Genomic DNA, 72,089 nt, shown 5'->3' with positions numbered 1-72,089 from the left:
ATGCCGGTATCCTGTGCAAACATTCCTTCTTCATCTTGGACACTGATTAGCGCCCGAAGTCCCACACTTTAGAACAGTTTACCTTCCGGTCTCTAACACTGTTTTTCTGACTGCATAGAAAATAATACAGGCCGTGCATTTACATTATTACCCAGCATTACCCAGCATGAAATAGCTTTCCCAGCGTTTTCTTAGAGTCAGATATTTTCTCATACATACAACCTCTCAGTCACTACTTACATTCAGAGAGCTTTTATGTGTGGAAGAGAAATAAGAGCTGTAATGGTCACAACACCATTCTACTGTGTCGGCAGTAACTTGACAAGAAGTCCGAGGTCACTCGCTACTTGCCACAGCATTTTGTGAGATCCAAGTAAATTCTAGAATCACCATGCTTTTCACAGGGTACCAACTTGGACATGTGAAGGTGGATGGATGGGGAGGTGTGTGGCACCCTGGGCTCTGTGTGTGTGTGTGTGTGTGTGTGTGAGAGAGAGAGAGAGAGAGAGAGAGAGAGAGAGAGAGAGAGAGAGAGAGAGACAGAGAGAGAGACAGAGAGAGAGAGACAGAGAGAGAGACAGAGAGAGAGAGACAGAGAGAGAGAGAGAGAGAGAGAGAGACAGAGAGAGAGAGAAAGAGAGAGAGAGAGAAAGTGAGACATATACACGGAGAGACAAAAACAGAGAGACACATACACAGAGTCAGAGAGACAGAAACAGACACATACACAGAGACAGAGACAGACAGACAGACACACAGAGACAGAGACAAACATACACGGAGAGACAAAAACAGAGAGACACATACACAGAGACACAGACAGACACACAGAGACAGAGACAGAGTGACGGAGCATGAGAGAGAGAGAGAGAGAGCACATGGGAGAGAGAGAACTCTCATAGAGTGTGGAGCAGAATTCCTCTTTTCCCTCAAAGTATCTCAGGGTCCCCAAACCATGACAGTCACAGTCTGAAAGTCACATTGGGTCTCAGCTACTCCTCACCCAGCACTGCTGAACCTTCCATCAGGGCATCCGGGCTCCCCAGTGACGCCCTCACCTGGTCAGGTCGCGCAGCCGCGCCTCCTCGCCACGCAGGTAGCGCCTCAGTGTCCCCAGCAGCTGACGCTCGGGCGCCAGGGCGCGCGCCACGCTGGTCAGAGCGGAGAAAGTGTCCTCCCGCCCCGCAGCCGCCGCGGGGTCTCCGGCCCCGAGCGCCAGCAGCACCAGCAGCGCCGCCAGCCGCGCCCCTGGGCCCATCGCGGGGTCGCGCGTCCCTCCGCTCCCCGCCCGGCACCGCCCCTGGCCCGCTCGCCCGCCCGCCTCCCGCCCCGCAGCCTCGCGTCTCCCGCCCTTGGCAGGCAGCCCCTCAACACCAGACACCTCAGTGCCTGGCCCGCTGCTAACTCCTCCCTGATTCTACCGTGCCCGTCACACTTGGGGAAACTGAGGCAGAGCGGATGAGCAGTGACTTCTTTAGTTAACGCTGTGCTGTACCATCAGCCAGATTCCTCCTGTGGGACTGGAGAGAAGAACACAAAAACCTTTGGATTATGAGGGGGAATTCCAAAGTGTGACAGATACAGCATGGTGACAGAAGTGCAAGTGGCAGGGCAGAGCGGGGAAAACTCTTCCCAGAGGACAGGACCTCAGGCGATCTTGAAAGATGGCTAGGACTTACAGAAGCTGAAACTCTGGGATCCAGTCACTACATAGTCACACAAAAGTATCATTATATTCTACTGGGCTCCTTGTTTTCACCCGTTACCCCTTTGCCCAGCAATGTTCATTCATTTAAGTGTTCGGTAACATCTGTGCTCTAGTAGGTGCAGATGCAGCCTGCTGCTCATAAAGGGACATGGAAAAGTGAACTGCCATGAAAACACGCCACAGGCAATCACAGGCGTAAATGGGTGAGGGCACGCAAGAGGGACCCCTCCTGGCAGGCTTTGATGGGGACAGAGCATCACAGAGCCAATGTGTGTAGTTCTAACAAGGATCTTGATTGTAGACCATCCTGGATTATCCTGGTGGGCTCAGTGCAATTGCCAAGGTCCCTTTAAAAAGGCAAAGAAAGGGCTGGGGATTTAGCTCAGTGGTAGAGCGCTTGCCTAGCAAGAGCAAGGCCCTGGGTTCGGTCCCCAGCTCCGAAAAATAGAAAAGTTTAAAAAAAAAAAAAACAAAAAAGGCAAAGAAAGATACGGGACAATAACAGCAAAGTCACATAGACTTGATGATGCTGTGTCGCGACTTTGTAAATGATCTGTGGGTAACAGACGATAGGCAGTCTAGAAGGTTGAGACGGCTGGAGGACAGATCTTTCCTAGTCTGCAGGAAGAACAAATACCTGCTGACACCTTAATTTTAACTGAGTGATACATATTAGTTATGGTTTGAATTTGAAATGTACACCATAGCTTCATCCTCTTGAATACTTAGCAAAGAGCAAGCTATGAAGCATTGAGGAAGTAGGGCTTATCTACTCCACTAGGGCTCACTTCTGGCCAGAGCCATGAGGTTTCTGCCTGCTGGGTAGTGTGAGCACTAGCCACCATGCCAGCACCATGGAGCAGGCCCTGCTACCATGCCTTCCTTTTCACGATGGACCCCATGAGCCAAAGAAAACTTTTCTCCCTTACATCGTGTCTGTCAGATATTTGATCACAGTGCCGAGAAAGTCTAACACATCGTTTCAGACTTCTGAATTCTGAGGCAGTAGGACAACAAATTTGGGTTATTGTAAGTCACAGCGTTTGTGATAATTTGTGTAAACAATAGGAAACAGGCTGGTGAGGTGGTCAGCAGTTAAGAGCGCACACACACTGCTCTTACTGAAGATCTGAGTTGAATTCCCCACACCCACGTCCAGGTCGGGCAGCTCACAATCACCTATAACTTCAGCTTCAAGACATCCAACTAAGATGACGGCGTGGTGTTTGCTTCTTACTTTCTTAATATAGTGTTACATAAATTGATTACTGTGTGTTAAACCAACCTTGAATGCCTAACATAAGTCCTCTTAGGTCACGATGCACATGTGTGTTAACGTGCTGCTGGATTTTGTTTGCTGATATTTTTTTTAAAGATTTATTTATCCATTTTATGTATATGAGTACACCACACCAGAAGAGAGCATCAGATTACATGGTTACAGGTGGTTGTGAGCCACCATGTGGTTGCTGGGATTTGAACTCAGGACTTCTGGAAGAGCAGTCAGTGCTCTTAACCCCTGAGCCATCTCTCCAGCCCCCTGTTTGCTGATATTTTGTTGTAAAATTTTTATATCTTTATTATAAGAGACATTAGCCTATAGTTATTTGTGTCTGGTCCTCATATCAATGTAAAACTAGTTTCAGAGATTGTAGTGGGAAGTGTTCCCTCCTTTCCTACATTTTAGAAGAATCTGGAAAGGACTGAAATTTGTTCTTCTTTGAGTGGCTTGAAGAGTTCACCATTGAAGTCAGTTAATTCTAAACTTTCTTTTGGGAAATTTTGGTTCTTGATTCGATCCGCATAGCAATTGTTCTAGAGCAGGTTACATGGCAACTAAGTCTCTTGATACTCTTTCTGTAGGATTGCTTTATTTCTGGTTTGTCTCATCGGCCATAACATTTCATGTTCGCATTGCTTTTCTTTCGGCACTTTAGCACTCTCTGTCCTCTGGGGGAAGCGTACATCTCTTTCCATCACTCCTGTATCATTTGCTCCAGCTAGTTTCAAAGTGTTTTCTTTGTCATATTGTCTTTGCTTTTATCTTTCAGCAGCTTAACGGCTTGGCATTGAATTATTTGTGTTTGTCCTGTTTAGCAATCACTTAAATGTCTTGCTTCTGTAAGTTGTACCTTTTATCAAATTTGGGAATTGGTCCTACGCTATTATTTTTTTTTCTGAATTTTCTTGCATTTCTTGAGTACGTGAATTTGGTATTTCCTATCAGTTTTCTGAGGCTCAGATTCTTTTTTAGAGCAATTTTTCTCTCATTCACATTACACACTTTCTGTGAATCTCTTTAAATACATCGACTCCTCTGTCATCTCCATTCTGCACTCGGTCCTAATGTTTCCCTTTGCTTCCTCCTCTTTTCTTCCGTCTCTCTCACCTTTCTCTTCATTTCAAGCATGCTCACCCGGGCTTCTTAGAGCATCTTCTAACATCGTTTTCAACAACCTTGACATTTGTGCTTTGTCTTCACCACCGGTTGTCTTTTCTGTTCTGTTTTCCTCTTTTATCTCCGTTTTATGCTCATTGAGATTTTCTTTATTCTCTGTGTGCTAAGAATTCTTGGGTTGAGCACTGGACAATTGGAACTGTATGTCCTCCATGTCTGGTTCTTTCTCTCTGGCACCGCCACTGTTCCAGGTGGACTCAGCTCCCGTGTGACATGCATCCACATTGTGCACACAATTGGGCAGTTTGGGATGTGGACAGTGGCGTACCCTGTGTCTCAGCACCCAAGTCTATGCCATGCTCTTAAGCATCAACCATACCGCTTAACACTGGGCCCAGGAAGTACAGAATTTCACTCTTGTGGTCTTCCCCACTGAGGCCTAACATCTGCCGGTTCCTTGTGCTCCCCGCCTGACCCCATTTTGATTCTCTGGCCAGAAACTGGGGGCTTCAGTTAAACCACCCTGCCACTTATTTCCTAGAACTGAATACAGGTGTTAGGAACTCAGAGTCCTCAAAGACTTGACTCCTGCTTCATGCATTTTCTTAGGTTTTTATAGCTGCACACTGTGGGCAAGGCAGGGTAAAATATACATTTGGTTTTTCCTACAAGAATTTCCTACAGCATAGAGATTCTTTTGAATTCCTTTATTGGGGACTGTTCTTAGGTCTCAAGTTCCTTTTGGGATTTAGCGAGCTGCTGTGGCTTCTTGTTTGGACTTTGATGTAAACCTGTATTATTATGCTATTCCTATTTTTGAAGGTTAAAAAATGAAAAGCATTTTTAGCTTTTGGGAAATGTTACTATATTTTTTTAGAAAAAGGAAATAGGAATAAAAGGGCTGAGGAAAATATAAAAATTATCAGATAAATATGAAGGCAGGAAAATGGAGCAGCATCTTTGAAAACAGCCATTCCCCTGAGCTCTTCCCGTGCCCCTCCCCTGATTCCTCCCTCCTCCCTCCCTCCCTCCCTCCCTCCCTCCCTCCCTCCTCCCTCCCTCCCTCCCTCCTCACCTCCCAGTGTGCTGCCTTTTGGTCTCCTCATTTCTGGCTCCTGCCATGCTCTCTCCTGACTCATGAGTAATTTCTGACTACCTCCTTTTCATCCTTTGAGTCATCATCTCCTTGGGGACATTTTGTCTGCCAGCTAAGTTAAAGCTCCCATATTTTCCATTAGAAACACACCCTATATTTTTCCATTAGAAGAATTTATCACGCTCATAGTTTCTTGTTTTTGCGTGAGATAGCTGTGTGCTGCCACCAGATCATAAGCTTCAAGTAGGCAGGACTGCCTAATGGAGTGTGCCTAACAACAATTAGCATGCACTCAGAAGGAAAGAATAAAGTGGAAAATGATTCAGGACAAACCATCTGCCTCTCTCTTCTTTAAAGGGTCACTTTCCCAGCCTCTGTCAAACCTTTTATAATACTTATCTCCATTTTCTTCTGACAATGAATCCATGGAGTATGTATTAGCTACTGTCTCATTGATGCAACAAAAACTCCCAACAAAGCAATTCAGGAAGGGAAGGTTTGGCTTACAGTTTCAGGGGATACATACAGTCCATCATGACCAGTCTCCCATGCTTCCTCTGAGGCCCCCATCATCCACTGCTTGGGCTCAGCTCCCTTTCTTTTTATTTAGTCCAGGACCATAGCCCATGGAAGGTACCACCCAGAGTTATGATGGGTCTTCCTGACTCACTTACCCTAATCTAGATAATCCTTTACAGATCCATGAGTTTTGTTTTCATGGCGACCCTAAATTAACCATTCCAGGGCCGGAGAGATGGCTCAGCCATTAAAAGCACCTGTAGTTCTTACAGAGGACCTGGGTTTGATTTCCACATGGCAGCTCACAACCAATGTGTTCCAGAGGATCTGATGCCTTTTTCTGGCCTCTGTGGGTACCAGGCGCTCTTGTGGTGCACACACATGTATACATGCAAACAAAGTATTAACACACACATAAAGTGGAAAAAATAAATCTAAAGTCAAAAATTAAGCAATATGAAATATGTATTCACTTCACAGTTGAGACAAAAGGGCTCAGCTGCAGCACAGCCTGAGCAAGAACAGAGCCTCCGAGGCTGACTTCCATGTTCTTTCCACCCATCACTTACATTTTATTATGTGTCTGGGTGTTCTGCCTGCATGTCTGTCTGTCTACCACATAGGTACCTGGTGTCCTTGGACACCAGAAGAGGGCACAGATCCCCTGGAAGTGGAGTTAGACTGTCATCTGCTATGTGTGTGGGAATTGATCCCAGGTCCTCGGAAAGAGTGACTGGTGCTATCTCTGGGACCAGATATTTTATTAATGTGTATGGGTGTTTTTGCCTGCAATGTATGTAAAGGCACCACACACATACTCAGTGCCCACAGAGGCCAGAAGAGGCCACAGAGGCCCCTGGAACTGAACTTACAGGTGATAGTGTGCTGCCATGTGGGTGCTGGGAATTAAATGTAGGTCAGCTGGAAGAGTGGCCAGCGCTCTTAACCGCTGAACCACCACTCCAGTCCGTTCCTCTAAGTTGCTCACGATCAGTTCTGGGGTAGCCTCTCTTTTATATCCAAGGAACCTTTCTGGGAACTGACTTCTACTCACTTCTTTCTATATTAAAAGAGGAAACACTAATCTCTACCCTGGCTCCGTCAGTTGAGAAAGCTCTTAGGAATGAAGAACTGCTACAGGAGGAAGTGGGCACTGTCAGGATTAACTCAGTCCTCTGGGCTTGTCATGGCTCAGATGCACCTGTCTCCAGAGCCCGAATAGCCAGTTTACTAAAACACACCTTTTCTTTCAAAGTAGATAGGGTCTTTCCAAAGAGACATTCTCACACTGCCCCCTAGTGGGATTTAGAAGCCAATACACATCCACCATCCTTGGTAAACATTTGCTATTGGCTTAGCAAAAAAGATTCATTTCTTTTTGTACAGTTAAGACTTCCAAGTCTATTAGTTCTACATCTGCAGCTTTAACATGGCATTGGAAAGGCTTAAGAACATGGCGAATGTACTGAACACTTAAAGATGTCTTTATTTTGTTTGTTTGTTTGTTTTTGTTTTGTTCTCTGCCCTGAACTCATGGCAACCCTCCTACTTCATCTTCCTAAATGATGGTTGACAGGGCTAGTTCTAGAGGATACACAGACAAACTCTGTCTCAAATAAACAAAACAAAAACAAAAAACAAAATCAATTGTCAGATGGATGCTCCTGGCTGTATACAATAAGTTCATAATACAAGGAGTCAGCCAGGCAGGCAGTGGTGGTGCACTCCTTTAATCCTAGCCCTCAGGAGGCAGAGGCAGGTGGATCTCTGTGAGTTCGAGGCCAGCCTGGTCTGCAGAGCTAGTTCTAGAGGCTACACAGAGAAACTGTCTCAAAAAAGGGAGGGTGAGAGGGACGGAGGGGGAGAGAGAGGGGGAGAGAGAGGGAGAGGGAGAGGGAGAGGGAGAGTGAGAGGGAGAGGGAAAGGGAAAGGGAGAGGGAGAGGGAGAAAGAGGTGGGTGGGGGAGGGAAAGAAAAGAAAGAAAAGTCAACAAACACCAGACTTCATAAAGGTTGCCTGTTTACAAAAGGAATTCAGAGTAAGAGGCCATGGAGATAGGATTTACTAGGTTAAAAAAGTAAAAGTTGGGCTGGAGAGATGGCTGAGGTTAAGGGGCTTGTGGTGTGAGCATAAGGACTTGAATCTGGATCCACAGCACACGCTAAAAACTGCCATGAATGCATGCACCATGGAGTGGGGGAGACAGTCGGATCATTGGGGTCTATTGGGCTCCAGTGTAGTGAGAAGAGGGTGTTGCAAACCACGAACGAGCTCTAGGCACAGTGAGACACTACCTCAAAAGGATAAGGAAGAGTGACAGAGGATGTTCAATGACTTCCTTTGACCTTGTGCATGGGCACAAGACAAACAGAAATGCCAAAATTCAGTGTAGGTGAAAGGGGGAGGGCTCTCCCAGCTTCAGCAGTTTCCGGTCTCTGTCTGGCACCATTTTATCCTTAGTCTATCTGCACATTTCTGTTATGTGTTCTTGTCTTAAACATGTTACAGATTTACAACTTACACACACACACACACACACACAGTTTAAAGGGATCTGAGCATCAGTCCCAGTCACCTCTGTGTGTTTTTCTATAGTGGGGCTTTTATATCTAAGTAGGGATGGATGCCCCATCTGGGTGGAGGACTGAGATTCATTGAGTACATTGTGAGAAGCCATTCTCAGGTACTCAGGTATTACTTTTCCTGTTGTAATAAAGGGAAAGCAAGTTAAGGAAGGCTTACAGTTCAAGGGGGATATATGGCATTATGGTGAGGAAGCCATGGCGGCAGGATGGTCATTGGCAGTCAGGGTACAGACTGAACTGAAGTGGCCTGCCCTCAGTGACCGCTTCATCAATGCTCTACCTTCTCAAACTGAGCCATTAGCTGAGGAAGGAAGCTGCAGGGTAAGGAGATGCCTTGGCTCTACCACTGTGTAATCAGTGGGTCCCTGAACTGCCCAAAGGTTGCCCTAACTACAGAGAGAAATGTTTGGATTGGATTTGGGACCCTAACCCCAAACACATTCTAAAGTTTTTGTCCACCAGTGGAAGTAGTGGACAACTAGAAAGTCTCCTCACCCAGTTGGATCTCATCTGCTCTCACCACCTCCCCACCAGGACCCAACCTTTCTGAACCCCAGTTTCCCTTGTAGCCTCAGGCTATCATTTTAATATGATAACCCCTGAGACTTCCAACCCCTGGGACTTCCAGATGAGCCAATCAAGAAATAATCCACATCACACTGAGGCAAAAAATGAATTTAAGTTACAAGCAAAGTCTAGGGTAAGTTATGCCACATTTTAAGGACCTCAGTTTAGACAGAAAACTTCATGAACTATAAAGTGTCTGAGACAATAAAAACTGCACAGACACTCATGCCTATGGAGAGACCTGTTTATTACTGAGAACATTTCATTTGGTTAAAACCACAGAAATCCACACACAAATACATAAAGTGCAAATTCTCACAGGCTAACAATAGACCCTGTTCTTTTACAGGGAAAGATGAGATATTGACAGAAACTGTTGAAAACAAGGGCACAATTCTGAGCTACTACTAGAAAAGTATTACATTCTTAATTCTGTGTTTTACCTGTCATATTCAATAATGTACACCAAGAGCTTATAGTAGTCTATAACATGGTCTCATCATACACAGGTACAGACACCCCTCCCCCCATTTTTTTTGTGCCTGAGTGACTCCAATAACACACATGATGAATCCTAATATTGGACAAAATGCATTAAGCATTATTAAATCAGATGTGACTCACTTGAAAGGTGGAGCTATTAGGTTCAAAATGGCATCCAGACCAGTGACATTAAACCCATATAAGATACATTCGTAGCCTTCCTGGCCAAAACCTTGTTTTGCGAGCAAAATTATATATACTTTCATGTTGAAAGACGCTTTGTACTCTTCAAAGAAACAGTGTGCTGCATAGGTTTATGTCAACTTGACACAAAAGCTAGTTCTTTTAGATGAGGAAACCTCAGTTGGGAAAATGCCCAGATCCGATTGGCTTATGGGGCATTTTCTTGATGATAGATGTGGGAGGGCCCGTTTCACTGTGTGTGGTGCCCCCCTTCCCCCGCCCCGGGATGGTGGACCTAGGTGTTCTCAAAAAGCAGGCAAGCCATGAAGCAGCACCCCTCCATGGCCTCTGCCTCAGTTCCAGCCTCCAGGTTCGTGCCCTGAGTTCCTGCCCTAGCTTCCCCCAGGGATGGACTATAAGCTCAAGGAGGAAATAAACCCCTCCTTTCCCCAGTTGCTTTTTTTGGTCATGGTGTTTATCACAGCAACAGAATCCCTAAGACAACAAGTATTTAACAGTATGCATGCTTAGTAAACGTTGCTTACTGGATATCTCAGTAATACTGTTTTAAAAACTGAATTGGAAAACTACTGTTTTATTATCTTTTAAGCTTGTTCCTTTACTACTATTATCACCAGTTAAATACTGCATGACAGGAGATACTGGATTAAGAAAAATAGATATTAGAAACAATGAACCATGTCAGGCAGCTGACAGGTGGGTTGAAGAGTGTCTGTCAGTGAATTAAACAAAACAAATTGGCTTATAGATCATACAATGTTATAAGGTTCAAGGGTAACATATTGCAGGCTAATTGGTCTGGCATTAACAGTTTGGAAGTACAGGTCAGAAAGGCAGAGAATAGCCTAGAATGCACATTTCTTATAAGGTCATTGTGTATTCTTTCAGGAAAAAGCAGCCACTGCAGGTGGGGGTCTGGGGCTGGGAGTTGAGGAATTACATGACAGGCTTGTGTTCTTTTCTGGTATTTTCCTTTTTAAATGTTTGTTTTCAATGGTGCTGGGGATGTTGGACCTAAGACCTTTGGCATGTCAGGCAAGCACTCTACCACTGAGCTCCGTCCCCGGCCCCATGCTTCTCTTAGAGTTTACTCTATTGAGAATCCATGTGACTGAGAGGCTCTTGTGGCCTCACGTCAGTGTGTGGCTTCTTTGGGCTTTGCTCTAGGCCCCATTCCATCCTTTTCACACTTTTCTACTTTAGGGTTCTGTGGATGGAAAATTTAGAAAGCAGACTCTGGTCACTTCGTCCTTGTCTTGGCCTCTTAATTAAATGCATAGGTTCTCTCTCTCTCTCTCTCTCTCTCTCTCTCTCTCTCTCTCTCTCTCTCTCTAGTTAAAAATATTAATAACACTGACTTGTGTTTGACTGGCACTAAACCAATGCTTTGTGAAGAGGCAGACAATGCACCGTTCTCTTCTATTTTAAGGTTTTTCTGTCTAGATCTCTCCATGTAGCCTAAGCTGACTGTGAACTCCCAGCAATTCTCCTGCCTCAGTTTCTCCAGGGCTGAAATTATACATATGAGTTACCACAACCAGCTCTCTTCAGCTTCTTTCGGCTTATGGTAAAATGCGTTGAGGGGCAATGTAAAAAAAAATTCCCTCAAATTTTTGTACTCTTACTGCCCAAAGCACAGAGGACCCCCAATAAAATCCTTGGTCAATCTACTGCTTTGGTTGGTATAGTTGTTTCCTCATCAGTTTCTAGAACAAATTCAGAAAACAAATTCATTGTAAAGCCCACAGTGACACCATCTAGGAGTGTCCAGCAACCAGAAATGGGCTTTGAAAGATAGTGAGGTTACTTCATACAGTACATCTCAGATATTCAGACAACAACAATGAAAACAACAGTCTATAAACAATTCACGACTAAGTTTAAAGCCATCTGAATGAACACAGTTAAGACTTATCAGTGAGGTAACAAGGGAAGTAGCATTTCACAGTAAGAGAAGGTAGGATGCCTAGGGAAGAGAGGTAGAGCAGGAAAGGTGGGAAATTAAATGTTTCCAAGTGGAATTTGTAGTTTTCAGGCTTTACAAATATCAGTGGGAAGTCCGAAAACAGCAGCAGGAACAGCACTACTCAACCCTTCCAGGGGACTCCCACTTATGTTTCTGTTGCATCAATTCCAGAAGCATCTTGATGAGGAAATGGCGGGGGGGGGGTCTACTTGCTACATGCAGACATCACAAAATATCCAATCTCTTAGAATCTCTCTTTAAGTTACTATATCCAAATACTGATACTTTATATTTGCAATAAATCTTAGATATCTTATAAAGCTGCTCATTCTCCCAGATGAACAAGAGTGCATTCAAGTCTCATACAGCTTGCAAATTAAAGAGAACACCCATCACTGCACCCATGCACCTCCCATTCAAAATATATACAAGTTACTGGTGAGCCAACCAGATACGGAGTGAAATGCAGAAGTTACTGATAGTGCTCTATACATAAGTCTTGTCCCAACCTGATTCTTAAAAATGTGCTTGAAGGATCTTTAAACTGCCATCTGGTATCTCCCTTAATATTTCAAATATTATTCCATCAAAAATAAGGTTTCAAATAGGTTTTATAATCACTTCTGCCCAAGAAATTCTAACCTCTTAAACATTTCACATTGTCTATTCATTTATTTCTGACCATTACGTACATGTACAGAATGCATTATGATCACAGTAAACCCCATTATCCTTCTCTTAAACTTCTCCTACCCGTTTGACTCACTTTTCAACTAGCTCCCTTCTATATCTTTTTTATATCTATATTTTTTCGTGTTTATAGAACAGGTCTTGTTTTTTTACAACTTTATTCCCCATGGTGTCTTCACCAGAGATAATCAGGGTGCCATTAGTCCCTCTTACTTTAATACCTTTAGTAAAAATCCCAATGAATAACTTATGGTTTGGTAAATGAACTCAATAGCTCTTTGTTTCAGAGTCCAAAAATTTTAATTCTTTGAACTTTTTCTTAGAAGCTATACTTTTCAATCTTGGTTTTATTTCTTTTAATTTTGTTCTTTATCTTCTCTTGTTCTCGAGTGACTCTAAAACAACACCCTACAGCTCAACTGAACCTTACCTCCAGAACTGGGCTTCTTTTCAGCGATCACTACTGAAGGAATGAAAACAATATAGGCTTGCTGTCTGTGCGTCCTCACAAACACAAGTGAACAGCCTCACATACAGTTTACCCTGTTACAGTGCATGGTTTGTACTTCTCAAGCTTTTCTTCTGTCACCATTACTGGCATGTATATATAGTTTGTTGGTCTCTTATTGGTTATTGCCACTTTATGATTTGACTTTGCTTCATCAATAATAACCTTCTTTCTCTTTTCTTTTTTTGTATCACCAGTGATCAAATGTAAGCTTTGCTTTATCTGCATGCTAGGTAAGTGCTTTACCACTGGGCTATGTTCCAGTCTAATTCTTTTCCTCAGAACCCTAGAAAATACCTGTTTTGATTTATTTGCTCAAAGAGCATATATTCCCATATTATTGCCAAAAAAGGGGAAGAGATAAACAACGTAGTTTAGCCCAAGGCTGAGACACACAGGCTGGCACTCCTCTCTTGAGCTGTTGTTTAATTTATCCTGTTAAGCACCTATGCACCCATTGTGTCAAGTTCATATTAAACATGCTCAGACGGATTCTGATTCTGATTTTTGTAGACAAAATCAAATAGTTTCCTCAACTTATGCACTCTGGGAACCTTTATATAGAGTTGGAATTTAGCTTTTCAAGATAAGAGCTCATGGGGCTGGGGATTTAGCTCAGTGGTAGAGCGCTTTTACCTAGGAAGCGCAAGGCCCTGGGTTGGTCCCCAGCTCAAAAAAAAGAACCAAAAAAAAAAAAAAAAAAAAAAAAAAAAAAAAAAAAAAGATAAGAGCTCGAATGTCAGTAACTTCACTTTAAGATGACTTATTTCTTATATATGCTTAAGCATGGAAACAAAAATGTTCTCGTAAGTGAAGGGCAATCATGATGTGGCTCTTTTGTTATAAGTAGGCTGTCACATCACTTAAGTTTCATTTTGTCCTTGGGCCACTGAGACACAGACACTAAAACTGAATATGCATGTTTTCCAATGTACAGCTTTGATTATGCCACTTTGTAGAATACATGCTATTTCCTAAATTACTGTTCATACTCCTAAAAGCTGACATTTTAAAAAATAAAACAAAAAAATTCTATGCACTACTTCTTTAGCACAAAGCCTTTAAAATAATCTCATAGAGAAAAGTGGCACTGAACAGTCACTAGCTGTCATCCATAGTCATACAGGACCCAGCTCTAAGACAGTAGGAAGGAACACAGAGCAATCGTGGCAACGCAGCGTAAAAGCTGTGTTGGGATTATCCCCACACAGTTATCCTCAAGCTGCAACAAACCAAACCATGGTCTAATGAACGTTCTAATTGGTTCAGGCTTTTTAGTATTTATTTTTAGGAAACAAATCATCTAACATCAGTGCTGTCTCCTATAGGCAAATTTTCTTAAATGATTACACCTGAAAGCCTTGCTACTGTCATCATGACTGTCATGTATGTATTCTGTAAACTATGTAGGGGGATATATAATGTGGAAAGCTTAGACACTATTTTTCTATTAGGGCGTCAGAAGGCTGGAGAGTCAACCACAAATGACTTTCCTGAAAACTGTTTTGCACTGAAAAAGATGAAAAGTATTTATATGATCAGAAATTCCAAAGCCAGCAACACCCTAAAATAAACTGACCTCAGTTTTGAACATCAGTTTCAGTGCTTCATACTAAGATTTCCCTTCCGAGCACCTTAGCCTTGCTTGGCTTCTGAGATGAAGTGAGACTGGGTATTGAATCAAGGTTGTATGGCTGTAGGAAATACTTCTAACCTGATGCTTCATTTCTTATTGAAATTTGCATCACCTTATCAGATACAACAAACCTGGCTATGAAAATGTAATTCAAAAAGACTGCCGAATAAATGCCATGCTCGTTCCACAGGACGGAGCTTGTCACTCACAGGCTATGATAACTAAGTCCTAGCATGAAGACCCAGCTGCAGTCACATTAGGCCACATTAAGACCTTTTTCTACACCCATCTCTAGATGTCAACGAATCTGTTTTCTGTAGAGGAAGCACCTTTACAGTCTGGAAGATTTTCCTTAACTACCTGAAAAATAGACTGATGGAATTACGTTCCACGTCGTTTCGGTTCACACCTGACCCTGAGAATGCACTGAGGAATTTGACAAGAGTAAATCCATCCGAAGTGCTGCCACTACTGTTTTGTGTTCAGTAAACGTTCGTCTTAAATACATACCGTAAATGATCACCATGCCAAGGACACCTCCATCACGGGTGCACAACCACAGACTGCAACATCTGTCCTAGTCAGAAAACCTAAATGACCTAGATACAGTTTTTTTTCTTTTCTTTCTTTTTTATTTTTTTGTGGAGACAGAACATTACTGTGCAACAGGCTGGCCATAAACTAATGATCCTCCTGCCTCAGCCCCCTAAGGCTGTAACAGGAATATGTCACCAAGCTAGGTTTCTAATTTGAAAAACAATATCTACAACAGAACTTTCCCACCCTGGGCAAGACAATACTTCCAGCCACACACACACCATTAAGAAAGAATGTCCTAACTAACCCTATAGTTATGTAATGTTTGACTTCTTTTCAACCATGCTGTACACAATTACAAGATATATAACTAAGCTTAACCACAGTTCAATAAGAAAACTCACTTTTGTATTGTTTGTGATACAGGAGGAACAGCGTGCCACTGAAACACTTTCATTGTAATGACTGTCACTTAAGATTTTGAAAATATTTGACTCATATCCAAACATTTTCATTTCAAATGTATATAATCTATTTAGCCGGCTGAACACAGGAAAGAAAAGGGGAAAGATAACTTGGCAGACAAGAGAATTCTAACACAAGGTTCACTGAGTGGAGTTCTTGGAGGTTTCGTTCCATATGTCAGTGCAAAGGCATAACGTACTGATGTGCCCTACACAGAACGCCAGATCAGTCCATTCTTACTGGGTTCAAGAAAATTCTCTATCAGAGCATCAATGAGTTTCTTTAATTCTTCTTCCAGTAAGGCAGTGTCACTGAGGGAAAAAGACAGAGAAATTTAAAGTTCTTATTTTCATAGCCTTAACATTTATTTAAATTATTTTCACTTTTAAAAGAAGGCACATATCAGATAGGACTACTCAATACTTGGCAAACAAAATAGAAATCCACCCAGTTGAAATAAAACAAAAGAAGACTGTTTAAAAAATTATATAGAAAACAACAATCACAAGCTAGAGTTGAACTGCATTACTAGGTGTCTTTTGGCCCAAGATAAAGTATGAGTTCATCATGACCAATGAATTCTCTTAGGTTAGTTAATTTAATAGCCAGAACGCCAATGGTAGTATTATTAAGCACTGGCTTTCTGAGACACTGGACATTCAGTACAGAAGATATGGAATAGTACTATACATCTCTCAGTATCAGAGAGCAGTCCTGGCACTCACTGGGGAGGCGGAGGCAGGTGATCTCTGTGAGTTTGAGGCTAGCCTGGTCTATATAGAGTTCCAGGCCAGTTAGGACTACAAAGTGAGAGAGCCCGTCTTTAAGAAAAGAAGAAAAACAATGAGGTGTTTATTAAAAAAACCAACTCTACCCTTACAAGTATTTGGGTAAATATAAACTCTGTTCCACACATAAAGAGATTCTTTTCTTCTCCAGTAGAAATACAATTTTAATTTTAGTACATGGAACAGGAAAATACAAAGTAACACATCCTAGTTTGTTTTGAAGACAATTAAAAAAGAAAACTCCTTCCCCAAATTCGTTGGTCAATGAATGACATAATCATAAGAAACACTTTTAAATAATTTTTGGTATGTTTACTAAGAAGATCTGTGACAAACTGAACCCATATTTTTAGAAAATGAATTTGCAGATTATACAAAAACCATGGCAGATAAAAACAAAAAACAAAAAAACAAGATTTATCATTTCTTTATCCTAAATCTCAGTCTTCCCAAGAACAGAAATTCACTAAAATTTGAAATTCAATTCCCAGGGATACAGCTTCTTTGGGAAAGAGTCTGGCAAGTAAAAAAAGAGTTAGCTTAGGGCCCAGTAATCCTACTTCTATATATATCCAAGAAAAATAAAAAATGCCACGCGAACTCAATCATAACTGCTCTTGATAGTTTAAAAATACTCTGAATGTCCACTGACAAGAGGATTTAAAAACATGGTATAGGTCTATACAGTGAAATATTTGGGGACCCAGGATGATTTTAGCAACTAAAGACTACATAATCTATTTTATTTAGTATAAAATGGTCCTTACAGACTCAGGCGTAGTACATGCATGCTGTGTTTTTAGATATTGATGCTATCTGGGGTAGAATGTACCTGAAGGAAATAGGTCCCTAGGGCTCTGTTTTTGAAAGTTTTACCTGATCCCTTCTTCCTCCACATGACATTATGTTCATCCTTGTCTTGGGTCCAGACAACTATGAACCAAAATCTCAAAAAGTGTGACCCCAAATAAATCCTCCCTCCCTTTTTTTTAAACACTAAAAACATGAAGAAAAACCAGCATAAGTAGATCTACGGGAAAGGACAGTGGATCAGTGACTGTTCAGGGTTGGAAAGGATTTCTAAAGGAACTCTTTTCGGAGTTAGAAAAATGTTCTAAAGTTGATTGCAGTGATGGTTACACAGCTCTAGATATATTAAGAACCACTGATATGTGTGAGCTGATGGTATATAAGTTGTATTTCAATAAAACTTATACACATATATGCAAAAAAAATCTCACCTCTGGCCAGGTGATGCGCACATCTCTGCATAATACTTTATCTTTGGTTCTGTCCCACTTGTTCGAAGAGTAGCAACACAGCCATTTTGAAAAGTAAATGTAATCATTTGGCTGTTTTTGCTCACAGGCAGTACCTACACAAAATGCAACAGTTTCATTTTCAAGAAAAATAAAATACATCGCCACTTACATGAAGTATCTAAGATGTCTAAGTCATAGAAGCGAAGTAAACTCGTGGTCACCAAGAGCTGGGAGTTGAGTGTGTAAAGTTGTTTAATGAGAGAATTTTAATTTATCAAGGTTAAAAGTTCTGAAAATCTGTTGTATAATAATGTAAACATACTGCATGCTTTGAAATTTAAGATTTAAAAAGAGGACATAAAGTCCTGAGGGAGATGGGTTGGTGGATCCCAGGGGGAGTTGGAAGGAGGTAGTGGGGGTGCATAAGATCAAATTATAATGTATACTTGTATAGAATTTTCAAAGAAGATAAAAATTATATAAAATGGGTAAGATGCAAACATGGATTAAATATATTCTTAGAATACATCTGAACAATTACAAGTGGAACTTAAGCTAACAGTTATCATCATAATTACGATACAATGAATGTAAGAACGTATCACGTAAGGATCTGTTGAGCATCTGTTGAGCACAGAGGTAGGAGCTTTGAGAGGCATGGAGGAAATGGACCTGCCACGTCTAACACAGCAGTGACCTAAGTAGATGTCAACAAAGCCACGATTATACAACCCAAAGAAGGCGTGTAACACTGATTACACAAAAACTGATTAAGGGACCTGGAATTCCTAAGGAGGAGGTAACGTCTGCCTTGAGTCTTAGGCCTCAAGCATTCTAGGGAAGTGCCTGCCACCATAGGCCTTAATTATACCTTAAGTGATGGTGGGGTCGGAGCCTACAGCAGAAAGGAGAAAAGATAAACTGAGGCAAACAAGTTGGCCCAAATGTGTTTAAGAAATCATCAGTTCCTCTATTTGTCCAGAGTTATAGAGTCGGGTTGGAAGCATGTTCAAAATAGAAAGCTGTAGGGCTCTGAGATCAGCTTCTAGACGTCATGTTCCACAGCATTCATCCCCACAGCACATTCCCTCTCCCTCGTCCTCTTCTCCCTTGGTCCCTCTTCAAGCACACTTCCCTTTGCACCAGCCACACACATTATTTGGGGAGTGATAAGTATCAATCAAAGAAACCAGTGAATGCACAAAATAACAGGTCCTACCCTCAGGAAACTAGAGGCCAGTCTTACTAGAGCATGAATCACGACATATTGTTTAGAAGAAGTTTTTGTTGTTGTTGTTGTTGGTGGTGGTGGTTTTGTTTGTTTGTTTGTTTGTTTTTTCCTTTTTTCGGAGCTGGGGACCGTGTTTGTTTGTTTTTTAAAGAGGTGTTTTCCAGGGGCTTCACTTTCTAGCTGAACACACAGAATGCTGGGAAGGAGGTGTACCTGGAGAGTGCTTAGAACAGCCGTTATCAATCTGTGGGTTTTGAACCCTTTGGAATTCACCTATCAAATATTTATATTGTGATTTATAACAGCAGCAAAATTACAAAGTAGCAACAAAATAATTTTATTGTTGTGGGTCACCACATCATGAGACTGTATTAAAGGATTGCAGCATTAGGAAGACTGAAAGCTACTGGCTTTGAAGGCCTCCATTTGTAGAACCTTGCCTGTATGTCTCTTCCTGTATGTCTGGCTGCTTCTAAACTGTAACCACCATACACTAGTAAACATGAGCACACTTGCTTGGATCTTATAAAAAACTTATTGCAGTTTTAGATTTTTTTGGTGACTTGAGTCATTAAATTGTCTTCATTGTTTGAAGAAAGAAAAGGTACTTACTGATTTCTTATTTGGCTGGCTGCTATCATAGCCAGTGGTTATGTCCCGTACATGCAAAATAGCAAATGCCCCACAGAACTTTGGATATTCCTTTGGAGACTCAAAATTGCGAATCCTTTCAAAGATGGTTTTGATGGTAGGTGGATCATAACACAAGAAATATGAAGTTTTTGACATGTGATAACCGTATCTGCACAAAGATTTAAAGCTAAAGTCAGAGTCTTGGTAACTTTTGGGATACGTGCATATGACAGATAAGCCAACATGATTATTTTATAGAAAGTGATACTGATAATATTAATAGTAAAGAAATATAGCCAGGAGGTGGTGGCACATGCTTTAATTCCAGCACTCGGGAGGTAGATGTAGGCAGATTTCCATGAGTTCGAGGCTAGCCTGGTCTACAGAGCAAGTTCTAGGATACCCAGGGCAGCACAGAGAAACTCTGTCTTGGAAGGAAGGAAGGAAGGAAGAAAGGAAGGAAGGAAGGAAGGAAGGAAGGAAGGAAGGAAGGAAGGAAGGAAGGAAAACCTGTTCCTGAAAAATAAACTAAGAAAAGGATACCAAACTAACCAACCAACCAACCAACCAACCAACCAACCAACCAACCAACCAACCAACCAACCAAAAAAAGCAAGCAAGCAGGTCTGTCATGTGAAATTTGCATGAGAACTCACATTTCGTAAACTTTCATCAGTTGCTCCATCAGTGTTACCTTCCTGGTATCCAGGAAAGCGGCCATTTCAGCAACAACAACAGCTGCACTGACTCCATCTTTGTCCAGCACAGAGGTTCCACACAGAAAGCCTGAAGGTTAGACGGTGTCTTTAGAAAGGGGGAAACTTCTGCTACAGCTTCCAGTTTTGCACTTCTTCCCTGACCAGGGAACTGAAGAGCACAGTGTCAAACCAGGTGTGATACTGTGCGAGTCTATCTCAGCACTCAGGGGCTGAACTGGGAGTTCAAGGCCAGTCTAGGCTGTGACACCAAGATCTTTTCTCAAAATAAAAACACAAAACAAAGACCACCGACATGAACCACAAAATATAACAACAACAACAACAACAACAGCAACAACACCCACACCCAACTCCATCAGAGTCTAGTAACAATGTATTCAGGCATCTTTAAGTTCTTCTCTAATAGAAAATGTGATTCAGTCTTCCTGGGTAATCAAGTTTTTAGAATGGCAACATAAGCACAACACATGCTTAAACTGTGAGTACCTTTCCTTAACACCGTAGCTACATAAAGCCTTTCACCAAGCCCTTGTCTGTAATCAGGTTTGAGGGCTTTTCATCCAATGAGCTTCTATCCACTGAAGACATATATACTGCTAGGCATGCATCTCTGCACCTTTGCAACTCAAAATTATAACCGGAAGGTAAATGTCTCCTCTCTACAGAATTACTGGATTTTAAATGCTTTCAACTGAAAGAAAAGAGTATGGATATTTACTACATACCAATAGACTCTTCAAATGCAAAAAGGACTTCTTTCCCATGTCCTAGGAGATCTTTTATCCTACTTCCAATCCATTTAAAGCCTGGCAATGTTTCCTGAAATGTAGAGGAAGCCACTCCAGTTAACTGACTCTGATGAACACATTTTAAAGAGCTCATTTCTAAAGTGCACACAGCTCCTGCATAGTGAGCTTCTGTCACAGTCCTTGGTCCGTAAAAGTTTACATCGTGGTAGATATATAGTCTCAAGCTACCATAACCACACACACAGGCACAACTAATGACCCAGTAGCAGAGTGACAGGCAATTTACAACAAATATAACATGTTTATAAGTGATAAATACAGATTCACAATGACAGGTGTGTGTATACATGTGGTACAATGGATACTGCCTAGTACGTACTGAATGGATGCTTCACGTCACTCCTTCCAATGCTTACCAACATTGCAGAACCTCAGAGATTACTCTTCCCAAGACTGCACGTAGGGACGGAGGCAGTTTAATTATATTGCTTTCCTGAAGCAATTGCTGTCCTTTAAGCGCATTACAACCTTAATATGAGCACTCATGGGTTGGGGATTTAGCTCAGTATTAGAGCGCTTGCCTAGCAAGTGCAAGGCACTGGGTTCGGTCCCCAGCTCCGAAAAAAAAAATATGAGCACTCATGAAGGATGTGGTTTAGTCTTCTCGACTAATCAAGGCCTTTAAGTTTTTAGTGACAAAACATAAGCACATCACATGCTTGAACTGTGTGTACCATTCCACAACACTGGCAGACACAAAGCCTTTACCAAGTCCTTATTGTAATTAGATTTGGGATGTTTTCATCTAATGAGTTACTGTCCAACTGCAAGTCATGCCCTGCTTTAGTGTCAATAGGGTACATCGTGCACACTAATGCTAGACCTTACCATCACTAATCTGATTCCTAGTTCACTTTTCTGCTTCCTCTCAAAACAACAAAACCCTATACACAGAAAAGCCAACACCACCCTCAGTAAAAACAAGCAAATGTATAATTCTGCTCCTTAGAATCAAGGTTCTTTCATGTTCTGGATATCTTTTTGCTATACACAAGGAAAATGTAACATAATTCAGGATCTCAGCCCTGAATAAAATGTCAGTATGTACTAATTTTTTATTTGTGTTTAACAAGCACAATATTCATCTTTTCTTTTTTGTTATGTATGATGGGTGTGTATGCACATGCATGCATGTGCCACAGTCCACATGTAGACTCTAAAGGACAACACTGGAGTTAGTCCACATCTTTCAATCTTATTTAAAGCAGGGTCTCCTCCTTGCTTGCTATTACACTCACTGGGACAGCTGGCCGGTGAGCTTCAGAAGGACTCTCCCACCCCCAATCCCCATGTTGTCACAGGAGGACTAGAATTCATGCATGCAGCTAAACTATACCCACTAAGCCATCTCTCCAGCCCAGAACTAGAAGAAATGAAAAAAAAAATTAGAAGATACTGAAATTTTATTCAGGGCTAAGATCCTGAATCATGATGCATGATGTTAACATTTTCCTTGTCTGTAACAAAAAAAAAAAAAAATATCCTGAGCATAAAAGAAACTTGATTTTAAAGAGCAAAACTGTACATTTGTTTTTACTGAGGGTGGTGTTGGCTTTTCTGTTTATAGGGTTTTGTTGTTGTTGTTTTGAGAGGAAGCAGAAAAGTGAACTAGGAATCAGATTAGTGATGGTAAGGTCTAGCATTAGTGTGCACAATGTACCCTATTGACACTAAAGCAGGGCATGGCTTGCAGTGGGACAGTAACTCATCAGTTGAAAACCTCCCAAATCTAATTACGATTAGTAGCTAATTAGTGTTATGACCCATAGCTTGACGATAACAAAGATGACAAAAGGCAACTTAAAATTGACATTAGTCCAAGAGACTGCAAGAAACTAACTGCCTATCATAAGTCCATGGTTACTAAGTGCCTGAGGGTCACAAAAATGAATGATCTGCTCTGAGAGTCACTACTTAATTTCGGGATATAGAGTCATTGGGTTTTAGTTTCCAATTTAGAGTTACATTTAAGGTAACAAGTCATAATTCTGCATTTGATGAGTAGAAGCAAAGATTCAATGAGACCTATAGTTTTCTGATGTCTGTCAGAAACTTTTCCCGGTCTAAAATGTTCTATGTTCCCATACAACATCCCCAGACAATATTATATGGAGACGTCTTACAGAACATTTCATCTTAGTCAGAAATTCACATACTAGATGATTTTGGCTAGGGTGTCCAAATTATCAAAAATATCAATCAGGCATGAACTGAGGTAGAAAACAGAGTTATCAATGAGATCAATGAAAGTTAGTTTGGTGCAGGGATGTCTTTACAGAAATGTTTAGCAAAGCAGCACACAGACTTCTAGTGAAGTTCAGTTCATTCTTACTTCAAAATGAAATCCTTCTTTAAGGGCAATTGCCTTTAAAATTTTAGAAGAGACAGTGGTGGCTAGCATGTAAACATTCTTCACGTCGGCATTTGGTTTGCTTTTCTTCCAGCAATCAAACATCCACCACCCAAACAGAGCCGCCAACTCATTCCCTGTGAACACCTTCCAATGACCACTGCAGAAAGAATAAAATTCAAAGTCAAGACCTTCATAGCTTCTCATGAACACTTTTTGACTTATAGCTTCAAATCACCTTCCTTTAGATGGGAAACCCCAAATTCTGTTACATGGAACTTTTGATAAAACATTTATTCCACCTTTCGGTGTGTAGTATACATGAATATCTATGTGTGCACACAAGTATTTTTATTTATGTGTATGTTTGTGTGCTTGTTTTCTCCTGTATGTGCACGTCTCTGCAATGTCTGTGGAAACCAGAAGAGGGTGTTGGATTCCCTAGAACTTGGAACCAAACCCAGAACTTGAGATGTACGTTTAATCGCTAAGCCATCCCTCCAGTTCTCTGCCTTATTGTTTGAGATAGGGCTTTCCTTAAACCTGGAGAGCATTAATTTGTCTAGGCTGGCCAGCCAGGTTGCTCCATGAACCCCTCTGCCTGTCTCCACCAGTGCTGTGAGTTCATAGGTGCCGAGGACCTCAGCCCTGAAGACACAGATGGCTGTAGTCACTTATCACCTCTGGCTCTTAGGATCTTTACACAGCCCTCTTCTATGACAACCCTCAATGCCTGAGAGGAGATGTAGATATCTGTCCCACAGGGCAGGAGCTCAAATTACTTACTTCTCCTGAAGTTCTGCCACTGCCAGTCGGTCTGCATCAGGATCTGTGGCTAGCACTATCCGGGCATTTTCTTTCTCTGCCAGTCTCAGGGACAGTTCCTAAAACAGTGACCCAAAAAGGCTAGATTATACTAAAGAACCTAGACCCAATGTTCTTGTTCCTAAATGTGGGCACTATTGTCATGATATGAATTCCAAAAAGCATGCAGTCTAGAGAGATCTAACTAAAGCCATTTTCTACAGAAATTTCAAACAGAACTCCTAGTTGCTCTAATTTTACACGGTGGAGCCTGCTGCAGAGCACGAGGAAAGCATGTACACCACCTCTGACTGTCACTCAGACCCATCCCGCCTGGTGGCTGATAAGCTTAGAATCATTTAAATTTAAAAACAATACCAGCACAGATTCTCCTTCTTCAGGGTTTGGACATTTAACAGTAGAAAAGTCTGGATCTGGATCTTTCTGTTCTGGGACTGGAATTGGAGGCTTAAAACCAAACACTTGAAAAGCCAACTGCACGTAGTCATGTCCAACGCCATGAAAGGAGGTATGTACAAACTTCAAGGTGGTCTTTGAATTTAAGTCCCTGTTAAAAGAAAAAAAAAACCACACACACCCTTACTTACCATTTAACTAACCACTTCCTATAATAAACAAAATTTATAAAAATAGCAAAATATCCATAGAGAGAGAACACCCAGCATCCACATATACTTGGTGATTGATTTCAACGTTGTTGGCCTGGCTTTACTTCTTCAAAAAAATCATATTATTTTGCACAAAGTACTTTAGTATTTAAGAACACAATTACACCTTCATTCATCTAAAAAACTGAACAATATTTTTTAACTATTGTCGAATATCCGTGTTCACATTTTCTCCAAGTGTTTAAAAATATCACCTGGTTGCTATGTCTCTCAAATCTTTTTTAATTTGTAAACGTTCTTTCCCTATTTCTCCAATCTTTGCTCTCCCCACACTATGTTAAATATCTTGGTATGCAAATTATGCAACCTTTTTATAATTTGTTTTCTTTCTTTCTTTCCCTCCCTCATTCCTCTCTTTCAGACAAGATCTTTTAAATGTCTGCAGCTGGCTTCAAACTCTCTATGTAGCTGAGGATGACTGAACTCCTTCTGGTCCTCCTGCCTCCATGTACTAAGATTTCACATGGTACATCACCATGCCCAGTTTGTGCATTACTAGGGAGTCAACCCAGGGAGGGCTTGGTCCACACTAGCACTCATTCTATTAACTGAGCTTTGTATATAATAGTACACTCATGGGGTTGGGGATTTAGCTCAGCGGTAGAGCATTTGCCTAGCAAGCGCAAGGCCCTGGGTTCGGTCCCCAGCTCCGAAAAAAAGAAAAAAAAATAGTACACTCCTCTGTTCCTACTATGGATGGGTCATTGAATCTAGAGGCAACATTAGATTCTATTCCAATTCCTCTAGCAAGAATAGATGTGTATTTTCTACTAAGTCACAAGAGGAAGCTCAAAATGCCAATTTCACAGTTAATATTTATCAGTGTCCTGTCATCCTCATCCGTCCACCTGCAATTCCCTATCAATTTATTGCTGTTATAAGCTTTAAGGATGACTGCTAAGGTTCATTATCAAAATAACAAAATTGTGATGTTATAATTGTATTCTTCTTTCTGCATTTAATAGCTGAATTTGGGGAAACTAGATCAGTGGTAGAGTGCCTCTCTAGTATGTATAAAGCCCAGAGTTCAATCTCTAGCACAGAAAAAAAGTAGCTTTTAATTCTCTTTGAAAAACGTTCCTCTTTCAGTCAACTCTTTAACTCTGAAATGGAATTTACACATGGAAAAGAAAAAGTATGAGAATTAATTTTAAAAATGAAGATTCACAATTCATTAAAAGCCCTGAATGACTGATTTTTAGTCTTCAAATAGTCAAAAGTAACCAATAATGTGCTTTCTTACTATTACTAACAACCATTGATTTTCTTTTTTCTTCTTCTTCAATTAATTACAGTGATTCTTCATTTCGATGACTTTGTAGTCTTTGGTTAGTGATGTGCCCCTCATGTTGGTTTGTGACATATTCCTTATCTTGGTTCTTCTATGTCTTTAATATGACCTAAGTCTCTCCTAGTACGTTAGAGGGGAGAGAGGGGAGAGAGGGGAGAGAGGGGAGGCACGGAGGGAGGGAGGGAGGGAGAAAGAGAGACGGAAGGAAAGAGAGAGGCTGATTGATTCTGATACAAAGCTCATTTAGGACACTATCTATACCAGGCCTGGATCTATGTTAATGGCATTCTAAGGTCGTCGCACAGCCCCACTTGGATACCTGTAGAAACAGATCTTTTTCAGGTCTTCCATGTATCTCCTGCAAATGTCCTGAAGAGGATCTTTCTTCAGTGGGCTGGTGTCCACTAAATTATCATTCCAAGAATCATCCCAGGGCTCCACACACTCCTCTATACATTTCAGGATTTCTTTATCATGTGGAGATGTGATTTGAGCACCAGTTTCCCAATAAACCTATATGATACATAAACATAGCCATAATTAGTTAAAATGCTTCCTGGGCTTTTTCTTAGCTATGCTAGAGATGATCTCTGGTATTGTGAGGAAGTTAAGCAAGTAAATATATCAGTATTAGACTAATTCACTAACACCAAAATACACTGACGCTAAGGATTTCAGAGAGGCTTGTGAAAGAGAATTATGTATTATTTCCTACCTTAGAATAGTAACAAGTCAATATAAGGCATCATATAACCACCTTATATGCACACACTAGTGTCTAATGATACGCTTAGATTTATAACTACATATTAAAGATAATATATAAATATATAATTATATATTATATAATATATAAAGATAATATAAAAAAAACATGAAATGGGCTGAAGAGATGGCTTAGCAATTAAAAGCACTGGCTGCTCTAGCAGAGGACCTGGGTTTGGTTCTCAGTACCCACATGGCAGCTCATAACTACCAGTAACTCCAGTCTCAGTCTCAGGGGATCTGATGCCCTCTTTCAGCGCTGCAGTGAGGGTACTGTATACACGCAGGCAAAACATTCATACACTTAAACCTTTAAAAACAAAGAAACAAAGAAGTATCCGCAAAGATTTACACTATTAAGTTCAGTTATATGAAACAGAAGAAATCATTTCCACTATAAATTAAAGTATGTATCAGAATTAAACTATGTATCAGAAAAGATGTTAATTACCTATATACATTTCAACCAGTTTCCAATTCATCAAGCAGCTTAATCAATAAGCCGTCAGGAATAATCACACACAACTCCCAAAACAAAAACAAAACAAAAGTTAATTCTAAGACCTTATAGGGTTTCAAAGTTGGAGGGGACTTTGCTTTAAAAACATTTATGCTAAATCTGTCATGGATACAGCATAGAGTCCTGATGTTACACACAAATAGGAAGAAAGCAGAATGCATTTGAGTGCATATACTTAATACTAGGCTGTCACAGCAATGCAATGAATTGTTAGACTTAAGATTCTATCAACAACAGAAACAGCAGGAAGTACACAAACTCATAGAAACTAATTAACTTATTACTGAATTAAAAAATAGGTCAAGATAAAAAAAATCAAGAAAATTAAAAACCTCTTAGAACTAAGTAAAAGTAAAAACACAACGTATCCAAGCCTCTGGCACAGTGAAGGCAGTTATAGAAACGAGCTGAGACCACTGACTGACCACGTTAAAGCACGCAGACAACCCCAAGACATCTCCTATTAACAACTTAGCAACACACCTAGAGCTCTAGAGCAGGAAGGAATAACACCCAAGGAATGTAAGGGAAGAAGTACTCAAACTTGAGGCTGAAGGCAACAACCAGAAACAAGACAAAAGCCATACAAATCATCAGTGAAATAGACTTGGTTCTTTGAAAAAAAATCAACAAGATCAGGAAACTCTAAGACATATTAAGCAAAATATGGAAAGTGGAAAATCCAAATTAAAGATGAAGAGGATATTACTGTTGTACTATAACAGTGTACTATTACAGACACTGAGGACATTCAGAGAATAAGGACATATTTTAAAAATCTGTATTCTACTAAACTGGAAAACCCCAAAAAAATAAATAAATAAAAAGGATAAATTTCTTGATATATAACCTACCAATGTTAAGTCAAGATCAAGTAAACAATTTAATCAGATCCATAAGCTCTAGTAAAATAGAAGCAGTAATTAAAAGTTGGCCAAAATTTCCCTATTTTTAGGATATTTGTGTTTACTTGCATGAGAAGTTTGTTTTAAAGTGTGTTTATCCCCTCCCTCGGATTTACAGATGGTTGTGAGCCATTGCATGGTTCCTGAGAGTTGAACCAGGGTCTTCTAGAACAGCAGCGGTCTTAACCCTTAGCCCTGAACTGTACGTCTATTCCCCTCTTAAGCTTAGTTTTTGAGACAGGATCTCATGCTGAACCTGGTAGAGCTCCTTGTCTCAGCTGGAATGGCTGGCCAGTGAGCCCCAGGTTCCCTGCTTCTGTCCCACAGCACTGGGGTTACAGATGCGCACTGCTGAATCCAGCTATTACATGGGCGTTGAGGAAGCAAGTGCGGGTCCCATGCTTTCAGAGCAAGCAGTTTACCCACAGGGTCATTTCCCTAGTCTCTGTTCTGTATGTCGTAATAGATATGGAACCCTAAAGTCTGTGTCTTCAGCTCATATTTCTTCCTTGAGTTACAGATCTCCACATCCAGCTGCTTACAGCACATCTGCTTACCTGGTTGATTCACCATACCTGAAACTTACAGGTCACAAACTGAGTTAATTATGCTTCTTCCCTGCCTCTAAGAATGGGCCAGGCCACAAATATTTTTTTGTTTTGTTTTATTTTGCTTTTTGAGACAGGGTTTCTCTGTGTAGGCTTGGCTGTCCTGGAATTTGCTCTGTAGAGTTTAGCCTCGAACTCAAGAGATCTGCTTTGCCTCTGCCTCTCTAGTGCTGAGAGTAACGGCATGTGTCACCGCTACCCAGCAGGCCCCAAATCTTTAATCAGTTTTAAACCTTTCTCCCATTTAAGATAGAACTTGGTGTGTCTGGAGTCCTCCCAAACAAGAAGGAAAATGTAAGAATATGGGTCCATCTCCCAGGAGCCTGAACGCAGCTCAGTACTATACTGTGTGCCTTCCATGTGCACCTCACAAGCTACTTTTCACCTCTGGCACTCTACTTGTGACGTTTTGTCAGAGAGGCTAATGGAGCAAGTAGGTCCTGTGCCACTGAGAAGCCTGGGCAGAACAGAGAGAGGGGAGAGTGAGCTCAAGGTACTGGTTCCCTGACTCTTCCATTCAGTCTTCGTATTCCTGATATAAAACATGACTTGATTTCTGAAATTATACAGAGGATATATTTGGGATGGGATGGAGAAATCAAGGGAAAAAAAAGAAGTAAAAACTCCAACGAAGAGACCACTGCAATATACACACCCTGGGAACCAGTAAACACTATCAGAGATACACATCCAAGCTTTGATATGTTTCCAATGCCTGGCTTTGCTCCTCAGTATAGAAAATATCGAGTATATATTGTTCAAGTAAAAGTTACAAAATAGGCCAAGGCTGGGAGTCCAAGGCTTACCTTGTACCCGTTGTCCTCTTTGCGGTTATGGGAAGCAGTAATCATCACACCTGCGACTGCTTTGAGCTCCTGAACTGCATATGGCTGAAAATTAAAAAAATAAATTCCTAGCAGCATTCTTCCACTTTGCTTGCTAGATATTTGCATATTTTCTATGAACGCTACTTGGTTAAATAATTCAGGAGGACACTTAGATATCATAATTTAAGATCTGCCTGCTCCAGGCTTGATGGGTAAGGTCCTTCTCTAACACGCGCAGTTTAACAACCATTCAATTATCACCTTAAATGGCCTTTCTTCTCAATCTCCTATTGCTGATTGATATAAAATTGTCTTAATCTTTGTTATATAATAATATTTAGTAAATGCTATATGACAGACACTTTGCTGGACTGGGAATGGTAAGTATAATTACAAATAGTTGGAGATGGAAATAAACTTAGAAGCCATCTAATCCATCACATTTTACACCAGTTTTATCTGACATTACATAGTCATTGGGTAACAGATTCAAAGGTATAAGTCTTTTTTGTCTTCTAATTTGAAGATCTTTACATATGATCTGTGGCCTCCACGGCACATAAAGTGTCAGCTCACCCTTTTCTTGATTATTTCTCTTCCCTGGACACTTCCTTCCTGTTTCCACCATCATACCAACCACTCTCCAGACCACAGAAGGTGGGGGCGAGAAAGGGGAAGGGAGCTGGTAGATGTTCTAGGTCCGATCATACTAGTCTATTCCCTTAACTTGATTCCAAAAACAGTTTTAAAACCCACACCCGATCAGAGTTCCTTCTCCAAGATATTCTGGCTACCCTTAGTCAAGGAAGACAACCCTGGATTTGAAGTCATGGTGATAAAAGGGAGTAAATCTGGGACAGATAAAAATACTTTAGCAACTACAATAGAATAATCTATAGACATTTGAGAATGCTTTTAAAAATACCAATTAAAGTTACTGAATAATTATAGATCTTATCTAGGCTTATTTCTTATCAGTTTTGTTGTATCAACTGTTATTCTAAGAAACTGGCTATTTATCCAAGTTTGCATTTATTCGAATTACGTTGTTAGAAATACTATGATTATCTTAGTTTCTACTGTATTTATTACACACTCCTTTTGCTGCGTCTTACAGCTTCAGCACTCCACGGTTTTATCAATTAAATCTTAAATTACATTTACTTAGTTATTTTGGGGGCGCATTCATGACGTAAGAATAGAGAACAACTTGTAGAACGTGGCTCTCTACTTGTACTGTGTGGGCCCCAGGGACTGAACTCTGTCAGGCTTGGCACCTAGAGCCATCTCTTCAGCCCAGTTCTGTCTTTTGTTACTATCTGACTTATACTTTTATGATTTCGTTCGTTTTACTCTGCTTTAGGACTAATGCATTATTAGAGCACAAGCTCGGTATCTTAACATCTTTTCTCTGGCTAACACATTCATTAAACTTACACATTTCCCTCGAAGTAGGGCTTAGCTCTACCTTACAAGTTCTGCTGTTTGTTGTTTTCCTTGCTGTTCAGTTTTACAGACAGAGTCTTTGCTTTACCTTGTCAATATATTCACATTTCCACTGCTACATTTTGTCAAGTAGCACCAGACCATGTACATCGATTATAACTGTAACACAGTAACTAGGACATGATCTATTAACTGCACTAGTTGCAAATGTGGCTGGTGGCTCTTTAGTCTAGATCACTGTATACATATAAAACACATCTATCAGGTCAGTGGTCAATCGTATCAGTCTTTGAAGTCTGTTGGTGACTGGTCACTGTTTTTCAGCTCTCAGGTGGAAATGCACACAAAACCCATCTCAACCTGCTAATAGTGCGCTCAAATCTATGTGTCACGTTTGTCCTGATAAATCAATTTCTGAAATAAGATCATTAAACATCTCACCATGACCATCAGCTGGTCAACTTATATAAACCAAGCTCAAAGCAAAACTATTTTTCTTCCTCTAGTTGGATTTTCATTGAATTGGACGTACGCATGGCAAAGATTTAAATCCTATTGACTTAAGAAACCCCCCGAAGGACAGCCAGCTGAGTAGTGACTACCACAGCATACTTACTACGAAAGGTGTAGGAACGTATCTTGAAAAAAGGTAAACAGGAACATCTTTAGCCAGCAACACCGCAGCAGTGAGTTTAGCAAGCCTAAAAAGAGAGATTTCATTTAGTCCTTCCCATAATTTTAATAAGCTAATCTTCCGTATAATAAATGTTTCACGATAGAATTATTCTGAATTTTGAAACAAGATCTTCTGCAGTAGCCAAACCGGTTGGAACTATTAGGTAGGTTTGTCTCAAACTCATGATCCTGCCTCAGTCTCCCATATGTGCTATCACACCCGGCCAGACAATTATTTAAGCTACATGCTCCAACTTGAAACTGTTAAGTAAGGGTTTTGTTGTTGATGCTTGTTTTCTTTAAGGAGCTAGGGATATGGCTTAGTGGTAGCGCACTGGCTTAGTATGCACCAGGCCCTACCTGCATTCATTCCCAGACACACACACATATATAAAACAAAAGACCCTAACCCTCCAAATACAAACAAGAAAACTATACGGTCCTTAACAACAAGCAGAACTGACACTACAATTCTTTACATCTTGTTCATCTTTTGGCAGCGATAGTTGTTTTAAACTAAGAAATAAAGCATGTAAAAGGCAACAAGATCAAAGGACAATGAGACAGATAAACTTCATAAAGAGGTACCATGATTATCAACTTATGAATAGATCCTAGAGCAGGATTATAAGAGAACAGACGCTTCATAGTTACTCCCTACTCGGTTCCTACAGTCTCCCCCCATTCCCCAATATATACACTGATATTATTATTTGAACTTCCAATATTTTAGGAAGTTATACTTCTATAAAATCCAAAGCTTATTTATCTCTGAAGTGCTTTTTTACTTCTCTTTCAGATAAAATTGTTCTTAAGCTTCAGGAAAACATTCAATCAGCATTAGCATGGGATCAGCTTCTATACGAAGGTCTCTTTTCAGAACTCTTACTAGCAGAAAAAAAGATTAAATATTTCACTCCCATTCCAATGTATCCCTGTGGTAGTTAACACTGTACCTCTGGCTGCTGCAGCTGCTGGTCACTTGACCCCGGGTGTCATAGCCAACAACAAAGCCTCTCTGCTTGAAGTCTGAAAAACACCTCTCCAGGTATTTGTACATCCCCTGAAGCAAAGACATGGAAGGTTAGTTCCTGACCTGCCTTAGGTGCCCCCCATTTCCCTTTCAGCACTGAAGATGAACTGAGCGCCTCAAACAAGCTGGGCAAGTGCATTACCACTGAGCTGCATCCCAGCCTCAACCTCTGAGTTTTACGACTTAAGTCTCTTGGTTTTATTCAGCTGCTTACTGACTCAGAACTGGCTCTGATGTTTATAGCCATGCTTACTAATGTGGAAGCAATACTGCTCACCACATTACTACAGAAATACCATTCTAATGCCACAATCCCAGTACAACACACACAACATGAGGGAGAGAGAAATGAGGGTAAGAGGAGAAGGGGGCATGTCAGAAAGAACACTCAGAAGGAACCAGGGAAACTAGTTTTTACTTCAAGGCTTTAGGTCAGAATTTTCATCATCTTACTATGTAGCCCAGGCTGGACTGGAACTTGCTTTGTAGATCAGGCTGTTCTCAAATTTATAGAGTCCCATCAGCTTCAACCTCCCCCTCCTCCCCCAAGTGCTGGGACTAAAGGTGTTCACAACACTCAGCCAAAGAACTCTTCATGAAAAGAAGTGTCCTTGTAGACACATAAATGATTTCCAACATAAATTTGGGGCAAAACAAAAGATCAAAATTGAGTCTGTCCCTTTTGTTTATGAGAATACCTTCCCAATCAAAATAGTTAATTTTTTTAAAAGAAGGGTACTGACATAGAAACTTTAAGAGTTCTTGAAAAGTCAGTTGTGTCGGTGATGTTTTTCTGAGGCAAACATGTGAAGCAATGTTTTCCTGAAGCAGACACAGGTAAAAGGATGTTTCGCTAAGGCAGACACATGAAGGAACGTTTCACTGAGGCAGACATAGGTGAAAGGATATTCTGCTAAAGCAAGCATGTGAAAGGACATGTGATGGATTCTTCGTTAACGACACACATGTATCGGTCCGCCTTACAATGTATAGTTGAGCTCCATTTGTTGGGACTCCACAGAGAGAAAACGAACCAAAAAACTTCTGGTGGAGTGCTGTGGCTTCTTGTTGCTTCAGCAGAATCTGGGCTGATTGGCAGAGTGATGTCTGCTGAGACACACTCACGTGCTGAGGCAAGACACTTGGGGAGGCATGGCATGTAGAGGACAAGCGATGTTTGGAGGGTATAAATAGAACTAAAGGGACTGAGAGGAGCTTGGCAAGGCTTGCTGGTAGAGCTAGCTGTGTAACGCTTGTTGGTCTTCGCTGGTTTTTGCTTTGCTGAGAAAGGCATAGCTAAAAACTTCTCCTGGTGTTTCTGTTGGTCTTGGTCTGAATCCCTCCTGCTGACTCATGCTGATTCAGCTGAGGCCTGGCTGTTCTGCTAGGTCATACCACCACTGCTGCTATCCTGACTCGAAGGAACTGGACTGCTGGTGTAATATGTGAAGTGTTTGCAAGTGAATCAAGCTGCTGCTGCTGACCTGTAAACTGAGCTATTGATTTCCTGACAATGCAGATGGCATTTGCCCCAAAGAACCTTTTCTAAACAGGTCCACTTCCCCATATCCTTTCTTTTCTATTACCTCTGGTGGGTGGTGGGCTAGAAGGGAAGTTAAAGCTTTTAAGAACCATCATTATAAGTAGGATTTGAAAAAATTAAAGTTATAGGGTACTACCAAATTTGTAAAATAAAATAACAGAGGAAAGTACATATATAATAGTACATATATAAAAGTATAAAAATACATATATATATATGTGATACTTGCTTGTGTTGACTGTATTACTGTAAGGTCATTAATGTAGCAGAACCCTGCTCCCATGGCGGATCGAAGTCCTGCAGTCCCAAAAGTCATCCGGCAACAAAGACGATCACGCAATTCCTTGTTCATCCCATTCCGCAAGAGATTTTCAATCTGCTCTTTTGTTTTGGGATTCTGTTTTAAAAACAAAACAAAACAAAAAGCAGATCTATTTGAGAACATAAACTGCTGATACTGAGCCTGTCTGAGGACACAAAATGTAACTTATAAGCCTGGTTCATTAGATCCTAAAGTACTTATTAAAGTTAGTATATACTACAAAAATACAACAGCAGAGCACAAGACACAAACATATATAGTGTATAGTATATATTTATTAAAAATCCTTCCACTTCCTGAGTCCTCAAGAGATACTGAGTCCTTAAGAGAGGTCCCGCTGAGGGTGATTTACATTTATCTATTTTTATATAATCCTAAATTTAAGAACTATGAATTCCTTTAGTCAATTAAAGTAAGAGTCTTCATTAAACTTTAAAATATATAGACAAACTATTGGATAAATGCTATTAAGATACCTCCCAATGCCTACTTAACTAGATCTTCAAATCAAGATAAAACAGGCATGGTGGAACAAGCCTATAACCCATGAATGGGCATAGTTCTAATTGCTAAACAGTAAATCATCTTTTGCTTAGTTCTGAGAAACCAAGTACTAATGCAGGGATTGCAGGATAACAGTAACAAGATGGCTTGATGGGTAGAATACATACTGTTTTTCCTCTCCGTTCTTGTCTATCTCCTTCCTAGACCTAGAATTAATTACTTTGTGTCTCTACTAAGTATCTGATAGGGAGAGAGACTATCAGGAGTCTAAGGGCAACCTCACTACACTGCAAGCTTGAGACCCCTTTTCAAGAAACTAACAAACTAACAAACACACAAACAAATAAAACCCTTACTAGTCTTTTAAAAACCTCATTCCATTCATCTACAGCGCCAGATGACTATAATGAGATTTTAGGTGTCAAGTATGTCATGTTAGATTTTCATTAAAATGCAAACAAGGCATGAGAGACAAGGCATGCCAACATCCATATTTATAATTTTAGCATGTGTAGATTCCTGGATTTCAATCCCTAGCATAAAGAAATAAACAGGCAAACAAAAAGACCAGAAGATTTCAAATTGAAATAAAATTATGAGAAAGCCTAAATGAAATTTTCTAAAATTCTTTATGGGAGGACTAAATATTTAAAAAAAAATGCAAAATGAACCATAACTTCTCTCGCCAAAGTTACTATGAGTTGAATCTGTAGTATTTACATTTTTTGCATTGATAGGTTATAAAATGCTAATTAATGCTCGCCATTACAAACCAAGGCACACGACGGGTATTCAGTGCTAAGAGAACTTTGAATTTACACATAAAAATATCATTAATACAAAATTTAAACCAAACAGTTTCTGGTTATAGTAGAAACTAAAGTAACTGGAGTTTGTGGGCAAACTAGTAAGACATGGCAGTTCTATTAACTGAATTTTCTTTCTTTTTGAGACAGGCTCTCATGTAGCTCAGGCTGTGCTTGAACTCACTACATAGGTAGGGCTGGCCTTAGACTCTTGATTATCCTGCCTCTACCTCTCAGGAGCTGAGATTACCGGCATGTGCCACCATACTGGGCTCTGAAATTTTAATAACACTGAAGAGTGTGCATGTGTAAAACCTAGATTCAAGCATGTTCTGTTTTGTAAATGGCATACACTAACATCTACACAGCCTGGATAAAAATAGGAATAGCTATTAGGAGAAAAATCTAAACAAAAGAATATCTAAGCTACTAACAAACTATCCCAAAGTTAAAGGTATCATTAGATTTGAAAGAAGTAAAACGAAGCTGTTAACATCAGGAGATTAAAGCAAAACCCGAATGGCCTCTTTATGCACAGAGGATGAGTACTGATTTCCAGTTAGTGAGGCTGTAAATTGGGAAGGTTTTCCAGAGTAATTGCAGCAAAGCATCAAATTTTAGGTCGCATATGTTTTTGACCCATGGATTTTTGTGCTGAAGCAATACTTTCACTCAACACCAGAATGTTCGCCGCTCCATTCTTGCTGGTAGCATTATTGTAACTATCACACAGATGAAGAAAAAAGGAGTCACAGATTCCCCAGAGGACTGAGCTAGCTGGGCAGGATTTAAACACATTTGGTTGAACATTTGGTCTGGTTCTAAGTAGAAAACAATTGTACTGAGCAGGTTAATAATGTGTAAAAACAATTCAACTCCAGGTACAATGTGAAACAGCATCTTTTTTGATACAGCTACATAAATATGTAAACGATCCACCACTATGAGCTGACTAAAGATACTTCCTAATGTTAAACTGCACAAAAATGAGAGCAGGACCTAAACTTCTCTGTATTACAAATCTCAGATACAGTACTAACTTAAGTCCTATTTCTTAAAAAGCTACTGTTTGAGAAAAATATGAATGGAGAATCATGATACATTAAACACAGTAAACCTGTATGGGAAAGAGTTAAATGATTACGGCGACAGACATTTGAGGTTTATTTTAAATTCATGTCTCTATTAATTAATAGCTAGATAATTAAATTATTAATTAAATTACATGGTGTTATAAACTTGGAAAAAAGACTTACAAAGCTATGTAGTTATAAATAGCTTCTATTTTTTAGATAATGAAATTGAAGTTGTATTTTGTTGCTAAAAATATTTAAATATGCCAAGCAACCAGAGCTTCCAGGGACTAAGCCACTACCTAAAGACTATACATGGACTGACCCTGGACTCTGACCTCATAGGTAGCAATGAATATCCTAGTAAGAGCACCAGTGGAAGGGGAAGCCCTGGGTCCTGCTAAGACTGAACCCCCAGTGAACTAGACAGTTGCGGGGAGGGCGGCAATGGGGGGAGGGTCGGGAGGGGAACACCCATAAGGAAGGGGAGGGGGGAGGGGGATGTTTGCCCGGAAACCGGGAAAGGGAAAAACACTCGAAATGTATATAAGAAATATTCAAGTTAATTAAAAAAAAAAAAAAAAAGGAAAAAAAATATTTAAATAACCAAATGATGCCAGTAAACAGTAAAAAGGGGGTTGGGGAAATTTAAAATACAATTTCCAGGGGTTAGGAGCGCTTAATAAAAAGCAAAAGGCCCGGGGTTCGGGCCCCAGCTCCGAAAAAAAAAACCAAAAAAAAAAAAAAAGAAAGAAAAGGCAGGCAGAAAAAATATGAAGTATTTTCATTAGTATTAAAAAGTGTACATGTGGGGTTGGGGATTTAGCTCAGTGGTAGAGCGCTTGCCTAGCAAGCACAAGGCCCTGGGTTTGGTCCCCAGCTTTGAAAAAAAAAAAAGAAAAAAAAAAAGAAGAAAAAAAAGAACCTTCAAAAAAAAAAAAAAAAAGTGTACATGTATGCCTTAGTTCATGCAAGAAAAGAAGAAAACTAAAAATTAATTATCCCTGAAGCAAATACCAGGAGTGGAAACTGAGGTGAAAAGGTGACATTTATGTTTTATAGCCCTAATACTGTCTGGATATTTCATGTACATAGAACCCATCATTTATTATAACTACCAGTTTTGTATTCATAATGAGTGACTCTATTGTGAGCTTGTGTGAAATCTTTTTCATCTCACAAACTGCCCTTATTATATCACTGCTTGAGAAGTCTATTTCTATTTACCCTAGATATGGAGAGAAACGGTGGACTGAAGAAATGATTCAGCCACGTCCAGCCTGGCAAGTCAGTGCATTTAACTTGGCTTACTTGTAAGAGGATGGGCAAGTTCTAGCAGCCTGATAAGACTTTCCCTCCTGGCAACTGGTAAACACATACATGTCCTCAGGAAGCAGAGAGGTTGATTGGTTATTTATTTATTTTATTTTGCAAGAGGGTCTCACTATGTAGTTCTGATTGGCCTGGAACTCGTTATGTAGACCAGGTTGGCCTGAACTCACAGAGATCCACCTGCCTCTGCTTCCCAAGTGCTGGGACTAAAGGGTGTGCCACCATGCCCAGCTTGATTGTTGCATCTCTATGTAACTAAAATGAATAAAATGAAGTAACTACTTACATAATACTCATAGAACATTTAAGTCCAAATGCAAATATGAAAAAAGTAATCTTTTAGTATTAGTATTATTTTAAAAATGTTTTTATTAGCACATGTTATATATAATACGTATCATTGTAACATTCTCGTGCATGTACAAGTTTCAATCACATTGTCCTCCTCCTCATTACTCTTTCCTCTTTTCTACTCTCACCGACTCTTTAGCCCCATCTTCTACTTTCACACTTGCGCTTACAGTTTTAATTGATTTTTGGTGACTCAATGAGTTTCGTTGGGGCTCCTTACAGCTACGTGAGTGAGGGATGTTTACCAGAGCCATATGCACCCTGCCAGTGGCTACACCACTGAATAAAATGGCTTTCCCAAGATTCTTTGAATACACAGAAATGTTTAACATTTACCTTCTTACAACCTTTCACAGATATGAAGAAAACTACACACTACACCAAGTCACACCAACTCTGCCAACAAATGAAGGAATTTATATCACTTACATATGAAAAATCATATTGGACTCGTCTAAGCTTTTCTGAACCTCTTATGCTCATAATTAGGTCCTTTTGCATTGCTTCTGTGTAATAAATATAAATGCATTTAAAGTACTTTAAATAAAAGTAACCGAGCTTGTCAATGGGTTTACCTGTAAATCCTTTCCCATACCTGTGATGGACAGATAACACTTACGGCAAGGTTGACTGAACTTAGAAGCCCTATGGAAACACACCTCTGTGCTCTCTGAGGGTGCTTCCAAAAGGCTTGCTTGAAGAAAGACCTATCCTGAATGTAGACTGCAGCATCCCATGGGCTGAGGTTATAAAAGGAGAAAGAAGCTGAGCACCATCTTGCTGCCCCAACTCTCTGATCCCGATTATGGATAAAAACACTCAGACACCTCCTTCACCTGCTGCCATGCCTTCTCTGTCATGAGGAGTGATCTCCTCAAACTCTAAGCCAAAAAAAAGGATGTCTTCCTTTAGTTGCTACTTGTCAGGTATTTGGTCACAGCAATGAGAAAATAATTAATATACTATTTTATAATCCCTATGCAACTTGAATCTACTTAAGAATATCTGAGTGACCTAACAGCTTGCAAACAATCTGAACCATGCACTGTATCTCAGAAGATTAGAAAAGATATTAAAGAACACAGTATCAGTTAACAATCCCAATTCCTGATACTGCTATTCAATAAAGGGAGCCTATGTACAAACTCTTCTGTAATTCAGAATGTCTAAAATTACAAAACTTTGTTGTTCTTAAATATCTCAGTCAGAGATCTATATTTGAACAACAAATACCAGGTTAAGAAAATAATAAAGAATTTTTAAAGTTTATGTCTAAAGAGAAGTTGAAATAGGAAACTGCAACCTGAAAACCTGAGGAGTGGACACGGCTGACATTTACTTCTGAGGGTCAGCCAGCTTGGAGATCCATTTCCACAGCCCTGGAGCAGAGCAGGGAATACAGTCAGATGACTGCTTATTAGCTTCAAAATATAATCATGTTCTTCCCAATTGAAGCAAGTTTATTTAATACTGGCAAGAAAGACAAACATTGGCCAGGTCCATATCCAGGAGTCCCAGAGAAATGGCCCAAAATATAATCATGTTAAAGGAGTGTCTCCCCATATGAAAATATCTGTGTACAATTCTAAATTTAATTTCCTCATCTTTAAAAAACTGTACTCAAATTATCATTAAATTAGCCTAGATAAAAAACTTGAATGGCTATACTCATCAATTTACTTGAAAAATCATTTTTCTGGGAAAAATAAAAATCCAAGAAATGAAAACATTAACTAGACCACAGCCAGAAAGTGAGTTTTAAAATACAGCTTTGCTATCACTTACGTGTAATATTGGATAGGGAAAGATTAATGTGAAAAGTTAAAGATGCCAATTATTGTATTTTAAAGCCTTCCTGGGGATGTAGCTCACTGGCAGGGTGCTAGCTTAGTGCACAGGCCCCAGCTTTGATCTCTAGCTATGAAAATAAGAATGCAGCTAGAGAGACGACTTGGTGGTTAAGAGCACTGGCTGCTCTTGCCGAGGACCCAGGTTTGATTCTCAGCATCCACATGGTAGCTCACATTAACTCCAGTTCCAGGGTATATGATATCCTCTTCTTAAACACTTAGGCATGGCTGTGGTACACAGACATATATGTAGGCAAAACACTATACACATAGACTAGTAAAATAATTAAAACTAACTAAATGGAAATACCTATTTACCAAGCACATACTATGTGCCACATTTAGAAGATACTATTGGTTACTATGTAGTGAGGTGGAAAAGTAAGTAAAAGGGCAGTTTCCACAGAGTATGCTGGGTTCTGGGTGGTAGATCAGTATTTGGACTACGTTTTTAAGCCAGGATGAACTGAGGAAAGGGAACTGAAGGAAGCAAGGTCTGACCTGACAGTGAAAAGTGAGTATGAACTCGATGTTGGAGGGGACGGGGGAAAGCTGCGAGTAGAAACACGATGATTTCAGTATTAGATTTAGACTAGACTGGCTCTTCGCAGTAACTCAGTAACTTAGTTAAATTAAATCAAGACACCATTTTCATCTGATTTTAATTTTTAGGTGAAAATGGCTTTGTGATTTAATTTTAAGAGTTTTTAAGAGCAGAGCTAGGGAAGAAGGTTGAATTTACTATGGCTGGATAATAAATCCTTCCAACTTTAAGGCCGAAATCAATAACTACTTATTATCTTCCACAGTTTCTGTAGACAGGAAGTGTCTGAGGCCTCTGTTGAAAGACTCAAAGATCTGCTTGCTGGAATCAACTCCAATTGTGTCTGTTGTGTATCTGACAGCGATGATAGCTGTTATCAAGGACCCATGCTATTAAACAGAACATCTACAAAGGGCATTCCTTGTAGCCTGGATGCCCTCCCAGTGCTGGGTTCTAAGGGCAAGTATCCAGAGAGCAGCTCTACCGCCTTTCCTGGTCCAGTCCTGGACAATCACTTCCACTGCTCCTGCTTGTTTCTTGAGGCTATGACAAAATCTCATCCAAGTTCTGGGAGAGGGGACACTCTTCAACTGAGGCATGACAAAGCCATGCAGAAAAAGAACGTGAGATGAAGTAAGTAAATGACCCTAGTTATTTCTGAAAGCTGAAACTTGCACAAAGGGACTTTAAAACCCCAAATTTAGAAATCTGAAATACTACTTATCCCAACAATTTGGAGTAAAAGGCTACTTAGCCAGTAGCTCGAATATTAAATAGTCTTGATCCAGTTGTTCTAGTTCTAGATATTTATCCCAGCTGGTCTGGTTCATGGCCAGTTTAGTCTATGTGATTGTCTCCAAAACAAAACAAAACAAAAATAAACATACCAAAGATTTCGTTATAAGGATACTCACTAAAATGTTAATAATATTAACTAAATAAGTAAACCACATATTCTATAGAAAAATGGTGAAATAAAAAAGTCTAACATAAGGAGCTAGGGAGATGGCTTTGTTGGTAAAGTGCTTTCCCAAGCATGAAGATCTCCATTTAATCCTGGGTATCTATATAAAAAGCTGGTCTTAGTGACATGGACTTTTAATCCCATGATGGGAGGTGGAGACAGGAAGATCCCTGGGCCTCTATGGCCAAACCAGCCTAGCCTAACAGGTGAGCTCCAGGCCATTGAGAGGCCCTGTTTTATAGGTAATAGATAACACTACTGAAGACAACATACAAGGTCATCCTCTGGCCACCAACCTCACATGCACCCACAACACCCAAAAATGCACATGTACCTACAAATATGAACAAGCACACATATGCACATACATTAAAAGTATAATGATACATTCAAATATCATCTCCAGAATCTTATTAACTTTTAATGGTATGTGAGATACTCAGGATTTTTACCTTAGGAGATATAAGCCATAAGTTCATAAGTCATATATGTAATAATTCCAGATTTGTAAAGTCATATATATGCATTAAAATACAAAATGTGACCGTTCTTTGCTAATATTCTTATTCTTTCCTTGTTTAGAGTAATGTAATTAGGTATAATTGTAATTATGGGCAAGCTTAGAGCATACATCAATACCAAAGTTAATCCATAAACTGGTATTATTCATTAGCTTAGGAAAGTTCACAGTTGCAATCTCTTCAAATACTGTTGCTGGTCTACTCTCTTTCCTGTCCCTGGTGGCTTCGATCCAATGGATGTGAGAACTAAATTATATCATCTCAGGCCTCACACCCACACTTCCTCTTCAGCCTTCCTACTATCACTCTGTCACTTCAGTCTTCCTTCTCAATATTCCTGCTGCCCTATCTGTAGGTTGCTAATTCTCTCTTTAACTCTGAATTTTACTAAAGTAAAATGTGGGCTCAGAATCAGAATTTACACTTAAAAACATACCAGCTTTTGCATTATTTTACTTCTCTGCCTAATGTTTAATTTTCTCTTTTTGATCTCTTAAATTTGGTGATCGACATTAGTTTAAAGTCTGTATATTAGAATTTAACATGAAGCACTCTACAAGTCAGTTTGTAGCACATTTGTTTTTGTGGGGATTGTTTATGTTGACCTGTTTCTTTAATGGATCTGGCTAACTCACTCTACGCTGGGTGTTTTATTTGTAATGTTATTAATATGGACAAATTGAGGCCTTCAATGAAGGCTTCAAGCACTGTAGCTGTAAATCAAGCACATGAGACAGAGGCAGAACAACCAGCAATTCAAGGTCATTTTTGTCTACAGAGTAAGGCTACCCTGGGCTACTTGACATCCTTTCTTAAAACAACATGAACAAAAATGAATGTACTTCCCCTTACATAGATTTCTTTCTTCTCTTTTCTTGGGTACCTAAAACCAACAGCAATCTAGGCTGGTTTTAGCCTAATTTTCAGGCCACTCAAATAACTCAGACCTGGGGTTTAGTGCGTTTAGTGCTGATACTGAATCCATAAGTAGTCGTATGGTGGCCCTTTAAACTCTCATTCTTAAGTAACAGTACTAGACTCTAGATTCAATTTTTGCCTGTTTATAAACCTTTTAAAGCCCAGTGCCAGGAATGGGTTACTTCTTTTAGAGCTGTTGGCTACTGAGGCCCCATAGACCCCCCCAAACATTATAGGTTATCACTGCTCTCCCTACCCTTGATTTTATTTATGGACTTTATTGCTGAAGACATATTTGAGTCATAGAATATGGAGAAATAGGGGTTGGGGATTTAGCTCAGTGGTAGAGCGCTTGCCTAGGAAGCACAAGGCCCTGGGTTCGATCCCCAGCTCCGAAAAAAGAACCAAAAAAAAAAAAAAAAAAAAGAATATGGAGAAATAAAGCTGGCATTTATGTACATGAAAGCTTCATCCCTACTGGCTAATTTTCAGCGATAGAAGGTGCTATGAACGCTACTAGAGGAGAAAAGTAATCATCAATCACACCCAGCTGTGAACACCCCGAGACCTATAATATAATGACTGGCACAGCAAGACATGCCCACTAGTGGACATGTGGTAAGAATATCACAATCACTGACGACTGGATTGAAGTACCACTCCACAAGATCAAACCCATACCTGGTACCATTACTGTGACAAGAATCTACGGCTAGGCCCTAAGGGAGAACCTACTATACTGTTATTCTGCTAAGTGTACATAGAAGTAAGTCAACTTCTAATGACTTACCATTATACCAATAGATCAATGTAACTCCACACTCTCATTGAAGAAAATTTCTATTTGTAATAAACAGTGATTAACAGATACCTACAATTGGCCAAGTACAGAGAAGAGGAGAAAGCAGAATATTCAGTCCTGAGTGGAACCTTACCCCCTCCTCCCAGGGCTCAGGGATTATTGCAGAAGATGGGGCGAGTGTAGGAGAGCCCAAGGCAGTGGATGACAAGGAAATGGTGTCTTCTGAACACAGCAGTGCTGCTGCATGTATGAACTCAGAGCAGGTGCAACAACAGGAACAAAACCTATGACAGCTCGAGCCAGACCAAATCCCAGCATGGAGATAGGAGCTGGGCATGAATCCTGCTCCTAGCTTTGGAACTTTTGGCAGCTGTTAACTGCTGTGAGGAGAGAGAGTTTTCTTTCAAAGTGTAGCCCCTGGTGGGTGGACCAATCTCAGGGGAAGACCATATATTCAAGAATAGTTGAGTAACGCAAACTGGTCTTGATGGGCTTTTTAAAAAAATAAAGAACTCAAAGTCACACAGTTTGAAGGGTAGTGAACTGGGGTAGATCTGGAGTTATGGGAGGAGGAGTGACTATGATCAAAACACAGTATATAAAAACTAAAAAAAAAATAATAAAAATTAAAAAAAAAATACGAGAAATGGGAGGAAGCCTAAATAAAAGCTATACATTAAATGATGTATTTAAGTAGCTGAGAGTACAGGCTTGAACCACCAGGCCTAGCATCAAAATAGGGTTTTGGATTTTGTTGTTATTGTTGTTGTTGTTTTTAAACCAGAAATATTTTTAAGATGTTCAATGAAAAACGGTGATTTATCAAGTAAAATAATATATTATTGGTAAAGTTGGAATTATATTTTCCATGAAAAAATTTATAACAATGAATAAATAAATAAACAGATGATCTTCAAGGAAAAATGTGGAAAAAATAGGCTTCTTTCTTTCTCTCCCCCTTCCTTCCTTCCTTCCTTCCTTCCTTCCTTCCTTCCTTCCTTCCTTCTCTAGTTTGACACAAAATTTCACTGTGCAGCTCAGGCTGATATCAAAAACTAAGTTCAACTGATCCTCTTGCCGCCATCTTCAAGTAGCCATGGCTACGCTTGCTGAAGCTTCTTTCTTCACACATATATAATGACTCAGTAGAAAAGTTAGTAAAATCTATGAAGACAGTTTGTAGAAAATCAAATGAAGATTTAAGTATATGAAAACACACTCAGCCTCACTTTTTAAAAAAATAGAAATTCAAATAAAAATACAGTTTTTGTTTTTTATGTTAACACAGAAAAATATCTGATATTGAACTGTGAAGTCAAGAATTTGGAAAAGTGATGGGTGGTGATGGAGCACGCCTTTAATTCTAGCACTCAGGAGGCAGAGGCAGGTGGCTCTCTATGTGAATGAAGTTCTAAGCCAGCCTGGTGTGCAGAGCGAGTTCCAGGACAGCCATGGCTACACAATGGACCCGTCTTGAAAAACCAAACCAAAAAAAGATTTGAGAAAGTAAGACTCTAACTCTCCAGTGTTTAGATTACCACATTTGGCTGCTTCTACATTATTCCAAATAGAATTGTCAATTCACATTGCTAACAAAGTCTGAGCAGACATCATATTGATTTAATAAAGAAATGCATATTTCTAATGAAAATGAATCTGGGAAAGCAAAGACTTTTACGTATTGTGGACAGAAGAATAAATCACCCATTATGGAGGGTGACTGGGCAAAATTTGTAATATGTCACAACATTATATGCATGAAACCTAACTCAATAATCCAATTTCTGAGAACTGATACCATAGAGACACGTAGATATGTCTGAAGATGGTGCATTAGAAACAGTGGTGATGATAATAATAAAATAAGGAAAAAAACATAAGAAGCAGTTAAGACTGCATAATTAATTTGACTCATCAACTTACTAAAGTCCTATATAGCTCTTAAGTGAATGGAGCCCTTCTACAAATATACTGATGAAAAGTATTTTAAATGGGAAAAAAAAAATCAAAGGGTAAAACACCAGTAGGGTAGGGGTTAAATATCTATGAACATACACAAATACTGCTTAATGTTTCTGGATTTAAAAAAAGCTGGCTGTAGGAAGGCAACAGCAACAGAAAGCGGCAAGTGCTTTTCATAGCTTTGCATTTATAGCCTATTGTTAAGTAATCAATCATTTTACAGAATGGAAAGCTGGGTGTGTGGCACACAGGTATAACCTCTGCGAAAGGGAGGCTGAGGCAAGAGGATCTCTAAGCTATACAGCAATTTCAAGGACAGCCTGAGCCCTGTGGAAAAAAACCTTGTCTCCAAAAAACTATGCAGAATGAAAAAAAGCTATAAGTTCAAAAGTGTGGTAAACAGGAAAAAAAAATCAAGTCTACTATGCTAACAGGCAAGGAAAAATAAGACAGACATACTGACAAACATTATTTACATTAACTTAGTGAATATAAGCACAGACACCAAATATTTGGCTATTCATTGGGGCCTTCCCTCCTAAACCTTCATAGCTATGTACAAGATGAAAACAGAGAACAGAGACATAGTGACTCACACTTTCAACCCCAGCATTCCAGAAGCAGAGGCAGGCAGATCTCTGTAAGTTTGAGGGCAGCCGGAGCTAAACAGTGAGACCCTGTCTCAAAAGCAAAATAAATACAAGATCGCATCAGCCTTTCTAAAGAGGTTCCCTAGAATAAAGTCCAGAGACACCTCCAGTGTTTTCTGGACAGGTCTGTATTGCCGACATCTCAAGAGTACTTAGTATTAAATAGTGTTCTAGGCATTACACTACAATAACTGTTTTCTTTTTAAATGTTTAAAAAATGCTTGTGGTTACTGGTACTGACTGCATCTGGAAGATGAACATAGTTGTCTGTCATAAGAATGAAAGGACTCCAATATTCAAATGAGTACTACTGACTCAGATCATATTGAAATAAGGCTTCCTTTTGTAGAAGAACCCTTAGACCTGTCTGAAAAAAAAAAAAAAAAGCAGAAAGCAGAGTACTCGCTAAGCTCTATCATGAAAGTATGCACTGCAGAAATGATACTACAGGCTTCAGGGTGACCAGTTTTGAAATTTCTATACTGAGGTAGGACCACTCATAGAATATCAGATCTTTAACTAAAGTTGATTTTTAAAAAAAGTATAGTTTTAGCTGTTACTTAAATATTAAACACAGGGGATAAAAATCTAGAAGCAATCATGTGTTTACTAAGATTCTTAAACAATGGGTTTTATGACAGCATTATGAAGTTAGCTATCTATTTGAGCCAATTCACAACTTGTATAAAAATTAAAATATGATCTAATAGTCATAAGGACAAAATAAAATCATGTAAAAATGTTTGCAGGATTTTTTTTTCTTCTGACACTAAATTATGTGGTTTTAGAGCAAGCACTTAAAAGCTGCCTTTGTTACAAAGTATTAGACAATAACCAGCAGGGCAACACTCTGACCAGACTGCTTTATTATGCATATTTTTTCTTAAACATAATTATTCCTCCAGTTAATCCTAAAACTATTAGTACCTTGATTTTATTTGTTCCTTTTTTATGGTGATGTTAATGAGAATGCCTCCTGTCCCCACTCCCACAGGCTTGTCTGTTTGAAAATCTGGTCCCAGCTGATGGAACTCTGTGTAAAGGATTAGGTGTGGCCTTGGAGTAGGAGGTATGTCACTGAGGGCAGGTTTTGAGGTTTCAAAGCCCACACCACTCCTACTGTCTCTTTCTCTAGTTATGTCTCAAGGTGTAGTAAGCTCTCACCTACTGCTCCAGCCGTGCCTGCCTGCTGCCATACTTCCTCCCACCATTAACGCCAACAAATTTAACCATATAAGCCCAAATTAAACCTTCTTTTATGTTACCTTGGTTACTGTGTTTAACACAGCAATAGAAAAGTGACTAAGACAACATAATCTTATAGTGTCTTTCCCAACAGCAATCATTCTCCACTTCTCAGGCTATAAACTGAGTATTTATGACTTTACTTAATTCTGACACTATGCCTCTAGCATCAGATCAGATCTGAGAGATTAAAGGGTTTAGTGTTAGGGCCTAGGTAAAATATTAAGGCCTAGATGGAATGTTAAGGCTTCGGTAAAATGTTAAGGCCTGGGTAAAATGTGAAGGTCTAAGTAACTGTTACCTGGCTAGCCTGCCATTATAAGCAAACTTTCTCACGTTTCTACTGTTACTAGGGAACTTTCTAATGCCAAAATTGATTACATATTCTGCTACGTTCTGTGCCCTTGGAAACCAATCACAATAGAAATCAGTAGAACTGCTTTGTATAGTTACCCACAATAAGCTTGGACCTGAAACCAACCACCTAACAGGACTTCCTACACCTATGAATAAGCTTTTATGATATTTGCCTTTATAAGCTGCCCCTGGGATGGACCCCAACATAATTGAAACATCTGCACCAATATAAGAAACTATTTGGAATAAATATTCCATTTTGAGTAGTGGTCTAGTAAACTTTAAGTTCCCAAGACCTCCCTAGGAACTGACATCCTACTTGAAGAAAGAGACATGTATGTGGGTAACTGACATCCAGGGTGGCAAGTTAAGGCAGGAATGTTAGACAAGTCCCATCCTGGTAAATAAATTAGAACATGAATATTAGACCAGGCAAGTCCCCTGCCACAGTTGAGTATCCCAACCAATGGGAGTATGATAAGTGTACAACAAAGACATGTTCCACTATCCCTAAATCCTGATTGGCAAAATAAGTTGGCACAGATGTTCATGAATTTGGGGCTTAAAAACCCTGTAGGATCTTAATTCAGAGTCAGTTCTGAAATCTGGACTATGGCCCTGGTCGGTGTTCATACGGTTTGTGAGGCAATTCCTGGACCCCAACATTTAGTCCACAATACTTGTCCTTATTTTGGAATGCGAGTGCAAAGGATCATAGAACCATAAAATGGAGTTCTCACTGATGAGGAGCTCATGTTCAAAACTTCTAGAATGCCTTACAAAACTCGAGAGAGTAGTTGACCAGTTTATTATAAGGATGCAACTCAGGAACAACCAAATGGAAGAGATGAGTAAGGTAAGAAGTTGGGGGCGGAAGATGGGACATCCATTCTCTAGTTAGTAGTCCTCCTAGCATTTTGGATTCAGTGATTCAAAAGTTGTTACAGAGCCCAATTTCTAGTCCCCTGACCTTCGTACACTAGAGGTCCACAGGTCATTCTGGTGACCAGTCTATTCTAAGACTGTCCAGGGGCTCCACCTAATCATAAACTCAGATGTGATCAAAGGGGGCTGTTATGAATAACAAAGGATACTTCAATTACTCAGGAAATTCCAAAGGTTTTAGGAACACTGTACTAACAACCAGGGACAAAACCAGATGTATTTCTCATAACATAATACCAGATCACAGTACATCTGAAGCCAAGGAAATGTAAGCATGTTTTGTATATGTGCATATATTACATATGTATATATCTTCGATAACAAAGAAGAGAAAGGAACTTCCTGGTTCTATAATGGATAGCTAAATTAAAAATAGAAAAGAGAAAACAAAAAGAGAAAAATCACATCTAGTTAAGGTATAAAGCAAGAAAAAAAAGATACAAAAATATACATAAAATTTACATAAAATAAGTGATCTACTCTTGTCTTCCCAAATATCAAAGAACTTTTATGGAACTATAAACAAATATTTTTAAATAAGAGGACTAATAGCGTACTACAATTCAGATAAATATGAATTTACTATTGGCTTTTGATGCTAGGGACTAATCTGAGCTCTGCACATGCTAAATTAATGGGCTCTACAATGAGCTATACTCCCAGCACAGCACTCAATCTATTTTTGTAATCTGCATGCCATGGAAAAAACGTACTATAAAGCCACTGAGAACACAGGCATTTTCTAAGTGTTGATTCTTTAATATTGTTATATTTTTCAAATGTTTTATAAAGAAAAAATGAGAACACTACCAAGCATTTTCTACTACTCAGGCAAAACACTATGCATCTGGCTTTATCCATGTTTCCTCAACATTAGTTTCAGAACTTTTCTGTATACTTTTTTTATACATTGGGCTTACTGAGATATACTTTACACTTAAACCATTAACAGTGAATTCTGCCCTTTTAAGGGTTAAATTTAGTCAATTTAAACAAGTATATAAAGTCACACTACACAACACTACAATATTGTATTGATCACAAAATATACAACTATCATAGATCTCACATTACAAGTATTTGGCACAACAAAGTAAAAAAATCTAATTAAATACATACAATAGTGTACTTATTATATCTCTATGCAGAGACCCTTTTAAAAGATGTAAATTTGAGCTATTCTTTTCACTTCAGAGTGTCAAATTTTCTCTTTATAACATGGGCATCTATAGTAATTTGTTATAGTGATGTAAAACTGACTAACACATTAGGCTTTAAAATTTTAATTTTTATTGCATAAAGATAAAATATTTTAAAGAGAAAAATAACATGAGAAAATTCTGCAGCAAAAAACCCCACTTACATCAAAGAGATTTTCCAACAAGATAAGCTCTGGTTAGCTGAAAACTGAAATGCTTTGTATCTGAGAAAATATTTTTAATTTACAATGCTATGGCCTTTGTACTCCTTGGGACATTCAAATATGACCATTTTTATACTTTGGTAAGATACAGTACTGCGATGTCTAATCTTGTCATCTTGATGGGTTTTGGGATCAACTAAGAAACACATCTTTAGTTTGTATCTGTAAAGGCATTTCCTGAGAGATTTAACTAAAGTGGGAAGACTCTGCATTCTAAATGCGGGCAAAATGGGCTGGAGTCTAAGACTAAATAAAAAGGAAGAGGCAAGTTAAGCACTAGCATTCATCTCTGTTTCCTGGCCACAAATATAATATGCCAGCTGCCTCATGCTCCTGCTGCCATCTACACCTTCCATGTCATGATGGATGATACCCTCAGAGAAACTCAAAATAACCCCTCCCTCCCTTATGTTCCTTTTGTCACAATAATGAAAAAAATAACTAATACAAGTTCTTATTCAATGATTTAGTTGAAAAGCTCCTATACAGGATTTGTGACAATAAGCTCATACTGTCTCTTTTGCACTAGACCAAATCACTTTCTATTAACTCCTAACAGCAGAGGGCAGCAGCCTCAGTACTAACTAGCAATTTCAATAGTCATTAATTGGGAAGGCAGAAAGCATCATGAAACAAAGCACATAGGCCCTAACCCAAAATCACTGTATGACCTCTTGTGTAACAGTTTCCCCAAGAATGAAACATTGCACCTTTCAGGAGAGCTCCTTAAGCAGGTGGGTGCAATATTTCAAAACACTCCCTGAAATGGACCAGATTTTCTAGGCTCCTCCCTACCAGAGCCCAGCTGTAAAGATGACTGACTAAAACCAGACCCACTGCCTGGAAAAAGTAGAAACCAGCCCAGTGGCCTGGAAGAGGTTTAGACAACTTAGGCACCTAATAAGAACACTCTTCAACAGACAGGCTGGGCTGCCTGCAGGCTGTGCAGTGTTCCAGCTTCTCAAGCTTTGTTTACCTGTCACCCATGCTGGGGTGGACGTGGGTGATGCATCGGTCTTTCCTGTCATTTCCACTCCTGTAAGTAACTCCTCACCCATATATGTGTAAGTACTGCCAACAAAGCCCACTGGTTCTCCAAGTTTGACTTGGATGGTGTCTGTACTTGGGACTGTCCTGGGTTTCCTATCTGGAGTGAGCGGACTTGTGTGTTTCATCTCCCCGGGAAGTCTTGTCATACAACAGCTATACATTTGTACAGTCAAAATGAAATCCTACCTACAACATGGATGATAATGAGGACATTGTGCTAACTGATGTAAGACAGTAACGAAAGGTAAAGCACTCTATGACTCCACTTATATGAAGTACCCAGAAGAGTCAAATTCTAGAAACGGAGAAAAGAATGGTGGTTTTCTGGGGAAAGAGGAGGGAAGAAACACAAAATTTAATGGGCATAGAATTTCAGCCTAGCAAGATGAAAAAATTTGAAGGTCTGTTCTACAATAATGTGAATATTTTTATGGTAGTTAATGAATTATATATACCCTTAAAATGACCAAGACGATAACTTGTAAGCATTTCCAACACAATTAAAAAGTTAAATGCTCTGTTCTCCTTCTGGACGATTATCAAAGAGAAAAATAATATAATTACTAGGCTAAGGTACTCTAAATATTGCTTACTTTAGACTTTTCTAGCAGTATACTGTGCCATCTGAAAAGAGGTGTTCAAACAGAGTTTCTTACTTAAGCTTCATCAATCAACTATTCAAAATCAAGTCAGGTAATATTTTAGTTTGCTTCATTTGTGGTCAGTAATTTACTTTTTTTTTTTTAATTTATTTTATTTATGTATATGAGTACACTGTAGCCATCTTCAGACAAACCAGAAGAGGGCATCAGATCCCATTACAGATGGTGGTCAGCCACCATGTGGTTGCTGGGATTTGAACTCAGGACCTCTGGAAGAGCAGTCAGTGCTCTTAACCACTGAGCCATCTCTCCAGCCCTTACTTTTTTTTTTTTAAGCTCAGGGTGGCACGCTTGCTAGGCAAGCACTATACCACTAAGCTATTTCCTTCCTTCTTGCTTTTGCTGACCTACCCATTCTGCTTCTTTCCCTTCCTTCTGTTCTTTAGAGGTGACGGCTTAATTGCCTTTCTGATTTAATAAAAATGACATGACATCTTCACCATTTAAAAGATATCTAGTATCTTTAAAAAAAACTACTTAGGACATAGACATTGTGTTCCATATTTCTTTTGATACACTGTGGATCTAGAGCATAACTTATCAACTAGAATTTCTTCATAATGGACCCCTACAGTAGTTATTACATACAAACTTTTCTTACAGCACCTACTTATTTGTTTCTTCAACTTTAATACTTATATATGTGTGTATACATATATGCATATATATGCATATGTGTGTATATACATACATACATACATACACACATACATACATACACACACACACACACATTTGGTAGAGGAATCACTTTTTTCTTTCATTTCCTAGAGCTTATCTTTGTTTCCTATTGCTTTTTCATACTATCTTTTCTTATCTGATGATGAAATAATTCTCTATTTTTAATTTATAATTTTGGAGGTTTTATTGTTCCCATTGTGTGTGTGTGTGTGTATTATACATCATATATATGTTTATGTATTTACCTATTGCTTTATCTTGTTGTTCATACAAACTGTTTTCTTCATATAGATTGATAGTTATTAATAATCACAGATTTTTTCTGGGAAGTTAGCATGAATTTTCTGTTTTGTAAATACAACATGTTTTCTGCCAACATTTTCCTAACTAGAATGGTCAGTTGGGATTCCTATGTCTGCGAGTTACTGTTCTCAGGATTTTATTTACATAGATCAAATTAATCTGTGTAAACTTAAAATTTTAATTTAATATTTCAAAAGAATAACTATATAACTATCAAATTTTTAAAAGTGATATTAGTCTAAATGTGGCCTGTACCTCAAGGCTTCCCATTCAAAGACTTGGTCTTCGGTATGAGGTACTGAGGTAGTAGAAGCTTTTAAGAGTTGAGTCCTAATGTGAGGTAACTGGGTCACCACCAAAGGCACTTCCCTAGGGATTTTGTGGATGAGTTCAAACAAGAGTAAGCTGTAATTTATAGAAGAGAGGAGAGGAGGTAATATGAGAGAAAATTTAAACAGCAAGGCTCACTCCTCCCTGCTCTCTGGCTTTCTGCCTCACTGTGTAATCCCTTTCACATATGCTTCTGTCATGACTCCATCAGCCAGGAGGCTCTAACTCGAGCCAAACAAATGTGGTTACCTGATCTTATGCAAACTGAGCTGAATAAACTTCCTTTCTTCATACATCACCCAGGCTCAGGTACTTACTATATAATAAAATAGGCTTGAGGAATTAATTCACAGCCATTTGTTCTGGTTAATTTGTTGAAAAATGTTCTGTTATTAGATATCTGAAAATCACTGGCTTAGATTGATCTTTTATTTCCTTTTCCAGGCTCTTTATAAGCCTAACCTATCTTCAGCTTCATATTCTACTCCTTCTTAATACAGATCTACATTCTGAGACCAGAATGTTCTATTTACTATTTCTTAAACTGCCATGGCAAATTCCTGCCTCCACATTGTTGTTAATATACAGGACATTTGTTGTTGTTACAATCAGCAGAGCAGCTCTGCCCTGTATCTCAGTCCTCCTTCCCTATCCACTCACCCATATTTTACCAGTGCTTAACATCCTAGATATAAATTCACATTGGAACAGAATCAACAGACAGTTGTCATGTTAAAGAACCCAGCTTTTAGGCCAGGACTGCTTGTCTGTAACTTGATAATGCATGAAAGCCCTGAATAAAAGAAACAGGAAGGAGGTATGAGCCTTACCTTAGTGCAGAGGAGAACACATTGGTAATGGAGTTCTCTGTGCACAGCTAATAGGAGGAACTCCTTTCCCCTGGACATAAGGGGTTAGAGTAAAAGCATAGCCCCACAAGAGATGGATGCATTTACTTGTTTCAAGTTGATGCTGTTAAATGTTATATGTTTTATTCTCTGTGAGTTGGCTTTATAGTCACCAAAAATCTTTGGATTACTTGGCTTTCCCTATGGTTATCTACCAAATGCCCGAATTAGAAATTAATCTACTGCATCTATATCACAAAACATAAGTTAACAAAACAATATTCTTAAATCAGTCATCAGTTTCTATACCCTTGAGTTCACTGACTCATTTTGAGACTAGGGAAGTGAACACTCTAAATAAGTCTGGATGCCAGTAGGAGGTCGTATCCACCCAAGTCTGGTAAATCTGCATAGAAAGCAGCCTACAGCAGCTACACAAGAGTGCCCTGCCCACAGTAAGTCTGATTAGAAAAACAAAAAATAAAAAAAACAAGAGTCTCATGCTGTTTAGGCTGGTATGGGACTCACTGTGTAGCCCAAGCTGGCCTCTAACTCTAACTGCTCTTACTGTACCAGCCTCCTAAGCATTGAGATTATAGGCAAGAGTAACCATGCTGGGACTGTCTTCTTGCACTATTTTCTTTTTAGCACTTACATATACTCTTTTTTAGAAAATACGATTTATTTTACTTTGTTTATATGAGTACACTGTAGCTGTCTTCAGGCACACCAAAGAGGACATCAGATCCCATTACAGATGGTTGTGAGCCACCATGTGGTTGCTGGGAATTGAACTCAGGATCTCTGGAAGAACAGTCAGTGCTCTTAACTGCTGAGCCATCTCTCCAGCCCTTACATATACTCTTAACTGCTGAATCCACTAATGATATCCTACTGCTCTTCAAAATCTTTCCAAAGACTTCTCTCTATGTACCTTAAGCTCTGGCAGACACAGATGTGTTAACTACACTCATTCAATTTTCCATCTTTCTGACTCTCAGTCTCTCCCCATCTTAGCAAATCTGAATGTTAACTGAGAAAGTTCAACACAGATAATATCTTTTTTTTTTCATGAAGACTTTTCAATGTACACCAAGCCATCAAAGCTAAAATTAGTAATGTTGCTGACTATGGCAAATAGCAAATTGCCCTTGAGACCAATTTATAACTTATCACATGCTTTACCAATCTCAAAGAATCAGCAGCACTATCAGGATTCCTTGATTGGTATTAATCAGAGATTGAGCTCAGACTCCCTGAAGTAAAAGACTATAAGTACTGAACTTAATACTTATATTCCATTTTGTACTCCAAATCCTAGTGGCCTTGGACTTAGCCTAGCTTACTTATGTATCAATTTACAGTAGATAAACCTTTGTTTCTCAAATAAAACCATTATCTCCCATTAAGAAAGAGATCAATAATATATAATTAATAAAATTATTTAAGTCTGTTTTTCGGTTAAGGCACTCATTCCTTGTTCCCTATATTTTATTTAGGAGCATTTGTTTTATCCTCTTTTCTGTTCCTTGAGGTCTACATTTATTTCCTCTTCTCTCTCATGTAGGCTTTCCCTGTTCTTTTTATGTATATTCCGTTCTCATAAAGTCGTCTATGACCATACCACTTCATGATCACTCTCACTTTTGAACTCCCATAAGCACTGGATGACTGCAACCACATTTATTGCGACTGTGACTGTTGTAGCATTATTTTTATATGCATCTTACAGTCCTTAAATATTTCAGTATATCTTGGCAGTATCTGGGCATAGCACAGACAAGAAATATTAATTCATTCAACTGGGACATTTATTAGGAAAAACATAGACAAAGCTGACACTGAAAGAGAAAAGAATGTCATTATTTTTAGTGTGGTCCACAGATAAGCAAAACTATTATCAATCACCTTGGAAGCTCACTAAGGCTGTCAGGCCCCACCCTAGCTGTCTGGTCAGAAATGCCTCTTAAGATTCCGAGATGATCTGTTAGCAGTTTCAGGTTTGAGAAATACTGGTTCTGACTCTGGAATTAGAACATCTTAGAAATATATGACCCAGTAACACCAAATACTTAATTGTAATTGCTTATTTATTGGACTTCCTTATCTACTAACTAAAGACTTGCTGATGGCAAGAACTCTTTCTATCTTCCTCGCCACCAGTATTTCCTGGCCGGCCTAGAACACTCAGTATTCTGTTGGTTTTGTTTGTTTTTGTTTTGTTGTGTTGTGCTTCTTCGTATCTTGCACAGATACCTGGGGGAAAATGAAAATGAACTGTCTCAGAAAGCTAATCTAGGTAGTTTTTTTTTTTTTGTATAACATGTTCTCACATACTTCCATACAAACCCCTTAATTCAGTTTTAAATGTGCTGCCTTCTGTTTTAGCAGCTGTATCATATGCACTTGATTAAACAAACACTTGGATTATCATCCCATCCTCTGAGAGAGCCTCCAAAAGCCTCTTTTAGAAGTGAAAAGGGTGCATTTTAATTCTAGCTTTCACCAACCCACCCTATATACCTGCACAAGGAGAGGAAGAGGGCAGAAACAATGGCATCAGTAATTCTGAAATTCTTAAGAAATTCCTAAATATCTGTCTTTTAAGATTTGAGAAATAATGGTGCAAACACTAGCAGTACAACTAGACTATTCAAGATGTATATGGCCACAATTCTTTGAACAGGACTTCCAATAAAGAACTGCTGGCAGAGGAATGAAATAAGAGGAGAACCCCTGTCACATTCAATAGCAAAAGGTGATACCAGAAAATAAGAGTGAAATAGACCAGTGAATACCTAGCCAGCGATTACCTAGTGACAGAGGGTGGAAACACACCAGAGCACCAAAGCAGATAGTGAGTGGTTAGTAACGTTCAAGAAACGTACCAGAAGCCACTTTCAGGTTCTGCAGAGAGAAGGAAGTCAAGGGTGAAAGAGGAAAGGAGATGGAATGCATAGTACACGGAATGTAACTTACAATGATGAGGATGAGGAATAAAGTATTTTTGAGAATGAGAAATGAGAGGCACTGGAAGAGAAGGGGTAGCAGGGGAGGAAGCCGGGCTGCGGTGTAGCCTACCACAAAAGAAAGCGACTGCAGTTGTCCCTGCCCAGCCTAGCCTGCCTAGGGGAAGCAGCCCCTGCATAGGTGAGAGGCATCGCCCAACTCCACTAGCCTTGCGCTAGCTGAAGCCATCTCCCCTGGAGCCAGCAGAGCCCTGGGTGGGTACCGGAAAGGGCGGACTGTGAAAGGGTGGGCAGGAAGAAGGGACAGATGCCGGGGTGACCAGGTACCCACCTTGTCCCAACGCAGCCACTGCCCGATGGCCGTGTCTAGCTGGGGGTCCCCGGTGAGGTAGGGGGCGTGGAGCAGGTTAGAGTTCAGGTCATCATTTGCGTTCTCAGCCATGATGAGCTGCGGTCCCGAGGGGCAGGCAAGATACCGAATCCGGGGGCTCTAGGTGCGCTCACCAGAGTCCAGAAACCCCCTCCTTGACGAAGGGCATGAGAGACCAACCGCGAGCTGTTCAGTCAGCGCCAGCTCCTGCCGCAGCTTCAGCGAACCCGGAGGGAGGGCGGAGACAGGACAGCCGCCTCCCAGCAGACTAGCTCCGGATCTCAGCTCGAACTGACTGAGGCGGGCGTGAGGCGAGAGAACAACAACAGTCCCAGATGTCTGGGTCGCCGCCTTCGCCCGCGCCGCCTTAGGCCCCGCCCCCGCGCCGCCCGCGCCGCCCCCGCCCGCCCCGACCCGTCCAAGTGCCCGAGGCATGAGGCGCGAGCCCGGGAGCGCGCGCCCCGCACCTCCGCAGCGGCGTTTACTGTCCGCTGAGGCAACGGTGCACAGCTGGCTTTATTTTTTTAATGCCGTTCTTCAGCTGTCTTTCCCTTATCACCCGCCCCACACTCGCACGTGTCTCTCCACCTGGCGCCCCAGCGGTCTCAAGCAGCCCGCCTCTGCACTCACTAGGAGAGTCCCCGGCGCGCGCAGGCCCCACCCTCTTCGCCTCAGGGCTTCGTCTTGCTTCAGAGCCGAAGGGGGCGCGCGTGAAGTCTCATGGGAGTTGTAGTTTTTCCCGGTTCCCCGAGTTCTGTACACCCGTTGCCTTCCCTTCCCTCAGAGAGAGAAAGCACCAGCCCATGGCTGTTGTTCCCTGACGCTTCTTATGTTGTGCAGTGGTGGTCTCCTGCTTTAAGGTTAAAAAAAAGGGGGGTGGGGAATGTCGTAAGGAACAACCGTATCTATTTGGTGCTTGAAAGTTTATGAGTCGTTTTTTTGTCATTTCGTCCATTCCGTGTAAACATTTTCCATTCCCATTTTACACAGAGGGAACTGAAAGGCGAACTGAATTTTCTGAGCAGTAGTGTTCTTGAGAAATGAATGCGAGTTTCAGTCTGTAGCATTACCTCAACTAGCAGTTGTTTTTGGTCGACTGCAACAGCAGAATAGAGGTAGAGAGAATATAATATCTGGAAAATATGTAAGAATGTTCTCAGATGATGGGCCAGCATTTAACCCTATTTTAAAAATGTACAAATATCATAAAATACATAAACCAATACAAGTAGGAATACAGAGGAAAAAAAGAACTGGATACCGTCAAATGGAAATAATTTCTTCTCATCTTGGCTTGCTCTCTTCTATACAATGTATGCCTTTCAGGTCTCATTACTTGAGGCCAGAGATATACTGAAGCCTACATATGGGCCACTCTGATTTCTTTGTTTTTGAGACAGGGTCTCCCTCTGTGGCTCTGGCTAGCTAGCCTTGAGCATGATATACACCATGCTGAAATTGAACTCACAGAGATCCATCTGCCTCTGTCTCTTGAGTGCTGGAATTACCGAGGTGCACCACCATGCCATGCCAATTACCCCACTTTCTTGGTCTGATTTGACCAAGTATATTAAAACTCTCCCTCATCAGCTTTTTGTTCTTGTAAGGAGTATATAATGTTTATAGCATGTCAGTACAGTAATTGAAGAGATACTTTTAGAGTGTTCGGAGGCTCACAGAAAAAAGACATAATGAATTCAAAGTACATCTTTTATTTTGCTTAAGGTGTCATTTGCTCTAATAAAATCCAAACTACTAGCATAAAATAATTGTACTGAGAGTTTCTGTCATTGTTTGGAGTTGCAGGTTTTGCCTTAAAATTTGAGTAATTCTTTTAAGGGTTTATGGGACTCTTTTAACCTCATAAGAGTGGGGAACAACCATGTTCCAAGAAAGAAATTGGCTGTCCACTATAATCAGAATTATTATACAAAACAAATATTAAACATTCACTATCTGTTAAGAATTATGCTAGTTGGGCTCAGAGGATGGCTCAGATGTTAAATGCTAGGCTCGCAATCAACAAGACAGGAATTATGCTAGGAGCTGATATTACAAGAATGTAAATAGTTATTTCCTTCAATAAATAAAATCTGGGTCTGGAGTAATGTTTCAGCCGTTAAAGCTAGGCTCACAACCAAATTCCCCAGAAGTAAAATCTGAAGGGATAGGGTATGTGCAAGAATGTTTAGTCCATGATAAAGACCTTGCTGCAAACAGTGGGAATGAAGCCATCAAGCAGGAGGGATCTGCACTGGGATTTCCACAACAGAGAATAAACAAAAAAGTAGAGGGCATTTCAAATCCATTGATGAGCGATTCTCAAGTCCACTACGAGGTTATTTAAAATATATTCTATATAAGTGAACATAATTCCCAGCGATTCTGAATTTTGATATGACCGCGGTACCTTCATAAAAATATCTATTGATTGTGACCTAAATGGCCATAATCAAAGTACATATTAGGACCAACATGTTGGCACCCTCTGGAAGCATATTAAGAGATGCAAATTTCCAGTACTTAATGAAGTTCTACTGAAACAGACTTACATTTTAACAAACCTAGTAATTAGTATTTAAATACTGTATGTAGTAGTTTTTATGAGACAATTTTTTTTAAACATCAAGTAATAGGGCCAAAATCAGCAACTTTCAATATATGGAATTATATAGGACATGTAGTGAAGACAGGAGAATACAGGCTCTAGTTAGATATCCTTTTCAACCAACGTTTCCTTACTTTTATCAGCAAATCCTAACAGGTATTACGGGTTAACTAAGTCTCACTCAACAGGCTCTGCTTATTGTTAGACACTGGAAGGTAATGGAGAGCCTCAATTCAGTAAATCTGAGAACATTGTTTAAGTGTGTCCAGAAGGGGGCGTCAGGAAACTCTCAGAAGCTTTCTGTTGGGGTTTGTCCAAAGCGTCCCGTGTTTTTACTGTATTTTTATTTGGTGAGTTTGTCAGCTCTGTGGTTATGAAAGTGAGTTCTTGGTTCTCAGAATGGAAATGCATTCTGAGAGACGAATTGTGAGGCAATTTTATCATTAGGTGAACATCATGGAGTGGCTATAACATCAGTTTGTGAGGAAAATCTTATGAGACCTCTGTTACACAGGCAGTCCTCTTTTGACACAAATGTGACGTTGTACATAATTGTGTACTATAATCAATATCTATGCATTCTTGTTATGCCAGATGCATATAATTATCATTTATATTTATAGTTGTATCATTGTGTCAGCTTTCCATTGCTGTGACAAAATGCCGAAAATGAATCAACTTAATAGAAAAAAAAAGGTTAATTTAGACTTCAGTCGATAGTCATTTGGCTCTGTTGTTTTTAGGTGTGTGGAAAAAGCAGTATGTTACAGCAAGGAGTAAAATGCAGAGGAAAGATACTCACCTCATGCTGGCCAGGAAAGGAGAGTTAGAAAGAAGCTTGTAGGTCTCAACATGTCCTTCAAGGACATGTCCCAGTGGCTGGTCTTCGGTTTACAACAGAAACACAAAGAAGTTGGTTCTGATAATGGTGAAGGAATGTACCAGCTACAAGATAGATGAATTTACCAGCAAGAATGAGAGCAAACTTGGGACAGGAGGAGTTTCCTTCTTCCATGTCTTTTATCTGGGCTGGCCATATCTAGGCTGGGTCTTCCTGCTTCAGATAATCTAATCAAGGAAATTTCTCACAGAAGGGCCCAATGGCTTATGTTTTATTTGGCTCCAGATGCAGTGAGGTTGACAAACAAAGATAGTTAACTATTACAACCATCTCCTCTTAAGCCTTGCCAGGTCCTGAAGGTGGCACCACTAGATACAACTCAGGAATAAGATATTAAAACCTTTTAAAATTTAAAATATATTATTGCGTGTACGTGCATGGTGTGTGTGTGTGTGTGTGTGTGTGTGTGTGTGTGTGTGTGTGTGGTGCAACAGCATATGTGTAAAGGCCAACATACTACATACTACTGTGGGAGTCTGTTCTCTTATTCCACCATGTGGGGCCTCGGAGTAGAACTCGGGTCTTCAGACTAGGCAGCCTTTACTTGTTGAGCCATCCTGCCTGCCAAACGAGGCATTAAATTTGAAGAAATCTGTCATTTTGCTCTGTGACCACCATGTAAAGAATATATTCTCTTCTTGATGCTTACTGAGATACCTGTGGTAAACCCTAGTTAGCTTTGTATTAATAAAGGGAGTGTGTGTGTGTGTGTGTGTGTTTGTGTGTGTGGTGTGTGTGTGTGTGTGTATGTGGTGTGTGTGTGTGTAGGTAGGAAGAATTATGTAAGCAATGTCCTCCTTTCAGGCCTCTTCTGATGCAAGGAGCTATAATAACAACAAACAGAAGGGGATCTTTGTGTAAGGGTGAATGGCTGCAGGCATAGCAGGGCTACAGTGAAGCAAAGTGACAAACCTAGGGTGCCAATTATAAGGAGGCCCTTGCTCTCCTGCTTGTGGAGGTGTAGAGCTGCTGCCTGCCTGTGAGCGCCTCATTCCATTTTTACTATCTATCTTTAGATATGATTCAGATGCCATATAATCTATACATTTAAAGTATACAGTTAAATGGTTTTAAAAATCATTCACAGATGCATATATATATATATATACACACACACAAAGACGAGTTTTAGAACAACTTGAGAACATTTTCACCATCCCATAAACACTGTGCCCTTCACTATCTTATCACTCAAGCCTTTTGATACTCCCCCAACCCCCGCCATGAAGCAACCACAAATCCATTTTTTTATCTCTGTAAATATTGCCCCACTGTAAACATTTCCTCTAAATGGAACCACATCATGTATAAGTCACTGTCATTGGTTTCTTTTAATTATCATAATTTCGATAAGATTTACCCATTTTAGCTGGGCGTGGTGACTCATGCCTTGAAGACTAGCACTTTGGAGGCTAAGGTAAGAGGATTGCTGTGGGTTAAGGCTAGCCTGGGTTACACATGGAGTTCCTGGCCAATCTGGATTACTGTATTAGACCCCATTTCAAGAAAAGAAAGATCGGTCCATCCTTTAACATGCTCAGACTTTTTCTCCTCACTTGGTATCTCAATAAATACAGAGAAGTGTTAGACTTTAGCACCCTTTCATGATAAAAACATGCAGTCACCTGGGAGCTCAGGGAAACTTTGTATCTAGAAAAGGTCTACAGTTAACCAACACTGTAATTAACAATGCAGTACTGGCCTGGTCCTCTCTAGGATGAGGAACAGGAAGAAAAGGTCTGGTATTGCCATTTTCATTCTGCCAGTACTAGGGTCTAACTAGTGCAACTGAACAACAACATAAAAAGATGTCAGAGGTATTCCTATTGCAAAAGAAGAAGTAAACTATTCAGAGGTGACATGATCTGTGTATATAAAAATTTAACTAGAATCAATAAACAGATTCTACCGGGTTTCAAGCTGTAAGGTCGACATTAAAACACTTGTATTGTGTGGGAATGAAGCTAACAAAACAATTTTCAATAGCATCAAAAATAATGAAATGTCGAATAATATATTTAACAAAATTATCACATGACTTGCCTTCTGAAAACCACTGACCACTGTTATGGCCGGAAAATCCCATGTTCCCATGTTCATGTGAAAGATAAAGTTTCAGAAGTTAAGCTGTGCTTTTTCTTTCCCTTCCTCGTGATATTCTTTTGTGTCTGTTTGCTAGTTATCACTGACGTATGCGGCCATATTCATGAGATCTTAAGACAATATTTTGTTTGTGATGTATTTGCCTCAAACAATATGGTCCTCATAAACAACTTAAAGGTGCGCCCCTCTCTTTTGATGACGTTTGAGAGAGTTTGCAACAGGTTGGTGTTAATCCTTAGTTAGATGAGAAATGTAAGAACGTGTCTCTGTGACTTCTCAGGACATGCCACCTTCACAATGCCCTAACATAGCCACCAATTCAAGTGCTTCGCCTTTATGTTTTTAATTTTAATTACTATATTTCTGTTTATAGAGTTACTTTAGACTGTTGGAAATTAGGAACCATATTTTCCGGGCTTTCCTAGTTTCTACAGAGATCTTCAAATCTTAAAAATATATATCTATAGTCAGTATAGATGTTTGTCATCTAAAATACCTGTGCCTCAGTTTTTTCTTACCGTTTTTTCCCCTAGATCTCAAATCATAGAATTTAGTTTTTGTATATATGTACATGTTGGACATTATATTTAGAAACTCATTTGTAGGATAAATTTAGACTTCCAGTGGATGTTCTCAGCTCTCAGGAGGATTTGCCATGTTCCTGGGAGTTCAGCCATGTTTAGGCTTGGAATACTCGGCAACTTTTGTGAGTTTCTAGAAACTAATTCCACACATGTTATTGTTCTAGATTCCCTCAATATATTAGGGTCCTGACGGTTCTGAAGAGTTTTTCCTGTCCGATTATCAATGTTGTATAAATCATTACTTTATTGGCCTATCTTATTTGCTCACTAGAGTTTTAAAATTAAAGTCACAGTCCTCAACACTGGCAAATGCTTTCAGGTCAAAAGCTACATTCTATTCAGTTCCTCTCTGGTCTAATATTTCCCCTTCACTTTTGGCCTGTTCTTTTTTTTTTTCATACTGGCCTGCCATTTCTCCTTTATAACTTTAAAGAAGGTTATAAAGTATTATTCCGCTTATTATTAGCAAGATGGTTACCACAAATAACTTCATTTGGGCAGGGTTACTATGTTTTTATAAGTATCTTATGACTGAAAAATATTGTGTCAAGTTGATCTGTTAGGATTACTTATCTCAATTTTTCTCTTCAATAAAAACTACAAGGGATACCTTTGTGCATCAAGCTGTATTTTTGTTTTCCGCATTATTCCATTTACTGACCTATCTAAATTACTCAATTTCAGGGCAATATACTAAAAGTATTTCAGAAACTTGATTTCAAAGAACTGGACTAGTTTTTGGGGGGAATTAAATTTCATTATTTTAATCATTTTTAATTAGTTCTTTGAGAATTTTGTACAATATATTTCGATCATATTTATTTTTATCAGATTCACCCCTTCCCCACCTAATCCCAGATCTCCCTCCCCTTCTCTATCCCCCAACTTTGTCCATCTATGTACATATATGTATGTGTGTGAGAGTTTACACACATCCATCAAGTCCAGTTTGTGTTGCTAATATATTCCTGGGTATGTGGCCTTCCACTGAATCTTTTTAATCCTGTCACAAAAGTAATAATGTTTTTTTAAACCAAGTAGAATCAATTAATCTTGGCTACCTAAATAAATAGTGCTCAGGCAGAACATAGACTTTTCTTAGTTTCCTTTTTAAATGTTAATTCTTACATAAATTATTTACGTTTAACTTAATGTGATGCATACCTTACAATACTTTTCTAGGCATCCTGGACTCAGGGATACACAAGACAGTAAGCCTGGGCTCTGCCCTTGTGAAGCTTCGGGAGTAGGGTTTACCAAGATCAATATGATGCGTCCTTTGGTAACAGTAGTCATGTCGTAAGACGACAGAGGGTGACAGCGATCCCTTGATAGGATCTCTGAGTTCAAGGCCAGCTCGGTCTACAAAGCGAGTCCCAAACTGTAAAGGACCATAGAAGGCATCCTGAGGAGTGAACTCGGTAAGCTTTGACGTCACGTTCTCTAACTCTATCACTGACTTTCAAGATTACTTGGGTTTTCTAGGTCTTTGAAAGATTGGAATATAAAAGCTAGAATTTAGGTGGGGGAGCCTGCTGGAATTATGACTGAAGTTATGTTACATCTTCGGGTCTATTTAGGGATAAATGACATCTTAAAAAGACTCATTTGAGCCCTGCGTGGTGGCACATGCCTTTTTAACCCTAGCACTTGGGAGGCAGAGGCAGGGGGATCTCTGAGTTCAAGGCCAGACCAGCTTGGTCTACAAATTGAGTTCCAAGACAGCCAGGGCAATACAGAGAAGACCTGTCTTAAAAACAAAACAAAACAAAACAAAACAACAACAACAACAACAAACCACCACATTTTGGGGGTTAGGGAGATGGCTTAGTCCCTGAAGTGCTTGCCTTACAAACATGAGGGCCTGAGCTGAGTCCCTAGCACCCATGTAAAATCCAAGCACACATGCACCTGCAATTCTCCTACTAGGGCTGTGAAGACAGAAGGTCCCCGGTGGCTCTCTAGCCATTTTGTCTAAATTAGTGAGTTCCAGGTTCAGTGATATTAACCTCTGGCCTACACACACACATGCATATATATGCATCACACACACACACACACACACCACTGAATACTTAAAAATGACATATCTGTTTTTAAAAGACTTTCCTTAATTTCTCTCAGCAAAATTGTGCAGCTTTCAATGCATAGGTCTTCTAAGTCTTAAATGTATCCTTCAACATTTTACTCTTTTTATGCATATGTAAGTGGTTTTGTTTTCTAGCCTAGATGAACAATGGAGTTGGCAACCTACCACATCTTTTATTGTAAAAGACAAAATCGAACATCTTAGCTTAAACAGAAATTTGAGTTTCTTATCACAGTACAAGTGTATCTTAAATGCCTTGAACCACACATTTAAAACAGCTGATAGAGTAAATGTCATGTCACATGGGCTTCTAACTATTTTTTTATGTAGCACCAAGCTTCTTTGGTTGAATGTATTTGCAGGGCTGGAACTAGCTGCAGCACTTATGTACTGTCTTCCACATCCTCCAACTGTGTTACTCACTTCCCCTCAGCCTTCCCAACTTAACTTTCAGAACCAGACACATATGGCTGACTACACACATCCCCAGTAAGTGCCATCCTAACCAGCAACCATAAAATAAAGAGAATTGCTTCTGCAATGTGTGCTCACTGCCCCAGCACAGCGGCAGGAAGTAGTGTGATTGACTCAAGCTGCAAGATCCTCTAAGGTAGATGGAAAGTGAAAGAGGAGCCTTTTCTCAAGGAAGCTCAGAGCAGTTGCTGGAATGAGGAGAAAGGGAAAACAAGCAGATAAAAAAAAGACAAAAACAAAAACAGATGCCTCCATAAACCAAAAACACCTCTCTCTCTCTCTCTCTCTCTCTCTCTCTCTCTCTCTCTCTCTCTCTCTCTCTCTCTCCATCTCTCAAATCAGCTTTCTCAGTTCTTTCTGAAAACCCCCCAATTCTCTTTGATTATTCACGTGCTTTATTTATACTGTGCACCCAATTTTGTGCCATACAGTCTTCAATCCAATAGAAACAGTGATGCACAAACCAAAGGGTCACTTCTTATCACATGGATTACTTGCCCCTGACAAGTGACACTTGCTAGCTTGATTTCATGACAGCTCTAAATACCACCAGTAAATAAAATGTGGTTAGTGAAAGAAGAAAATGTTCAAAAAGTCTGCTGTATTTGAAAGCTCTAAAATAATCTTCCTCTTTAAGTGCCACGCTAGCATTCTCCGCCTGGAGCATTTTAATGTATGTATCAGTCTGAACTCCCCCCCCCCCCGGAGCTGGGGACCGAACCCAGGGCCTTGCACTTGCTAGACTAGTGCTCTACCACTGAGCTAAATCCCCAACCCCAGTCTGAACTTTAAATACATTTGAGGTTAGTTTTCTTGCCCTAACAATGGTTCATTTTCTAATGAAATATAAGATCCAGCTTCTTTTTTTTTTATATTATTTATTTCATGTATCTGAGTACACTGTAGCTATCTTCAGACACATCAGAATAAGGCATCAGATCCCATTACAGATGGTTGCGAGCCACCCACCATGTGGTTGCTGGGAATTGAACTCAGGACCTCTGGAAGAGCAGTCAGAGCTCTTAACCGCTGAGCCATCTCTCCAGTCCAAGATCCAGTTTCTAATATAATGTGTGCACAGTGTGGTGCACGTACACAAAGGGAAACTGAATCTGCCGGAGACTGGAGACTCTTGCTTAGAGACTAATTTTATGTTGATCGTTTCTCATCCTCAGCCTGATATATCTTGGATAAATGGCTAACTTTTTAACAGAAGGAAAAAAAACTATGGATTACTGTTAAAGTGAAGACTAAAGAGCTATAATTTCCTGTTGATTTTATTGTTTGAAAATGTCTATGTAAACCAATAAGTTACATGCATAATTATAAGTTTGTAAAGCTATTAAGTATGCACATGTACAAAATTATAAGTTTGAACAAGTTATATGCATTCATAAAGTGCATTATTAATTATAGGTCCATACATATTATACAATATCTTATAAAGTTAGGAGTTTCTCTTTTTGTGTATATGTGTTTCTCCATGTGCATGTGTGTGGTGTGGGGGTCCGGGTGCATGTGGAGGCCAGAGGTTGACATTAGTTGTTTTCCTCTACCATTTTCCACTTCCTGTTTTGAGGCAGAGTCTTTCACTGAACCCAGAGCTCACTGGTTTAGCCAGACAGGATGGCAGACAGGATCTGTGGATCTTCCTGCCTCTCCCTCCCCAGTGCAGGGACTACAGTTGCACACTGCACATCTGGCCTTTACACGCACACTGGAGATGGTCCTCACACTTATGTAGCAAGCGCCTTACTGACTGAGCCATCTCTCCACCCTCATGGGTTTCACCCTTACCTTTTCTATCCATCCTTTAGTTAAAATCATCAGTTAATGAGTCTGTTTGTCATCTCTAGCTGCATTCAGCTGGATCTGACCAAAACTTAACCTAAGTGGAATACCCAAAAGAGGTGCGTTTTCCTTTTCCAAACTACACAAGAAGTCCCTGCAGAGGCAGACTGTGTGTAGACGCTGAGCGGTCCTGAGTAAGCCTGTTTTCTTCTGGCTCTATCGGTCATGTTGCTCCTATTCTCACGGTCAGAAGATGATGTCACCTTTGACATCATCTAGCCACTGTAGGCAAGAATGTGACAAGCAAGAGGTTCATGCCCTTTAAACTGTTTAAAGGCCCCCTTTAAACTGTTTTCCCATGAGTCCTTGGGCTCCAGGGGAAATGGGCCAGCCTGCCTAGTGACTGATTCCCAGGGAACTCAGCTGGCTGAGCCTCTCAGATTAGATTACTTCGGTGATTCTTGTTTAATTTTAGTTATTAGTTTTATTCTGGCGTTAATCATCTCTACCGATTTTGTTTGTTACACACTAGATGGAAAACCTTAGCCATCTATGTAAATTGTTTTAGGCTGTCTTTGCAACAAACAACAAAACATACTTGAGTGGCTTATATCCTTAGGAGTGGGCGCACAATATTTGCAGGAACGAGAAGTCTTGCACTGAGCCCACTCCAGGATTAGTTTAGTCAGCGGCTCAGACTCTGTCATCTCTGTTCTCATAAGGACAAGTAGCTATGCCATTTCAGGCATCATTTCTGACCCTAAACGTTTCCAAGGGCAGAGGAGAATGATGTGTGGTTTTTGTTAACCTGAAAAACTTTTTTCAGAAGCCCTTGGCAAACATATACACCTGCACAATGACTTCTCAGCAAGGTGAGTGAGGCCACATGAGTGCTTTAGATTAAACAGGGTTCCTTCCTGGCGTGCTGAGCCCAGGGAGCTGTAGGCAGGAAGATGGAACCTATGTAAATATGGAGTTCCGACGGCATGGGAAAATGAGCAAATGGTATCTGCAAACACTCCCATGGCATCTGTTAAGGTCTAGGGATGAAGCAATACAGAGGAGAGAAAGGCAGAGTTAGAGACAGAGAGGCCACACTCCCTTAAGTTCTTGAATTCACAGCAGCATCAAAATACCAAGTGGGATGAAATGACGGCAATCTTCACTATTTTCTAGCTGTAGCAGGAAGATTACAAATTCAATGCCAGCTTGGGCAACATGGTAAGATGTAGTCTCAAAATAAAAAGGGGCCATGGGTGTAGCTCAGTGGTAGGGTACTTAGCTAATGCGGATTTCGTCTCCATTACTGCAAAAGCAAAGGGAAGAACCCTAGGGAAAGCACCAAAGCCTCATATACCATCCCCAGGAGACTAAAGAGGAAATGAGTTCATGAAAAGGGTAGCAGGCACTTAATTCTCATGGTTGAGTACCTAGAGCTGACATCAGAGGAAATAATAATTTGGCCTCATGAAGTATCAAATTACTGCCATAAACACTGTCCCAAGAATAGCCCATTCCTATGCCATGTGCCCACTGAACGCTTGGAGAAATGATTTCGATGTTTGATCTCAGTCAGGGCAGAGTAAGCCAAGATGGTTCTGTGGACTACCTACTTTCATTTAAAGTATTCTCTGTGGTCGGAAAAAGAATGTGATGTTTGTCTGGAGTGATTTGACATTTTCTTTAAAACTTTCACGAGTCATTACGGAAATGTTTTTCATGAAATCTTTAAAAACCTGAAGCGGTGGAAACAAATGACCCTAAAACTTGGCAATTCGCCTTTTAAAACTGGTCGAGCCAGTTCCCTTCCTCCCCTTGTAAACCAAAGTATTAAATAGTTAAAACCTAAGATTATGGTTTATTTATTACATGTATTCAAGATGAAAGGGGATAGAGTCCCAGCAAGTCGGCTGGGGATAGCTCAGATTCTATAGCTAGCCTTGCCATGTCTCCTCCCCCTCCCCCGCCCTTTGTATGTGTCTTTTGGTTACCATGGGAACTAGAGGTCTTAGGGAGAAGAGACTGTTTTGAATACTGGATTAAGTGAGAGGAAGGTTTTGGGTACAGGTGTAGAAAGTGGTTTTAGATAAGGAAACAGTGAGAGCTGGGGGTCTGTGTGGATGTGTCTGGGCTAAGCATTTCACATTATTTTTGCAGAGAAGTAGAAAAGACAGCCATTGTGCTAAGAAATATAACTCGACACTGAGAACTTAGTAGTGCTGGGTGGAGCAGGTAAGTTGTGTGTGGCCACATTGTTGTTTTTCCCTGCACCACTGTTTTGGTGTCTTTAGTCTGCTGAACAGGAATGGTGGGGCTCAGTCATCCGTCCTCATAGCCTGCTCCCTGTCATCAGAGTATCTCAAATGCAGGGACGTGACTGCTTCAGGCTGGAAGGGATGGCGCAGTCTCCAAGTTGCAGAGCAGTCATGGGGTATTAAGCTAGCTTAACTCCTACAGCCCTGGAGATAAGCAGTAACTGCCAAGCGGAGACTCCCTTAGAAGAGGGCTATGCTGGGTGGGCCTGGGGACATGGCTCAGTGGTTAAGAGCACTGGCTGCTCTTCCAGAGGATGCTAAGTTCAATTCACAGCTTCCAACTGTCTGTGACTGTCCAAGGGAGATCTGACACCCTCACACAGACATACAGACAGATGGAATAGCCACTTAGTTTATTCTGGCCTGTTCTGCCTTGGGCACAGCCACCTCCTGGGGTCCCACTGCCACACGTACAGTTTTAGAATTAATTCTGGCTTGTACCCATCACAGAGGAAGATCCAGCCTTCATTTTACATTTTGAAAACTATTTTTATTTTTTTTTAATTCTTTTTTACTTGTGGAAGTGGAGATCTGTGAGGCCGGAGGACTCTTGTGAGTCGGTTCTCACCGTCCATGTGAGTCTCAGGGATGAACTCAGGTTGTTGGGAGGTAACTGACACTGTTGCTCACTGAGCCTTCTTGCCATCCTGTAGTTTTCAAACATATGTTTTTGGTTACATTTTATTGATTGCAGTACTGACTTAAGTGGAGGGATAGCAACATACTTGGTCCCTGAAAAAAAGAACTGGAAATTTCTCCTGCTCAAAGCTGCTGCTGCCTCACTGGGGCTCAGGAACTGTTCCCCATGACTCACTGGCTGATTATGTCACTTATTTATTATAAATCTGCCCTTTTGTCTCGTTTCCCTTTATTTCCCTAATCTCAGATTGGCAGAAAGGAAGTGTGGCGATGTGGAGCCCTTGGAAAGTGCATCCCGCGGCTCCAGCAGCGTGTGATTTGAGCGTTGTGATCCTTGACTTTTACTCTTTTCTACTTGTTCTCAGGTTTTCATTTGACTGTTCCGTAAGCTGCCTTCATAATGCTTGAATTGCAAGGATTCACAAAAGAAGCTGTTTTATGACTAAGGAAAGGGTGTTGGGCTCCAATTTATAACAGTAGCCATGGAGATGCTTTATTTCAAAAAGTCTGAATGCATTTCAACTAAAAGCAGCTTCAATAACT

At 39.9% G+C, this 72,089-nt stretch overlaps 2 protein-coding genes across 3 annotated transcripts in view; both read right to left on the bottom strand.

Moving 5' to 3' along the window:
* Nucleotides 1-1,258, bottom strand: part of P4ha3 (prolyl 4-hydroxylase subunit alpha 3) — a 35,948-nt gene extending 34,690 nt beyond the window's left edge. For both annotated transcript variants that reach the window (XM_032893040.1, XM_032893041.1), the window contains exon 1: nt 1,059-1,258. In XM_032893040.1, coding sequence (XP_032748931.1) covers nt 1,059-1,258 — 200 coding nt within the window. The remainder of the gene's footprint in view (nt 1-1,058) is intronic.
* A 13,736-nt stretch (nt 1,259-14,994) lies between these two features.
* Nucleotides 14,995-58,403, bottom strand: Pgm2l1 (phosphoglucomutase 2 like 1). Its single transcript, XM_032893039.1, has 14 exons — nt 58,004-58,403; nt 34,490-34,657; nt 32,641-32,747; nt 31,626-31,710; nt 29,543-29,626; nt 26,258-26,451; nt 24,337-24,526; nt 23,941-24,038; nt 23,137-23,314; nt 20,721-20,814; nt 19,933-20,062; nt 19,256-19,445; nt 17,392-17,525; nt 14,995-15,673 (listed from the first exon to the last, which is right to left on the bottom strand). Exons 1-14 carry the CDS (start codon nt 58,112-58,114, stop codon nt 15,571-15,573), a joined length of 1,866 nt encoding a protein of 621 aa, XP_032748930.1. The 5' UTR covers nt 58,115-58,403; the 3' UTR covers nt 14,995-15,570.
* Between the last annotated feature and the right edge of the window lie 13,686 nt (nt 58,404-72,089).

The sequence above is a fragment of the Rattus rattus genome, chromosome 2, assembly GCF_011064425.1.
Source record: "Rattus rattus isolate New Zealand chromosome 2, Rrattus_CSIRO_v1, whole genome shotgun sequence".
NCBI lineage: Eukaryota > Metazoa > Chordata > Mammalia > Rodentia > Muridae > Rattus > Rattus rattus.
This window is presented reverse-complemented; position numbering and strand designations above follow the sequence as displayed.

What these genes read in the sequence shown, in the direction of transcription:
- Pgm2l1 (XM_032893039.1), bottom strand. Translation starts at nt 58,114, where the DNA reads ATGGCTGAGAACGCAAATGATGACCTGAACTCTAACCTGCTCCACGCC. An exon ending in AGTGGCTGCGTTGGGACAAG is followed by an intron (nt 34,658 to 58,003) that starts GTGGGTACCTGG and finishes TTTTTAAAACAG; the next exon opens with AATCCCAAAACAAAAGAGCA. An exon ending in ACGTTCCTACACCTTTCGTA is followed by an intron (nt 29,627 to 31,625) that starts GTAAGTATGCTG and finishes TTTAATTTTCAG; the next exon opens with CCATATGCAGTTCAGGAGCT.